Source organism: Oreochromis aureus, linkage group 3 (genome assembly GCF_013358895.1).
Source record: "Oreochromis aureus strain Israel breed Guangdong linkage group 3, ZZ_aureus, whole genome shotgun sequence".
NCBI lineage: Eukaryota > Metazoa > Chordata > Actinopteri > Cichliformes > Cichlidae > Oreochromis > Oreochromis aureus.
Window position 1 is genome coordinate 57557815 of NC_052944.1, and position 67748 is coordinate 57625562.

General features: G+C 40.9%; 2 protein-coding genes across 3 annotated transcripts; one reads left to right on the forward strand and one right to left on the reverse strand.

Moving 5' to 3' along the window:
* Positions 1–8722: 8722 nt before the first annotated feature.
* Positions 8723–12209, reverse strand: LOC120437842 (programmed cell death 1 ligand 1-like). The gene is made up of 3 exons (XM_039608394.1): positions 12113–12209; positions 9698–10057; positions 8723–9092 (listed from the first exon to the last, which is right to left on the reverse strand). The coding sequence occupies exons 1-3, from the start codon at positions 12174–12176 to the stop codon at positions 9019–9021; spliced, it is 498 nt and encodes a 165-aa protein (XP_039464328.1). The 5' UTR covers positions 12177–12209; the 3' UTR covers positions 8723–9018.
* Positions 12210–26664: 14455 nt separating this feature from the next.
* LOC116335922 (alpha-tectorin-like) lies at positions 26665–60694 on the forward strand. 2 transcript variants are annotated; one of them, XM_039605483.1, is made up of 20 exons: positions 26665–26756; positions 28631–28652; positions 28743–28818; positions 29423–29508; positions 29873–30046; positions 30238–30309; positions 30443–30566; positions 30704–30830; positions 33062–33311; positions 33533–33689; positions 33821–33908; positions 34020–34082; positions 39056–39255; positions 39387–39518; positions 39613–39800; positions 40524–40675; positions 40761–41006; positions 41089–41248; positions 41448–41534; positions 59378–60694. In XM_039605483.1, the coding sequence occupies exons 3-19, from the start codon at positions 28773–28775 to the stop codon at positions 41532–41534; spliced, it is 2352 nt and encodes a 783-aa protein (XP_039461417.1). In that variant the 5' UTR covers positions 26665–26756; positions 28631–28652; positions 28743–28772; the 3' UTR covers positions 59378–60694. The 2 variants fall into 2 exon arrangements, with proteins under 2 accessions (XP_039461417.1, XP_039461420.1); XM_039605486.1 differs by having other exon boundaries at positions 26666–26756; positions 28634–28652.
* The last annotated feature ends 7054 nt before the right edge of the window (positions 60695–67748 follow it).

The window sequence follows — 67748 nt, forward strand, 5'->3', positions numbered from 1 at the left end:
GACATGCTACTGTGACATCAACAGCCTTACAGCCTTACAGCTCCATACAGACCTCAGAAATGTGACAGATATGGCCAGGGGCTGTGCAGAGTTGGGACTGAAAATGCTCTGATTTTGAGAACTTCACTGGAAATCAAGTTAAGTGTTCACACAAATGTGGTTATTTCATAAGTTAGTCCAGGATTGACATGAAAGGGGTGGTGCTGGCAGCATGTGACCAATCACAGACATGGAAATGTCTCTAACCCTTAAACCTCTTCCAGGAATAATAACATAATATTCCAGAGAACTGATTGGTCAGTAGGCAGTGATTTCATCACAGCTTTTAATCTCTAATCTGTAATTTAGTACAAGATTACATCTTTGCCATAGTGCTTTAGCTCTTTTAAGTCATGAACCGCCTTTGGTACAACATCCCAGGTGATCAGTTTTGTATACTGTAGGTAACGTGGGGGAAAATCACAACAGACACAGAGTTTGTGTGTTAATAGTGAGGCTGTTAAACAAACAGAAATGGATTTAAGTTGTTGTTCGAACATCTTGCTGCTCCTGCACTCATCTGTCAAATCTGATTCTTCACACAGACATTTGACAAATCTAATCTCCAAACTAGAAGCTTACTGGAAATGTTTCCACGTTTATTTTTATAATGTAACGATGTAAAAGAATGAATATAGTTTTGTTGTTGTTAAATTCCTGTTAAACTTGGGATCGTAACCATGGGTTTGTTTTGAAACTTTTATTTTGAAAATCCACAGCGGAAGTCTGCTACTGGTAAACCGGTTTTCCCTAAGCTTATCCCGTTAGTAGCAAGGAAGCTTTTGCTGTGGTAAGTTCTTTCCCAGTCTGCCATGTCTGAACATGAGTTTAAAACATATTTGAAGATCCTCATTGAGGTTAACATGACAGTACATTAACAGCATGAACTGTCCATACAGTAGCATCTGAGTAGATTTTAGTTTTATGATCTTGTTTTCCAATTAATGGGTTGGACGTTGGGAAAGGTGGACACGTTGAGCTAGCGGCTAACAGCTAGAGGAGATTGTCGTGTCTAATATTTGAAACTTCTCTTGATAGTTTGGGCGGAATGCTGTTGCCTGAAACCCATGGTTATTCATATCCCATGTTATTGCAGGTATGTGTATTTTGAAACATGTATTTGATTGAGCGGCAGACTAACTCTGTTAAGAAACACTGCTTATTAAGTTTTGCCCAGTAGATGGCAGCATTGTTCCATTTAATATTGTACGTGAAAGGAAATTTTGGCTTTGGTCTGGAAGTTTATTTATTTTCACATGAATGTGCATTTAAGTGAATTAATTTCTCTTTTTTTACCAAAACCACAATGCAGTAATATTTTTATTTTATTTTCCGTAATAAGTTTTGTTGCCATTTTATTTTTCAATCAATATTTGGTTTTTATTTATTTTAAGAAAACTAAGAGTTCCACTATACGATCATCGAATTATCCTGTTAGTAGCAAGGAAGCTTTTGCTGTGTTTGGGCGGAATGCTGTTGCCTGAAACCCATGGTTATTCATATCCCATGTTATTGCAAAGAGGGGAATAAACCACGTCTGAGCTCTACCCATCTCGAGTCCAGAGAGTTTTACTCTTACAGCACTAGAGATAGAGACTGAGCGGAGTTACATAATCCAACACCAAGGTTTGAAACCTTCACCCTCAGAGAATAAAGACAAATAGAAATATGTCCTTTTTAAAAAAATATTCACACTAATGAATATCATAACTGAAATATAGTGCTACAGGTCCCCATGTGGAAATCAGCTTATTTATAATTATTTATCATTCTTAGTGTTATGTATTTATTAGTCTTCCTTTGTCTCTCAGAGCTCTGAATTGTGGATGTATCCACTGAGTGGTGCTGCTGTTTGGTCCAAAAGCTAAAATGAGAGTAGATAGTAGCGTGTGCAGCTTCTCTTACCTTCTGCAGGTCTGATGGAGGATGAGGAGGAAGGAGGAGGTAGCAGATGGGCAAATTCATCTGTTGGTGTCTCTGTGTGAGACAAACTGCTGCTCTCTCTGTCTCTCTCTCTTTATTTGCATCCTTCACACCCCAGAGGAGAGAAGAGGTGGAGGTGGAGTCCACAGTGGAGCTACCTGATGTGAAGTGCTGATTCAGCACTGTGTGGGTCAACACCACAGGGGAACAATGAACTGTGTGAAAAAAAACAATCAATAACAATGAAACATTTGAAATCACTGTTTCTAATTTAAAGCAGTGAAAAGGAAAAATTGAAAAGAGTTTAAAAAAAAAAACATGTTGATTTTAGAAAAAATACAGAGAAATACAGAACATGTGATTAGACAGACTACGACAGGCCTACTCTCATATTCTCAGATATTTCACAGGACTTCATAAACTCTGTCCTACGTCAACTTTCCAGATAAAAAACAAATATCTCTGCAGTATCAAGAAACAGCTGGGCTGTCCTTGGCCCTACAACCAAAACATCCAGGCAGAGTTCATTGTACTCACAAAGCCTACACGGAGACTAAAGTTTATTTAGGTCTTACCAGAGAAATGGGTTAACCCCCCCTCCAACAAAAACAGTGGATTATTATTCCAGTAATCCATTTGTTTGTAATAAATACAGTCTAAATGGAAAATGAATCTAAACTTTTACCTTGTGTTTGGAAAATATATGCAAGAAATCTCTTAAATCTATTCTGAAACAGAGTCACTTTAAATTCTACAATCATCAATACCTGAAGGTTTCTTCAGTATAACTATGGTAGAAAGAACCACAATGAAACATCACCATGAAATAAGTCAAAACCCATCAAACGCTGTTTCGATTGGAGTTTGTTCCCATAGCAAAAACACACATTGCATGTTAATGTTAGCATTAGAGGATAGTATTACGAGCAACTTTAGGAAATTCACAGACACAGAGTTTTTAGAAGGCAACATCGCATTCAGCGTATGTTGAATTGAATATGAATTTTCATTGTTTATTTAATTTGATAGAACAACAAGAATCCTGCATGACTTCAGAAATCACGTTTCCACTAAGTATTTACATTGTGATGCAAATGAAACAGACGTAGAAAAAAAATGGTTATCATTAACAGATGAAAGGCTTTAGTTATTAATGGTATTCAATATGAGCTATGTAGTTGGAAAATTGTAGGATTTTCATTTGTAACTTAGGTTTTAACCTTAGTTTTTACGTCACTCCACACTTTTTTGTTTTTGTTCTTTTTTCAGTCATTTTTGTTATCTTCATAAATGGTCTTCTTCTGTTTCTTCCTTCTTTGCCTTTTGCCTGTTCGTTGTCTGGATTACTGTATTCCTTATGCTACCAGCTTTTGTGTGTAACAGCTGCTAGCTTAAAGATAACTATTTTAATTTTTGGATTTTACTCTGCGGCCAAGCATCCTTGACTTGGATGGCTATTGCCATCACTTGAGCCCTTAAAATGTTAATCAGCTCTGAGACGCTTCTTTTAGAATAATCTGAACAGAGGAAAACTACAAGGATATTCATATTACAGATTTAAAAGGGAACTTTGGAGTAGAGTGTGTTTGAGAGTATCTCAGGGTCGTGTTCAGTAGTGAGTGGATCAAGAGACTAACCAATGCTTTGGTGTGGTGTCTGCAGTGATGCTGAACAGTTGGATCAGGAGGAAGGAGGAAAGCTTGAAAAGCTTTCTATAGTCAGTTTATCCATTATTTGAATATCATATGATGCATTTGAGTACACAGTGTATTTGCACATTATCATATTTGTGTTATGTGTGTGGTATCTTGTTACGTTGACACAAATGTTGTGTTGGAATCATTATACGTCACTATGGGGGTTTGTAAAGCAGCGAAAAGCCTTGCGTAAACATAAAGTTAGATAAGAAAAGGAATAACTAACATTTTCTAAAAAGCAGAAAAAGTAACTTGAGTTGGTGTATCTATGTCATAAACACATCTACATAGTTGTGCATATAGATATAATAACAAACAGCAGCACACGATCAGTGTAAACCCCATGTACCTTCATAATTATATTGAATACTGTACCTTAAGGACCTGACAATATTAAAGACAAAACCCCAACAATCAGATGAAGCCTCTATCAGCAAGCACTTGCAAAAGTGGTGTAAAAACACATAGTGAATGGAAAGGGCTGAGTGATGAAGAAATGCTCAGTGCATTATGGGAAGCCCCCAGCACCCTGGGACTAGTGCAGTGTAACTAAGGGAGGACTCAGGGTCACATGACCCAATCCTAACTACACGTTATCAAAAAGGAAAGTTTTAAGGTTAATCTTAAACAGTGGATGGCTGTCCCCCAAATCCAAACTGTCTCCCATTCTATTATTAATTATCCTAGGAACCCAATATCATAGCAAAGTGTATAATAGACATGTTTCAGTACTGCATGCAGAAATTTCAGTACCAGCAGGGGGAGATAATATATTTTTAGAAAAGAAGTTGCTAGTGAGCACTTAAGGGATGAAGTACATGCCAGGATAGCCAAATAATAGTGATTTACACTAGTTGATCTGAAAGGTAATAAATAAACCAAGTATTTTTTCAGGATGGAAGAAAACAGTCCTACATATTTGTTTAATATGTGCATTAAAGGACATATCTTGGTCAAAAATTATACCAAGGTTCCTCACAGTGTTACTGGAGGCCAAGGTAATGCAATCCAGATTGAAAATCTGATTACATACCATATTTCTAGGATTTTCGGGGCAATAATTTCAGTTTATCTGAAATTAGAAGCAGAAAATTAGAGGCCATCCAGGTCTTTATGTCTTTAGGACATTCCTGCAGCTTACTGAATGAGCGTGGTCACATGAAAGAGGTGGTGCTGGCAGCATTTGACCAAACACAGACATGGAAATGTTTACTGGCAGTGTCTTTGATACAAGAATTAAAAAATTGTCTGTGATTCAGTGCTCTTGCCCTAGTGACGTTGACTTTTTCTTCATTACTATATCAACAATATAGTCATGTTTTAGCAGTGACCTACAGAAAAATTTCCTGCTGTACAATACAATGCAGAAATACCCATTTTATTTCTCTTACATGCAGTGTTATCTAAATAAATTGAATTACACACAAAAAGGTTCTCTTTGTGAGGTTTTAATTTGCCATTGAAAAAAGGAGCAACCAACAGTACAGAGTATGGCAGCAGTTTGCATGGCATTTGACAAAGAAGGATAACAGGCATAGTTATCTTCTGCCAAGGTCACAGAATACAGTCAGAATGTTGCATTCAAAAGATAGGTTGTACAGTTGAGTATGTCTTGTATTGTAAGATTATATGAACACAGAACATTGTTATGGAGCCTAAAGCACTCACTTCTTTTAGCTGTCATCAGGTTGCTGGTTTGCATATCAGTAATATGAAAGCTGGCTCGTTTAATATTTTCTTTGTCTTGATGCATTTGCAATCATCCAGGTAGGGAAATCCCAAAAAGTTGATTCTGTTCATCTGGATGTAACATTTTAGGTGGCAGAGACGTTTTGTCACTCATCCAAGTGACATCTTCAGTCTCCAAGACATCTCCAAGACTGAGGATGTGTGCAGTGTTATAGCAATCTGAAATAAATTTACTCACAAACAGGTTCCCTTTGTGTTTCTCTCACTGAAAACACTACGTCGAGATGAAGAAAAGAAACTTTTTAAGACTTCCTTTGTTGTCAATCAAGGTGATGCTCTTTCTCTTATGCTGTTTACAATATGTTTAAACAATTTAGGTAATAAGTTGTATGACTCACTCCAGTGTTTTGTTGTATGCCAATGATATTTCCCTTACTATCCGAGTACAGGAGTTATGTGCAAAGCAAGGTGAGTTTGCTTTGGAAGCTGTTCTTGTTAAAGATCAGTTAACGTTAGCCATGAAAAATGATGTTATTACCTGAACAGCATTCTCTGTCTAAACAATTACAGGAAAGTTACTCAACAGTTTTCAGTAGCTGTTGAAAGATATATTTTTAAGTGAAAAGCCAGAATTCACCCTAAAACCATAATCAGAATACTTTATTGATCCCTAGGGGAAATTGTTTGAAGCCAATCAAAACAAAAGTCCCATTCAACGACTACCTGTGAAACCTCCCTGTGATAATCAAACTTTATAACACCTCTTTATCACATCTGTACCATTTTCACTTGTACTATTTTGTCTATACTGCACATATTATTGCTTTAAACTATGGGTTGTTTCATTATATTTAAATCTTTCATTTGTTGATGTATTTTTATAGAGAATTTTCCATTTTAATATATATTTTAAGTGAAATTCTATAGCAACATAGATTCCCTCTGGGAATTATAAAGTCCAATTATTACTTTAGTTGTGACACAAAGTCAAGGCTGACTTGAGACCTTTGAGTCACACTGTGAAACATGAAGACCCTTTCACAACGGACGCAGCATGCACTGTGCTCACCGCCAACTAAGAGCAAAGGATTCAAAATCTGTTGCTCTGGCTGCTGAGCTCTGCTTGTATGTCGTTTTTGGCAGCAGCTCTACGTGTGCTAGATTAGCCTGGTCCTTGTCGCTTCAATACATGTATCTTTCTGACTTTATATCCTCTACGAGAGTGTCATGGTCCAGGGTCTAGTGACTCCATGTTTATGTTTTGTGAATATTAATGTTTCTCAGTTTAGTTAGTTTCTGGCTATTTTTTGGATTTCTAGTGTTTCTGGGTTGATGTTCGTGTTGCTTCCTGTTTTACTTTGGAGAGTCTCGCGTCCCATGTTCAGTGTTCTGTTTTGCTTCTTCTTTGTCTCATTATGTCTAATTAGCTTCTGCTGTGTCTCCACCCTGTGTGCCATTTCCTCATTTCCCTCTTTGTGTTTTTATTGTGTGTTTTTGCCTTTGTCTGCACCTCACCCTCTGTGTCACCTCTGCTTGTCATCCTCAGTGTTTCTCCTGGGTATCACCCCGAGTTCATCATCCCCCTGCTTTTCTTCTGTGTTTCCTTGGTATTTCCATGTCTCAGGTTCCTCGTTCCTGGTTTTCAGGTTTTTTCATTGTTTTCTATGTTTCTCATGGGCTTTTGGTTAGCTTTTCCCAGTTTAGGCTTTTGTTAGGGTTTCCAGTTCATCTCTTCTTTCATTACTTTGTGTTTTGTACAGCCACCAAAACAAAGGACTAACTTTCAGTTTAAACCTCCATCTTGTCTGCACTGCTTGCAAACCTAGTCAGTGACTTTGTGTTGTGCTATGTTCAAATGTTTACTAAAAATATGTATCGCTCATTCATAACAAAGAAAGCTTTGTAGCTATCTTGAACTCGGACACACACAGAATGCTTTCCTTCATGGAAATTGAGAGCAGGCTTAAATCATCCTGCTACATCTGCAAGGAATCTTTTTCTTTCTGTTTCTGTTTGACCACAACTGCACTGCCTTAAAGAACAATCATTTTCATATGTTTTTATTATCTTGAAGGATACATCAAATACTTTATTAATATCCAACTCCTTACAAACCACATCCCAGTTCTGTTTGGATAATTCATTTTAAAAAGCATTCATGTTAAATCCTTGGTCATCTTTCTGCCATCACAGTCAAGAAAAACTCCCTAGAAATTCCTGTGATGCAGTAAGTGAGTGAGAGCATCAGAGAGAGAGAGAGAGGTGGGAAGTGCACATCTTCTACAGATGTGCTGAGGAAAGCGTCCTCACATCCTGCATCACTGTGCGGCACACACAAACACACACACAGACTCATATTTCTGAACACTGGACATTAAAAGTGCATCTTACTGTGTTGTACACACTACTCTAAATGCTGCTGCTACTTTACTTACAATCAATGAACTATAACTGTCTTTATAGCAGATAATATGTCTACATTGATCTCTCTCTGTATGCTAGTGCAACAGAGATACATTTAAAAACTCACCAGAAGAAGAAGCCTCTAAAATATTAAAAATCAATATTAACATCAGTCCCATTTTTCCAGACATCATGACACTTCCAAGAGATGCAACAGAGAAGACTTTCTGGGACACTTGCACTTTCACTTTAGTTTCCAGGCTATACGCACAGATTCTTGATCTGATGTCAGCCAATGACGGCACCCTGATTAAGCCTCGTGTTCACCTCCTATGGCACTTCGAGTCATTAAATTGTGGGGACGCCTCTGTTGCAGACAGGGAAATAGACAGTGGGAGACAGAGAGTCTGTAAGTAGGCATCCTTTATGGATACCATTGAAGGTACTCTAATGTAGCCCCTCCTATGTCCCTCTCAGGTTTCTCCCACACTCAGATCTTAGTTTGAAAGATCCACGTTCCAGCCTTGAAATAATCAGATTGCAGAATCATTCGGGGTAGTTAGGAAGGTTTTTATTTGGGGTAAATCACACAATCTTCTGTTGGGCTACAAAACTTTATGCTCATATAGCTGATACATTAAGATGCCATTTGAATATATGATTCAGATTGGCTGCAAATTCACTAAAATTATGTAAGTATATATGTATAAAGTACATATAATAATAGTAAACATACAATCATATTTATCTTCTATTTATTTCTATAAGCAGGCTGTACCACTACTATTTTTAACTTACAGATCGATTAAGTACATATGTCTGCAAACAGCATGAATATACCCAACAACACATTAGCATGTGTATGTAGTAGTTTTTAGAATTAGAGGAAAGTTTCTAAACAGGTTTTGAGAATAATGGTTTAGATGTTTTATTTTGAAAGCCAAAAGTCAGAAGATACATCGAAATAAAGCCAAAGAAAAGCACTGAACCCAACCTTATCCAGATGTCACATATATTTCTCTGCACAGTTGGGAGCAGAAATCCTTGAAACTTTGTTAACACCCTCAACAACATGTCTTTTCTATAGTTATTGAGGTTCACAGGGAACATTCACGATGTGCTTTGAATCTGGAAATTCTTCCGTCCTCAGATCAGTCATTCAGCTTGGTGACATGATCACACCAGCAGGACATTTACAGACGTGAAACATTTGAACTTGTAACTTACCACCAAGAGGATGTTTTCTATTTTTTAAATTTTTTTAAATTCAAACGTAGAACAGCAACAAGAATGCAAACACCGACAGACCAACTGTCCGTCCAGCAGTTCCTCCTGGCTGACCTGCAGGTGAGAAACAGGCATGTCAGCTGTCATGTAGGTGATGAGTGAAGAAAAGAACAAATTCATACAAAATCACCGCTTACTGACCAATCAGTAATTCCAAAAATTGCATCACCATTCCTGGAAGATCACCTGAACCTATGCAAGGAGAGCAGGAGGATCTAAAGGCATTACATTTCCCTTTTTATTACTTTATTCACAGCACGCAATGTTGCAGTAATTGTATCTTTCTATAAGCAATAATATATGATCCACAAACATTACATCTACATGTACTTGCTGATTTTATATCTGTTGTGTCTTGTAAATTTTTATGTAGACTAAGTTAAACAGCACCACGTCTGCAGCTCAGAGAATAAAAACTAAAACTATCAGGAGCAGGTTATGTTCTAAATTTTGGTTCAAAATCATCTGAAAGTGCCACATCTTCACTGACGTCTTTCATGTGAATAAGTGAGGAAACTCTGGGTTAACTTAACAGTATTAGGTTAAGTGAATCCAGACAATGGAGAGTCAACCCTGGGTGCCCGAACCTAGAAGAAACATCAGCAGCCAGGAAGCAGCTTCACCTCTGATCACACACCGACTCAATGCTACTCACTCACCTGGAGGATCAACAACACTCAGGTAGATGATGCTGATGGGGTCGGTCTTCAGATGAGCTCTCCTCTTGCGATTTGTTCCTGTCTTGATACGACACTCGTATGTTCCAGTGTCATTAATGTTCACATTGTTCAGAATCAAAGACACATTTCCATCCTTCATCTGTCTGTCCTGCAGATCCACCCGGCCCTTAAAAGATGGATGCTGATTGGCTGCATCAGTATGATCATCCAGGAACAAAAACACATACTGATCCTCCAGGTCAGCTCTGTTCCACTCTACAACTCCGATCACCTTGTTGTTTGGAGCTCGACATGGCAGAGTGACGTTCTGTCCGACAGTGGCTGTGAGGTTCACGTGGACTGAAGGAGATTTAAAACAACACTAAGCAATTCAATTCATTGATACCAAAGGAAACAGCATCAAGTGTTTCCTGAATCAAAAACTCAAAACGAGTCAGAAAGATACATGAAGGGAGAGACAAGTGTACGATTTGTTTTTAAAAAGTGAATGAGTTACAATGCTGCTTGATCACACATTCAAATATAGATCAGTTATGGGTTAATAAGCTCATCCAAACTTGTTTCCTTCTCCTATGAAACATCACAAAAATCCAACCTTTACTATTATTCAGTCATTTCAATGACAGTTGCAGTAAGTCCTCCCTAGCCTGTCTTCAAATGTGCCAGAACGCTGCAAAAGAGTCAACAGCAACAACTAGAGGGCTCGAACACATCGCTCTTATTGTAGCTTTCCTTTAATGACTTCCATTGAAATTCAGAGTTCACGTTAAATTTCTATTATTGACTTGTAGAGCTGAGCATTGCTTATATAGGAAGGCTGCTAAGACCTTATAACAGCAGTTATACTGCAAGTCTAGACTAACAGGTAACACCAGCCAGGGAGGGAGGGAGATCATGACAATGGACAGGAGACACAGACAATATATACACCACAGGGAATCAGGGCAGAGAGGAAACACCTGGGAAACACGGCTGGACATAATCTAACTGACGAGCCAGGGAAAGCAAAACTGAACAAGATGCACACAGGACAAGAGACTGTCAGAATAACACGGGAAACACGAGAAACTCACACTGAGACCCAGACTGAGTAAATACAGGGAACAGAGGGAGAAGACAGAGACAAGACTAGGAAGACAGAGAAACAAGGATGAGAGGGCACGGGACAGAGAGGGTGAGAGAAACCACACCGAGACACGATTGGGAAAACAGGCGAATAAACATGGAGAGACAGAGTTCACAGTGAGGCACAGAAAACTAACAAAGGAGATGCTGGAGAAGACACACAGAAACAAGACTAAGACAAACTGGACATGAAAGGAAACAACACTCAGTGAACTAAGAACAAGAGCAAACAAATTCAAAACATGGGGTCAAAACCCAGGACGATGGTATTACCATCGGCCAAGCTGAGAGCAAGTAATGTAGAGGATTTCAATATAGAGAACTGGTTTAATGACTTTCTGAATTTGTTATCAGTGGAACAGACTTCTGCAGTTCTATTAAAAACAAAGACACACAAAGACACTGAGACATAGAGAGAATGAGACCAGTTTCAAGTGGACATTTTTTACAGATCCTGTCCTGATGACAGAATCCCCAGTGGCAAAATCACAGAGCAGCATAGAAGCTGCTAGTTTCAGATTAAAAGCCACCGCAGTGGCTTAAACTTCTTTTCCAAAGTGCCATTGGTCATCATCTTCCCCACCAGCAGTGACATCTACATAAGCATTCAGCATAATGAGAAGTGTACACGCCCAGCAAACTTGCACAGGCTGCACTGCATAATGGATTGTTTCTGGGTGCTGTGAGACGCTTCAGCCCTACAGTACAAAACCTTCCTTCAAACTGGACATTACTGTATTGCAAACACTACCCTAAATGCTATTGCTATTTAAAATCAGTGAAATTTTCCACTTTTTAGATTAATTTTATTAGCTTATTTCTTTCATCTGCTAACTGTTTAATTTCACTGGTATTATTATCTTAATAGATATTATCTTATCTATTATCTTTCACTCTTTCATTATCTTTCCACCATCTAAATACAACCAGCACAGAGGGCTGTTTTTCTTCTCAACACATTTTACATGTGGAAATGACAATAAAGCATCTTTCATCTTTAGCCTGTGTGTTACAACCCGAAGAGGAATTTGCCACAGAAATAGCTGACACACTTAACTCACATCAATATTCTGATTCTTTTAAAAGGAAAAACAAACACAATTTACATTGGGTCTACCACAGCACTGACAGTAACACAGACTGCAGCTCGCCTCTGACTCAGTGAATCAGTCCTCCTGAGACACTGAGCTGGACACGCAGGTAAGAAAATGATGGGTGGAATATATGTGCCAAGTCAAATAGTAACAGAATGTAGATATAAACACTCACCAGATTGTGATACCTCTGCAATACTGTAAAATAATATGATTAGGGCTCCCACTGTTCCAGACATTTTTCCTTATCATCAGGGACACAAATGTCTCTTGGACACGTGGAAACTTTCACTTTCATTTTGATGATGCACAGAATTTAAATGAGTCCTTGAGAGTACTCTAATTTAGCCTCCTTTCTCTCTTCTGTGTCCACCTGCTGTGGCTTCTCAACTTTCACATAACAGTACAGCTCATGAATCACACACTGCTCTCCGCTGTATAAGCTGCCTCTATATGTTAAAAGCATCATTATCAGTATTGGAAATACTGGCCCCGTATTTACTTGGTGTCAAATCTATATCAGAATTTGAAGTATGGCACAGCACTAGTGTGTATCTCAGTGTGTAAATCTGGTTTTAATAGCTTATCAATGAAGTGTTTCAAAATGTAGTTTTAAAATTCAAATACATGCACATTTTTATTTTATTGTTTAATGGAAAGTTATGGCCACACATGCTATCATATCAAATTAATAAGACCCATCCAAACAAAGAACATGGAAACATATTTTTTAAGTGACTTTAAGTCTCTCTTAGCAGATGAATCTTATATTTACTGAGAGTCTATTCATTCAAGTAAGTAAAACCAGTTTTACAAATCAAGCATTTTTCTTTTAATTACATTTTTGGTATATATATATATATTTTTAATTTAAGCAATATATAGTGGACCTAAATCTGCACATTAATATTGTTTCATTTTCAAAGCTGTTTTTTCCTAGAATTCAACACAACTTCTAAACATTAATTTGATATTTTTGCCACCATCTAAATACAGTTTATATTTTGCAAATTACCAATTAATACATTAATTCAATGCAAGAAATCCAGATTTCTTTCTAACATGTGTCAGCATTAAGTCATTTTCACATGACAACATCAGATTAAACATGAAGTCAACTTTGTGAGTCGTCACTCAAAAGTTACAGAAAGAATGTTTTGGTCAGTTGATAGACTTTATGCTGAGAAATGTTTTGCACTCATATTAACTGTGAAAAGGAGCATTACATACAGTTTAGTTACAATTAAGAAAAGTTTAAAAATTCACAATAAGTATTGTTTATGCTGTATCAGTAATCAGGTAGGTGATGAGTAAAAAACAGTTTCTACAAAGTCTAATCAACAACATCTTTAGAAGCATGCTGTTGTCTTCTTCCTCACGCTAAATGCTACAAACATGGTTTTACATTTAAACATACTACAATAGTGTCTCCATGTGGTCACTTGCATAACTACAGTTCTGTAAAGCTCTCCTGCTTTACTTCTGCCTGCTCCCAATAGACACCAGTAATATGCCCATGCTGGGTGTGCTGTCATGCCTATGCATGGACAAAAACTGTCAAAAGGCCAAGAAAGTTCAGGTCTCCTGTTTTTTGTTTTTTCTGAGGAGTTATGTGCCTTTTAAATGCTCGAATGATTCATAGGTCAGTGCTTTAACAAACAACAAATGTTCCTCTGAAAATAGTCAGCTACAAAGAGTGAAAAAGTAGCCAATGCTCAAAGAAAACTTCTTTGGACATTGGTTAATAGACTTCCAGAAAGCCTGGAACAGATGCTGCCACAAATTGTCGACTGTCTGATTCTCTTGAGTACCACTTTAAAATGTCTTTAGCCTCTGCAGCTTGATGCTTGTCTGTCATTCAACACAAAAGCATAAAGAAATTCAGCACAGACTCACAGTTCAGCTGTCTCTTAAACTTCACCCAGAGCGGTCAGAGTGGTTCAGTCCCCTGCACCCTGAGTTTGGGGTTTGACAAGACAAATAGCAGCAACAACACCAAAGATAAAACAGTACAAAAACATTCCCTTTGTTGACCTCTCCAACCTCTCTGTGTTCTCCTGGACCTGCAGGTGTGAAACAGGTGTGAGGCAAACTGTCTCCAACAGCATGAGTAGAAAGTCCTAGTGGATGATGCAGGAGACTCCTGAGTAGTTTATACCACCAGCTTGGGACGCCCTAGGGCAATGAACCATCCCCACTCATATAAATATATATAAAATTGTTTGTTCTTGCTGTTGGGATCTTGAAGGAATTCACACACAGATCAAATTATAAAGAGGAGTCCTGTTTTTCTGGATATGATGTCACTTCCAGCAGAGGCAAAAACCCAATGACAGTGCAGTCAGAGTTATTTAGCTTCACTTCACTCTCCTAAGTCCAGTTTCAGTTTAACTTTAGCTCACGTTTCAGAATTACTTAAAAAAGAAAATAATACAAAAGATGTTGGTAAATATGAAACAAAAAGTGTAACTGACAGAACAAAAGTTTAATGAAGCTGTTAAATGATGTAATTTAATATTTGTGTTACAATGATATATCCAGAGGAGTGTGAACGTTAGATCAGAAGTACTAAGAAAAAAGTGATGGGTGAATGAGACAATTGTGCAAAGTACTTTAAGGACTGAGGTAAAGTAGTGCTGTATAAGAACCAGTCCATTTACCACTGAACATGCTTTAATGTGCATGAGCACTTTTAAGAAAAAAAGTGTTGCCTGGTAGCCACTACAGAGAAAAGCACACTGACCCTCTGACACATACAGAAAGAGGAAGTAGGACTATTTTAATTTCTGTCAAACTGCTGCTGATCTCATTTCAGCCAGCTGCAGGATGGAGGGAACATCTGTACAGATGCTGCTGGGTGAGTCTGACCTGCTGGATGTGTGTTGGTGTCTGAATTCTGAGAGATGAAAAAAAAAAAAGACACAAAAAAGTCTGTAAAAGTATATTTCTGTACAATAATGTAATTTAACCATAATAATTATTTATTTTGTAAGCACTTAAAAAAATCCACCCTCCAAAGTAGTTCACAAAAGCAGCAAGTCAAACTACTCTGTCTGCCACTTTGGAAATCTGAGAAATAAAAGGGTTGGAGGTTAGGGTTGACATTTAATCTATTGTAAAGTATTGATGTCCATTATGTAGTCATACATTGTAGTTAACATTACAGTAACAACTACACAGACAGACCTTTAAGAAAGAATTGTTTAATTATGTCTTGTAATGTTTAAAGAAGACACTGTAACACGTTTCTTGTTTAGAGAGAATTATAGATATGAGTCAGACCCTACTCACCACCTGCATCACCCTGGGATACATGCTGTGATAAAGCTTCAGTGAAAATAATTCTTCCACTATATAGAAACCCAAGATATCAAATATCTGCCGATGAATGTTCACTATTTCAATACAACAACCATTTGCACGCCATGTTTTTAACCACCAGGGGCCAAATGTAAAAACGATTTAAGGTCCTTTTTAAATCTTTATCTATGGCTGAGTGTGGTCTGCAAACAAAGACAGCACAAATTAGAAAACAGAAAAGTACTCCACAACCTTAATATGCCCTTGACTTTGGTACTTTGTATGTATCACCAGAGGGCATCAAAGCACCTTAGAAAGCATACGTTAAGTCAGGGATGCTGCTAGGACTTTGGCTAACATGTCACCCAGCTTGCAATAAAACTACTCACAGAGCATCTGGGACTCAGTAAGTCGACCTCGGAAATTTTGACTGACACAATGCCAACTGGATTGCAACAAACTGCAGACCTATTAATATCATTGAGAACACACGCTTTGCATAGCTTTGGTTCCTTGTTTCAAGGACTTGAAGTGACCCCAAGAGTGACAGAGAGAGAGAGTGGATAAATGTTTAAATTCATGTAAATTTACATTTACATGAATCTGATTAAAAATTGTAATTGTTTGACAGCACTAATGCAGTAAAAGGACTAGATGTTACAATCCCTGACAATCCATTGCGTTAAATTGAGAAAATCTCAGAGGATGGCTGTTATGAGGAAAAGCAGCCCAAAACTTTACCAGCGGCACGCATAGTTGTGTGCCTCAGCTTTTGGTCTTTTACCTAAGCCAATCTGCCATTTTTCGTCGATCATGGCTCAAGAGTTGGGAGTTCGCCTTGTAATTGGAAGGTTGCCAGTTTGAGCCCGGCTTAGTCAGTCTCGGTCGTTGTGTCCTTCAGTCCACGTGAACCTCACAGCTACCATCGGACAGAATGTTACTCTACCATGTCGAGCTCCCAGCACACAGCTGTAGGGCTGAAATAGAAGAACAATATGTGTTTTTTTACTTGGATGATCATCCTAGCTAAACAGCATCCATCTTTTGAGAACTGGGTGGATCTGCAGGATAGACAGATGAAGGAGGGAGACATGTCTTTGATTCTGAGCAATGTGACCATTAATGACACTGGAACATGTGTCGTGTCAACAGACCAACAAGCTGCAGGAGGAGAGCTCATCCGAAGACTCCCCCATCAGCATCATCTACCTGAGAGTTGATTCTCCAGGTGAGTGAGTAGAGTTGAGTGTGTGTGTAAGTAAGTAAGTAGAATTTTATTTATATAGCACATTTCTACATAAAAGATCACAAAGTGCTTTTGGTATAAAACAAAAACAGACAGAAGTTAACCTCCAAAAGTTGAATCTTTTCATCTGGACGTAGCGTTTTGTGGGAGAAACGTTTCGTCACTCATCCAAGTGACTTCTTCAGTCTCAGCTGACTGCAGGTTTCCCCAAACCTTATAAACAGTACATTTGCATAATGACTGAAACCAGCCCACTGAAGGAACAATGGGTTGTGAGGTCAGTTCCTTAATCATAATTATGCAAATTCCCATGACCATTGATCAACAACAGAAGAACAGCACATCAAGAAGGCCCTGAGTAAATGTGGTTATCCCAGCTGGACTTTTGTCAAAGCTGGGAAGGCACCTAAAGAAAGCTCCAGCCGATCCAGGAGAGAAGGACAACCGCTGCCCAAGTGAAAACCTGTAGTGATCCCATATGTGTCAGGAGTATCGGAACAGTTGAGACGCATTTTACTAAACACCGGGTCTCTGTGGCTTTTAAACCCCAAAACACGCTGCGCCAGAAACTGGTCCACCCCAAGGATCGGGTCCTCCAACACAAACAGAGTAACATAGTGTACGCTGTTAAGTGCCAGGAGGATTGCCAGGATTTATACATCGGGGAAACCAAACAACCTCTAGCGAAGCGGATGGAACAACACAGAAGAGCAACCTCATCAGGCCAGGACTCTGCAGTTTATTTACACCTACAGGCCAGTGGACACTCTTTCAATGATGAGGATGTACACATCCTGGACAGGGAGGAACGCTGGTTTGAGCGCTGGAGTCAAGGAGGCCATTTACGTGAAAAGGAAAGACCATCTCTGAATCGAGGAGGGGGCTAAGGGTACATCTGTCACCATCTTACAATGCTGTGATTGCAGCCATTCCCCAACTCTCTGTGAATGGTACTCATGGCCATTGATCAGTGTTCTTTGATCAGTGGGTTTTGGTCAGTGATTGTTGTTCAATGGTCATGGGAATTTGCATAATTATGATTAAGGAACTGACCTCACAGCCCATTGTTCCTTCAGTGGGCTGGTTTCAGGCATTATGCAAATGTACTGTTTATAAGGTTTGGGGAAACCTGCAGTCAGCTGAGACTGAAGAAGTCACTTGGATGAGTGACGAAACGTTTCTGCCACAAAACGCTACGTCCAGATGAACAGAATCAACTTTTGGAGATTTACTTTCCTGGATGATTGAGAATGCATCAAGACGAAGACAGAAGTTAACAATATGCAATTCTAAAAAGATGTGTTTTTAGTTGTTTTTTAAAAGTGACCACTGAGTCTGCAGATCTTAAGTTGTGAGGAAAAGAGTTCCACAGTGTGGCGGCAACAGTTGCAAAAGCTCTATCTCCCTTGGTTTTCAGCCTTGTATGCTGAAAAACAAGTAGGCCCTGATCACAAGACCTCGGGGACCTACTAGGGACAAAGAGCTGTAAAAGGTCAATGATGTGTGATCAGAGGTGAAGCTGCTTCCTGGTTGTTGATGTTTGTTTCTAAAGATGTTGTTGATGAGACTTTGTAGAAAGCAGCTGGTCTGAGTGATGTGATCAGAGTGCAGTAGATAATGTCTGACAGCAGTTTGAAGAGGAAATGGATTCTGTTCTGTTCTTCACTCATCACCTACCTGACAGCTGACCAGTGTTGGGCAAGTTACTTTGAAAAAGTAATTAATTATAGTTACTAGTTACTTCTTCAAAAAAGTAACTGAGTTAGTAACTGAGTTACAATATTCTAAAGGTAATTAATTACTTGAAAAGTATCTCCAAAAGTTGATTCTGTTCATCTGGACCTAGCGTTTTGTGGGAGAAACGTTTCGTCACTCATCCAAGTGAGGAAACGTTTCTCCCACAAAACGCTACGTCCAGATGAACAGAATCAACTTTTGGAGATTTACTTTCCTGGATGATTGAGAATGCATCAAGACGATACTTGAAAAGTAACTATTGCGTTACTTTAAAAAAACGTTTAACCCCCTGGGGTTCAGGGTATAATTGGCCATTTTTAACTACTTTTGATTTTACCTCCACACTTCACCTTTAAAAAATTTACTTTGCCTTGTTTGGTATCATCCTTTTCAGCACAACCTCACGTGTCTGAATTTACAGTCATGTTTTCATTTTGACATACTGTATTAACACAACTGATCTAAAATCAAACAAAAAACATAAAATCAGAGTAGAAAAAGTGATTTTTTTTTACTGTAACAACCACAAACATGTTTAATGAATCATATTTTATAACTTTAAATGCAAATATTAATTGTCAATTTTAAAATCCTATGCACAAGTTTTGCAAACAAAGTTATTTGCATCCATTTACCTTTTACCCTTTTTCTAAAATAACCATTTCAAACTATTTACAGAACAATCAGCTGTTCTTCAATAAGATGCCACACAAATTATTTGTGCCACTCCAAAAAAATACTTTCTGTCCACTATAAAGGAGAACATGACAGCCTGATACCTGCAGGTCTGACAGCAGCAGGTGTATCACTGCTGTTTCTACCTGGAGACAGCAGTCGCCTCATTGTTCTGACACACAACACAAAACTATCCACAACACTACACACTAACTACACAAGACAACACATTAACTACACACTCCAAACACGCTTAACGTCACAAATCTCAAAACTCGCTCTCTCTCTTTCTCTGTTCTCTCTCTCTCTCTCTCTCTCACCAAAAACAAAAAAAAAAAAAAAAAAAAAAAAAAAAAAAAAGGGTTTTTGCTCATAAGCAGAGAGTGGTTGCTAGCGCTAACATGGCGAAACTATTAAGGAAAAAACGCTGCGTATATATTGTTTATCATGACTCTGGTTTTATCAACACAATTGATAAACTGGTATATATCACCTTATTGCTTTGTCATCTTGAAGTGGTCATGTGATTGGCTTACCACGACTACTTTATTCTTCCTCAGTCAAACAGCAGCACTCATGTGATTGTTTTGTCCCCTGAGCTCCAGGTGTTGTGCTAGACAGTGATCGTGATGACCGTCCGCGGGAGCGCGCAGCTGCTTAAAGCTGTACCCACGCAGTCAGCTACTTCCGTGCAACTGAAACAAGATGCGGTAAGCTGAACACAACTTCAACCGTCTGTTTGTTGAAAAATAGTAACGGACCGCATTTTCTAGTTAGTAACTGTAACGCCGTTACTTGTAACGCCGTTATTCCCATCAATGCAGCTGACACCTCACACCGATTTCTCACCTGCAGGTCAGACAGGAGAAGGCAGAGAGGAATTATAATCTCCAACATCATAAATCACATTTCTTCAGTTTTGGCTTTTTTAGAACTCTCATCTCTGTTAACTATTAGCATACTATCGCTAACGCAGCTCAGGTCATTAATATTAGAGATATATCTGGGATTCTCTGACTTTCAGTTTAAATAATTACCTTATATGTGTAACCGAGGACAAGGTACGAGTAAACGGGGCAAAGAAATAAATTGATCATTTATTTATTACATTAATTAAACATACAAATTCCCCTTATTTCCAGACAGGACTTACAGCACATCCTGCTGCTATCCCAGCTGCACCTGAGACTTACCACACTAACTGTGCGAATAGAACTACACTTCAACCCGTCACACCCCACTCAGCGACACTGCAACCGTGACACGCACTGCAAACAATTCAGGTCTCAGCGCAGCTGGGAATCAGCGCTATGCATGGCCTGCAATCTAGGAGACAAAGGGAAGTGGCACAAACAATTTAACAAATAAAACAAAAAAGGGAGGTTAGTCCGCCCTTACACAACTCACTCTCACTCAATGACCGCCTTTACGGCTGGACGGACTAACCAAAAGAAAATTACAAATGAATCAAAAGAACGAAAAAAGGACAGCAGAGACAGCACAGAATATTGATCAGTTTCCCTGCGCGCAGCCGATCTAGGGCTTGATCAATTCTTCTGTTAAAATTGGTGGTCACACGACAGTATACCCACTCGCACCCGAGTGAATTAATTGCCTCTGGTTTCTTCCACAGAAGAGCGCTGACTTCACCCCACACACCCACTACCTTTTCACAGCTCTTTCAGCCAATCACCTGGCAGAGAGCAACAAACTGCCAGGTGACACTTGTTACATATGTTTGAATTTACTACCTGATTTCTTACTATTAACATCTGAAGGCATGGAGGGGGGAGGGGTGTGAAGGGGAGAGGTGGAGCGACATGTTCAGGGGACTGTGCCAGGTAAGACTTCCTGACACGGCTTACATCCATAAGTAACCACACCTTCCACATTTCAGAAGTTGCCAGAGCCTGGAGAGAGGTAAGAGTACCAGGAGCAGGAGAGGAGTACAGAGCTGGGACAAGGACCTGAAAGTTGCCCACACTGCATTAGGGAAAAAATTACAAACTGTAAATAAAACACGTCACACGGCTGAGCATCAGGATATTACTGCTACAGTTTTTTTTCTTATAACCTTCAAACTTGTTGACAATTTTGAAAATGTCTGTTAAAATAAATAGTTTAGGACAAATTTAAAATCTTGTCATTTGTATCTTTATGACTTAATGTTTCAGTATTTGTTACTGTTGTAGTAGCATTATGATGGGAATAATAGTTACTTAGAAAGGAACATTTACATTTTTTCATTCACTAATGCTGCTGGTTGCAAGTAGGTTGCAAGGACGCCTTTACCAACCAGCATCAGCTCAGTGAAACATTTGAAGTGGAATTTCATGCTCTGGTACATTTGACACATTTTTTTCATTTGTTCTGCTCTGACGTGACACGTCTTGAACATAAAAGTTTCCAATACAAACTAAAACATGGCACACTGAAGAAGAGGCATGTAGCTGAAAGTCTACAATGTCAAGAATCATAACAACATTTTTAACATCACTGCAGTTTCTGTTTGTAAGTTTACCATTATGTACAGTAATGTGCAAAAGTCTCGAGCCACCGTTCATTTCTTTACATGTTGCCCTGAGAATAGGAAATAGGTGCAGTGATTTATTGAAACATATATGGAAGTACAGTATATGGGGCAAAAACAGAGTTCATACACAGCCTGAACAGTGTTTCTGTAATTTCCTTTAGGTAACATCAGAAATATTTTCCTGTAGGAGATTTAGAGCTCTACTTCATTTTCATGCTGAAAAATCAAACAAACACTTTGGTGCATCAGAACCCGACAGCATTTTTCTGTATTTTGAACTTTATCAATTTTACCAGGATTCACAACAGCACTGGCTGAAATGTTGCCCCAAATCTTGACAGATCCAGATGGTCATAAACACTCACTGTAGTACTCGGTACATAATGATGACAAGTTAAACTGAAAATGTCAAATGTTTATTCATCACTCCAAGAAACTTATAATTAATGGTTATTTTTACCACTAAATGCTTCAGTAAGTTGCAGTATGCTTTATGATGGCAGTAACAGTGAAATTTGGACACAAATTTCAAGTTTTGATTCTAAAGCTGCTGGTTGTAAGTTTGTTGCAAAGACACCTTTACTGATCAGCATTCATTGTTATTGCTCATCAACTCATCACACAATTGATAACGAGGACGGAAATAAAACCATAAAGGCAAAAACTGCTTTGTTGCAGACTGTAAAAGATTTATATTTTGCTGTAAATAATTTGAAGATTTTACAGTCTTTCCTGTGATCATATAACTTGATTAATGAGTGAAATCTGGGTTTGTGCAGTGGGCACAGATTTATGATGGGGAGCTGTATGAGTTCTCTATGAGAGACACGTAGCACACACAGTCCTGGTAATCAGCACTGCACTCTATGAGCTGTCTGTAAGTCATCTTCAAGGCTACAGAAAGCTGCTGCTCAAGTATCGATGAGAACACACATTTGTAAACACATCGAAACTCTCAACGTGTGAGAACAGAATTTAAAGCATGTGCCATTGCTTGGCATGAAATCTGCACTGATCTGGCACAAAAAACTTTGTTTCGTTTAGAAGTCACGAAGAGTGTAAGACAAGATGATGTTGAGTCATTTGCACTGCACTTGTTAACAGAACAACAATACAAAGTACTTCAACCATCACATACTGTTCATATTTAAACCACTCACAGTATGAAAAAACTAAAAACAACAAACAGGAGCAGAAACTGAAACTGTGGATGCAGAGTCACTGACAGCTAAAAGAGCAAAAAACTAAAATTAAATAAAAACAAGAAGATAAAGAACAGCTATTAACAATCATGATACAGACAAACAGCAAGAATGTAAAGACAAATATAAATATCAGCATATATAGTAGCTCACCTGTGAGAACAGCTTTAGTTAGCAAAGATGCTAACGCTGTTAACATTAAAATTGATACAGTAATCCTCTGCTCTGGTCAAAGAATAGATGATGTGATTTAACAGCATGGTATTATAAAGTGTTGATGTGCATAAATTCATTGTTGAAAAGCTTCAAATAGCAGAGTTATGCAGCCTAATACCAGCCAGTCAGCATAAGGCCACTTTATTGTGAGAATTAGACCTGTTGAAGCTGCATATTGAAATCTTTTATCTTTGCTTGAGGCTATTTTAGTGTTGCTGGAGCAGGATTCAACAATATTGACAATGAGATTCTTTTAAAATGTTGAGAGCAGGAGGTTGGCCTGAGTTGTCAAGTGCAACACTGTTTTGTTTTGTTTTTGTCCCAACAGGAAACTGCTATTTATTATCAGCTCACTCAGTTGTGTCATTAATCAAGGACACATTTTAGTTCCTCTTTTAATTTTCTTTGTATATACTGTCTTTTATCCATCCATCCATTCACTTCCACTTATCCTTTTCAGGGTCGCTGGAGGTGGTGGAGCCTATCCCAGCTGTCATAGGGCGAGAGGCGGGGTACACCCTGGACAGCTTGATCTTTTGAAAATATTCACTGTCGCTATTACAATTACCAGTTTTTCCTTTTATTAGATTACGAATATTGTGAAGGGAAGGTTTAACAAACTGAAACCGACTGGAGAACTACAACAACTTGTACAGAGTTGCAGGACATGCAGTAATCCAGTAGATTTTAATTCTAATGCTGCTGGTTGCAAGTAGGTTGCAAAGATAGCTTCCAAACCAGCAAGTGGTTTTTCCTGCTTTGTTACAGTTGAGACCTTTTATTTGTTTTTAACCTGTTCTGGGAACCACTGAAGTGACAGGCCTTAAACATAAAGGTTTCTATTACTAGTAAAACAAACAAAACACTGAAGAAGAGGCACGTAGCTGAGTCAAGAATCATACCAACATTTTTAACATCACTGCAGTTTCTGTTTGTAAGGTTACCTTTATATACACTAATGTGCAAAAGTCTTGAGCCACACCTTATTTCTTTACATGTTGCTAGGAAACTAGGAAATATCTGCAGTGATTTATTTAAATGTGCAAACATATATGGAAATACAGTATACAGGGTAAAAACAGTTTGAACAAAGGGCTTGAAAGTGAAAATTTTGCATGATCACCTTTACGCTCCCATACAGCCTGAACTCTATTACCCAGGCTTTCTTGTACTTTCTTCTAGAATTTGTTCTCCTTCCTAAAAACAATAACAGGAAGGAAAAATAACAATAACAGGAAGAGCTCTTCATCATTATTATTATTATTATCATCATTATTATTATTATTATTTGTGGACTGTTTTGGGATGGTTTGTGTTTTGGGGTTTCAGGGTTGGTGCTCCCTCTGTTGGTCACTGGTGTCAGTGTTTCCCTGTCTCGTCAGGTTAATCAGGTCCAGCTGTGTCTCCTACCTGTGTGTGATTTCCCAGTGTCCCTCTGTGTATTTATAGTGTGTGTCTGCTTGTATTCGTTGTCGCGTCATCTGTGTTCATCCACTGTGTTTCTCCATTTTTTCTCTGCGTCCTCCCTTCATGTTCAGGTTTGCTGTACTATAGTTTAGTTTCTCCCAGTTTAGTTTATCATAAGTTCAGTTTTGCCTTCCCCTCTTTGTGTTCTGCATTCATAATAAACCCCCTACATTCGAGTCCTCCTTCCTACACATCACATGAGACACTTTTCTTTATTACCTGGTGTTCATATGTGTTGGATGTTTTTTCTTAACCATGAATTTTGAGATAAAACTAGCATTAAAAATCTTTTTTATAATATGAGGAAAGCGAAAGGGCATTTACACTGAGAAGAGCAGCGTCTGAACAAGCATGCTGTTTGTGCATACGGATTGACTCCAAACTGTTCAGAAATATTACATCTCTTTTAATAGTTATTCAACTCTATTCTAAGCACCAGCTGTCTGTTAGACTTTTCAGAGTTTACTAAAATAAAAATAAAAGCAGAGTAACATCTGATTTGTGCATGGTGGGGTTTTTTTTCCCATGTTGGTGTTTCGGTCATGTAATGTTTAACTGTCAAAGGCTTGTTAGAAACTAAGAAAACTAATACTGCTCATGAACAGAGATGGGCAGTAACGCGTTACAAGTAACTGACTGACCCTGTCCAACATGCTTGCACATATCTCATCAATCTTGCCCACTATATAGACTGTACCTCAGGAGGTTGTGCAGGTCCTTGACCTTGACCTTGGCCAAATTAATAATTTCATGTTGCTCACGTATGAATGTGTGTCAGTACCAGCATAGAAAGAAATGCTGGGAATGGGTGAATGTACAAGTTGTGTAAAGCGCTTTGAGTGCTCAGATACAGTAGAAAAGTGCTATATATGAACCAGTCCATTCACCATTATCCATATAAAAATCTATTTATCTGAGCAGGGATCCATGTTCATGCAGTTTTTCATATTTGCGATATTAAAGTGTGTGGGAAGCACCAAATAATTCTTTCTTTAATTCACAGGGCTGGAAATCCCTGTTTGTGCACCTTTGGATTTCTGATTTTATTTTTTATTTTTATTTTATTTTTATTGATTTTAGCTTTATCAGTAAGTCTGGCAGGAGCATTATAGAGAAGCAATAGTGCACTGAGGAAAGAAAGTTCTGGTTCTCGTTCTATTAAAGCCTCTTGCTGCAGGTCTCAGTGACTTTCTGCCTGGAACTAAGGAGGCACTTACACCTTTACCAACCTGCGTTCATCATCAGCTCAGAGAAAAGCACAGATTTTCTTGCTCTGTTACATTTGACACTTCTTTTTTCTGTATTATGAAAACAGCACGTTTCATAACTTTGACCCTTTGACAGCTTCACGAGTTCAGTAAAGCTCTTACATCTGACATACCTCAAACTGAAAAAGTGTCTTTATGTAATGAAACATGGCAGCTGAAGAAGACATATTATTTTTGTCATCTCAACAATATTTGTAATGTGACTCCAGCTTCTGTCAGTAATGTTGTGTTAATGTTGAAATGTGAGCCGTTTCTTTAAAGGGCCCATAGTCACAGCTGCCTCCACACCAACACACGTTCAACATGAGTGAAAGAGAAACTCTGACTCTGTCTATGTGAAAGGTTCATGGGTCAACATCACATTAACCATTATGGAGTCTCTGATATAAAACAATGATATGATCCAAATGGAGGATCATGTTTATTGTTATGGAGAAAACCATAGAGAGAGGCTCAAACTGTTTTTGTGTGACGTTAACTTCTGCTGTGAGTTTAATATTAAACATTCTTACTTTAATAACCAGTGAGATCTGAGTGAGATGTGTAGACAGACTCATAAAGGAGAGCTGTTCATGATGGACCACACGTAGCACATCGATTTCCAGGAACCAGCACTGCATCATGTGATTTAACCTTTAAGGCATCTTCAGGTTAAAGAATGCTGCTGCCCAGGTGCTGGTGAAGACAAATGTATGAATGCATCAAAGCTGACAAAGTGCCAGAGCAGAATTTTAAAAATGTGCATGTCTTTGCATTAAATGCATCACTGGGTGAGGCCAAATGTCCTTTTACATAACACCACATTCATGAAGAGTGTGACGCAAAATGTAGATTCAGTTGTATCACAGCTGTTAACAGGACAAAGAGCTTTAAGAAGACATGAACAGCATTATTGTTAAATGTCTTTAATCCTGCAGTGACAAACTTATTTCAGTGTTTCCTGTTGCTGTTGTCCTGTTTGTGTAAGAAGAGGCTGAATAAGCATCCATCAGTGGGAGGTTCCCATCAGGTGTCTCCACCGTGGACTCCACCTCCAACCCCGCTCTCGAGGATCCACATAAAGAGAGACAGACGGAGAGAGCAGCGTCCTCTTCACAGAGACACCAACAGAAGAATCACCAGAGAGCCTCCTGAGCAGCAGCCTTCATCCTCCTCATCCTCCATCAGAGCTGCAGGTAAGACGAGCTGCACACCTGGACTCTTGCTCTGCCTCTTGTAACACATCAGGACGGCTCAGTGGACACATGTCAGAGCTGAACAACACATCAGTGTTAGGACTGTTAACAGACTGCACAACAAACACATCACAGACAGATGAAGGTGTGAAAGATGACGTTTAGTGTTTGATCCAGATGTTAAAAGCTGAGCTGAGTGTTTTGGGGCTGGTGGTCATCATTCCTCCTGCTCTTACTGACATCAGGAGATCCTTTCCTGATGTGCTTGGAGCACAAAGCTCCACAGAGAATAGATTTGAATGTTTGTCTAATTTATCATTGTTGGAGACAAACTTCCTCAAACTGAACTAAAGTCAAACAGAAACATTTGATTTGGGCCTCCAACCTGTTACATGGATACGACAGTGCTGTTGGTCTGTTAGTGTTTCCTGTCAGGAACCTCGCTTACTTTCAGCTCCAGCTGAGCTCAACATCCTGGCTTTTTATGCACTCACACTTTTATTCACTTGTTTTATCTGATTTATTATTTATTGTTGATTTACTGACAGTTTTTATACAGTGTATATTTGTATAACTTCTGCAGCACTTTGGTCAACAGGCTGTTTTAAACGTGCTGCATAAATGGATGATCTGATATCGTCGTGTTGGTGTTGTTCCCAGATCAACATGAAAATGTTCCAGGTTCAACATTGCAAGTGACCAATCACATTGTTGTGACGTTATTGTTTTGCGCGCCAAGCCATTCGTGCATTTATGAAATTCCACTGTTGCAAGGACAATATCAATTCTGCTTACCGTTTATTAAAGGGTTAGGGTCAGGGTCCGTTGATCGGCGGACAGAGGCGGTTTCTCGCAGCTTAAGTACAGTTTTTGTTTTATGGTGGTTTTTGCCGAAGTCGCAAAAAACGCCTGATTGGTCACTTGCAATGTTGATCCTGGAACAACATTTAGTATGATGATCTGGGAACAACACCAACACGACGATATCAGATCGTGCCTGTATAAATAAACTTTGACTGACACATAAAGTAAAGCCAGTTTTGCATTGTTGGAATAATTTGGTGAATTTCCAACAAGCTGGTGACTCGCCCTCCTGCCCCTCCCTCACTTTTCTTCTTAATAAAGCTTCTTATGTCCATCGTTGATGAGCTTCAGCTGGTCAGCAAACACCAGTTTGTCAGACTTGGACCAATCAGCACTGTCAGCTTACAGGTGCTGTCGGAGGAACGCAGTGCTGTGATTGGTTTGTGATGATTGGGTAGTCTGGTCAGAGACGTGAGTGTGACTTGTGCTCAGATAAACTGTGACGCCTGAACTTTACTTTATAAACATTTATTTTTACTCTGGAGCCCCGAACGCCTCGGGCTGAAGACACGCCCACTTTTATTTAACCTTCAGAGCTAAAGAAAGCTGCTGCTCAGGTCCTGATGAGAGAAACCTGTGAACACGTCAAAGCTGACAAAGAGTCCGAACACAGTTTGATGAATGTGTGAGTGCGTCACATGAAGCTATGTCAACATTGCTCAGTGGACACAAAACACTCAGAGGGTTTTTGTGTTGTTACAGAATAAAGTGATTTTATTTTATTAATGTGTGATGTTATACAGAGCTGATTATGTATTATGCCATCTATAAGTTTGTCTTTGTGACATTGCTGTCACAGGATTTGTGTTTGTGTATAATTTGACACATTAAACACTTATATATAACTTATAAATAACTGACTGCAGGTTTGGGGAAACCTGCAGTCAGCTGAGACTGAAGAAGTCACTTGGATGAGTGACGAAACGTTTCTCCCACAAAACGCTACGTCCAGATGAACAGATTCAACTTTTGGAGACTTCAATAACTGATTTTTGTCTTCTTGTTTTCAGCAGAATCACAAACACAGCACAGGTTGGTTTTCCACAGAAACACAGCTCATGTTCATGTTTATGCTCGTTAAAGATACACGAACAAATACAAAATACACTAACTGTGTTTCAGGGATCTGTCAGCTGATTGGCTCTCTCCAACATGCTCCGCCCTCTGCTCTGCCTGAGTGCTCTCATTGCACTGACAGGTAAACACACACACCTGGCAGCCATTTTGAAAGATTCCCCATTATACTCGAGTACAAAAACATAAGAGGGACGATGAAGAAAGCTTTAAGCACAAATAATCTGACATCGTCAGCAAACTTTCATCTTTTTTTCCAATATTTTAAATTATTCTTTAACAATAAAGTAAAACAAAGAGGCAAATATACAATAACAATAATTCACAGAAAACAACAATCTGCTCCTCCATCTTCAACCCTCAACATCCTCCAATTAGAGAAAACACAAGTTCAGATTTACACAGAAATCAAGAACAAACCAGATGGATCACAAACAGCATCACTTGTGTTCATATTAGTCATGAAATCAATAAATACAGTTAAAGTTGAATAACTGATTATCTGCTTATCAAAATGACATTTATCAATAAGTGACATAAAGTCTCTGGTCTGTTATCTTTTTGTCCAAGAACATCTAACTGATGATGTCATAGTAAAGCTTTACACTGATTGGTTAACGCTGTTTAATCCATTCATGAAGTCAGTGTTTCAGCCTGCAGCTCTCCCTGTTTGTCCGACCAGCTAACAGACTGTAGCTCACAGCTCTCATGTGTCTCTGTGTCTTCAGGTGCTGAGTACATCACTGAGTCTTCAGTGTTGAACATCAGCTCATGTCCCATCACGTATTATGGACAGCAGTACGAGCAGCTCTATGTGAGTAGGATGAAGCCTGATGTTGTAGCAGATCTTTGTGTTTCCATCACTGTTGCTGTTTAGTCTCCACCTGTGGCAGAGATCATGTTTGCAGACTGAGTGAACATCAGCAGTTCATGAAGGTCACACACTCTCTGTTCCCGGGTTCAGGCCCTCAGAGGGCAGCTGGCTTTAAGCTCAGAGTCTCATTAATGTCCTCTGCAGTGATGCTGAGTATGTGAACATCAGCTGATGCAGCTTCCTGAAGCAGAGCGAGAGCTCTGACTGAAACCTGAGCAGCTCTGACACCAACAGTTCAGCTGCAAATGACTCAAAGCACAAAAGATGTTGATGTTTGACTCGTTGTGTCTCTGATTTTCCACAGGTGAACATAACATCTGGAAATCTTACCGTCTGTTTCAACGGCTTTTTCAGTCCTGAAACTGGAGGCGACTGTATTGTGGAGCGTTCAGTGGGCACAGAGAGTTTTTACTTTTGGACATATTCATATTATTATTATTATTATCATTATTGCTACTTCGAGATATATTTCAATAACGTGAGTGTTTTTCTGTATCACACAGTTAAATCTGACTGGTGTCACTTTTCACTGTTTTACCACAAATTAATTGTATAAACACTGCAAACCAACAATAAAATTTGAGGTTTCATCACATCAAACACTTTTGTAAAATCTTTTAGAGGAAACTTCCTGACAGTGTCTGAAACTTTTCTGTTTGCTCGTTACAGTTTTATTTGGTTCATTATATCAGTGGGACACAACCATATCTGTACTCGTACATTTACAACTCTGATCCAACGGTGAGTCTCTGAGTGTTTATAAACAACTTTACACGTCTGTTAATGTTTAAATACTACATTAAATACTTTCTAACACAAACATCATTGTCTCTGCGTCATGGTTGTAACATTGATTGTTTTTGTTTCTGTCCAGGTGTTTGAGTTTCAGGTCGCTGGAACCACAGTCGATACAGTGAATTTTACTTCACATCATTATTATTATTATGATTATTATTATTATTATTATTCATTCAACATCAGTGGATGCAGACACTCAGGTACGTGAAACTAAAGCTCCAAACTCGACATTGTGATTCTGTAAAATTGAACTATTTGAATGTTACGGTGATGTTTGTGCTCACAGTTGTTAAACGAGTCAGTGATCTGTGAGTGTTTGAATTCCTTCCATCCTCAGGTCAGATGTATCGACCTGGTACAGTGATCAATTCTCCAGAAACCTGCTTCAGTCTCACCTGTAATGAGACTGCAGCCCTCCACACCTCCAGCTGTGGACCGCAGGAGCGTTGTCAAGGCAACAACATGTAAATATGTCTTCTTTGTATTTTAAAAGAAAGCAGGAAGTGTTAGTATTACATCAGCAGTAATTGAACTCATTTCAAACAGCAGCTCTAATCAGAGCAAAGAGCTCAGTGAACAGTGAGTTTGATAAAATGCTCACACTTCACACACAGCTGCTGATTTACAGCTCGATTAATTGATGAATCAGGTTTCAATTAAACCCCTTCTGTTTGTCTGGCTGGCGTCTCCTGTAGCACTACCATCAGGTTTTTCTCTGAGATGTCTTGAACCTGAGAGCTCCCCTGGTGGCTGCAGCTCCCAACAGCAGCTCATTAGTGCACATATTAAACAAATATGTAAGACTGCTTTCTTCCATTTGCGTAATATCTCTAAAGTAAGAAATATCCTGTCTCAGAGTGACGCTGAAAAACTAGTTCATGCATTTATTACTTCCAGGCTGGACGACTGTAATTGATTATTATCAGGATGTCCTAAAACTCCCTGAAAAGCCTTCAGTTAAACCAAAATGCTGCAGCAAGAGTCCTGACAGGGACTAGAAAGAGAGAGCATATTTCTCCTATATTGGCAATATTGTAGACAACGTTAAACTGAATCATCATCTCGGCCTCCTCTGACAACCTGTTTGCTGCTACCTGCTTCTGAAGGCCAGTGAGGAGAGGGAGACTTGGGCAGTGCATTTATCACAGCATATAATGTGTTTTCTGGATACACTGGTGCTTTTTCTGTGTTTCAATTTGAAACGTATTAGCACCAGTCACAAATGCAGTCTTGTCGGTCATGGGCTTTGCACACTCACAACAGTAAAGGCAGTGCATCATGTTGTTAACTTTACTGTATCTTAGGCAGGGAAACTGGTCAAGCCACTCTCTTCCAAATGTATAAACGTCCCCCTTTTACGTTCAGTGGGCTCTGGCTCATGTGGCTCATTATCAGAGGTGTGAGCATCACAGCAGATGCCTTTGTGTCAAAGTAACTGAGGATAAAACACAGAAAAACATGAAGGAGATTTTCCTGGCCTGGATTTTTATAGCAGAGAACCTTAAAAATATTCTGCAGTAGATCAAAAACTGAAAAAAACATGACTCAACATATAAAATTACCTGATGCTGCTGAAGTGAATGTTGCAGAGGTTTTATTAAAAACACTGCTGAGCATTTTGCAATTTGTCATCGTTTTAAAACTTTCTTCGGTATTAAACAGCAGAAATAGGGCTTTCTTGTCAGAGGTCATTTTTGGGGAAAAAAAGCTGCTGTCAGCGCTTGTACACAACAGTGTAAAATAAGCAAATGAAGGGGAGAGAGACAGAGCTGTGCATGAAGTGTGATTTTATCATGGTGGAAGCTAAACAGCAAAGGTAATTAATGAGGATGTTATCAAACGGGAACAGCAGTTTGGATCTTCTTTTGCTGCTGGCTCAGTGAATTTTGGTTGGAGAGTAAAACAAACCTGCAGCTCAGAATCTGTGAGCTGTTTCAGCCCCGACAGCTTGTCCATGTTCGTGCTGTCGGGAGAGAAAGCCGACAGCTCACAGATTCTGATGTGTCAGGTCTCTTTGTTTACGTCTTTGTTTACCTGCTCTCATTTGCTGTTTTAGCTGTTTGGTGGTTGTTGAAATAGTTTTGTGAGTTTCTGGCAAAATACATTTATATTAAAAAATCGATTCAGGATTTAATAAATAAATATCACCTTATTCAAGCTGAAATCCATTTTAATTAGAAACTTATTGAAACCCAGCCCTACTACTCACCTCTGTCTATCTGCCTGCACTTTCAAACGTACACACACGTAGGGAGACAGAAATATCTGGAACACGGCCAATCAAAGAGGTCCCGCCCCTGACTATCTGTGATTGGTTTAAACCACAATATGGGCATAATTTGTGTCTGTAACTCTGAAAGTCTCTGTGAGGTCAACAACAGAGTCTTTTTCTGGGGGACAAAACAGTCGCACCGATGCGATTTTTTTTTGTTGCACCATTGAGAAGTTACATCGCATATGCGACCAAATTGGTCGCACTTTAGAGCCCTGCTTCAGTGACTAACAGGTTTCCTTCTGTTAACATAGCACATATCCTTCAAACTGTCGACAAAGTAGTTTCACAAAGGATGTGACATGATTGTTGGACTTTTCATTCTAAGGTCTAAGATCTTTATGTCTAAGTGACTGTTGTTGTGATTTAGGGCTATAAAAACAAAACATAACTGAATAATGTTGAAATTTCTGCCTTTATCAGCTGTGTGTTGGACACCATGTTGGCCTCCACCTGCACTGTGACCGGCCCCACTATCATCGACGTCAACGGCCAGATTAACTCCATCCAGGATCGGTGTGCGTACTCTCTGTTCTCGACTCCGTCACTCCCAGACTTCCAGGTTGTGGGGAATTTCAGGGACCGGCGTCGTAAAGATGTGAGCTTTTTGGACAGTGTGACGCTGCGTGTGGACGGGCATGACATTCACCTGGAACAAGGTGGGAGAGTTCAGGTAAGCGACCTACAGCCACAGTTCATGTGTCAGAGTGGAGTCTGATCCAAAGTCCTCCCTCATCCTCTGCTGTGTCTCCTCTCATCTTTCTTCTCAGGGCTGTTAGAAGCAGTTCTTTCAGAGCTGCTGAACTCAGTGGTTGTTGCTGTGAAATCAGCCTGTTTGTGTGTTTGACATGTTTCACTCAGTGTTTCCTCCACTTTGTCTCTGCTGTGATGCAGCTGGACGACTCCACGCTGACCCTCAGCAGCTCACCTCAGCTGGTTCACGGTGTGCAGCTCTCTAAGGACCAAACTGGAGTCACCGCCAAGCTGTCGCTCTCCAACCTCACCATCTCTGTCTTCTTTGACGGCGACACCGCACAGATCCACTTAGAAGGTACAGAAAATAAAAAGTTTAATAAATGTAATATAAACTCCAAACTGTGCTGTGTTATTTATTGAGCTGCTATGTCTGTCCATTTTGAATATTGATGCTGATCTGACTCATTCTGTCCTGATCCTGTGCAGGACCTGCTGGTTCATCTGTGGAGGGTCTGTGTGGAAACTCCAGCAGGTCTCTGAGTGACCTGAGACTCTCTGAGTACAGCTCCACCAGGTAAGACCTCATCACAAGCTCACAGTCCCTCTGACTGCTGCTGCTGCTGATGTTGCAATTATCCTGTGTTTGTATGAATGAGTCTGAAGGTTGTTGTTTGTTGCCCCCTAGCTGTGAGATGCAATACAGTGAGACTGCGGACGGCACGATCAACTGCACCAGTGTGACTGAACGGTGAGCAGACTGATCCACACAGCAGGAAACATCTTACTACTTTATTTCTAATTCACTTTAAAAGAACATAACAGCTGAACAAAGTCATGTATAAAACATAAGAGAACCAGAACAAAACATCAAATGAGCATTAAATTAAGATAAAATAAATGTTTATTAGTTCCACACATGGGAAATATTTTTGGTCACGGCAGAGAGTACAAGTTAAGAGCAGTAAAAATTAAGAAAAACACAATAGGATAAGATGAAACATAATTACATACTATAAAAAATAGAATAAAATTGTGATGGACCTAGTTAAAAAAAGCAGGAGTCAAATGAATTATTAGAAAGGTAGGATTTTCATTTATTTAACCCCCACAACTTTATTTACAAAAGTAATAAATGTTGAACTCAAAAAAGAAGCAAAACTGAACTCGGGCAGAGAACTGCAAACTTAACAAACCAAACAACTGCCCAAACAAACGTTACTGACCTAAAGAGGAAATGACACAGGTATACATATAAAAAATTGCCCACTCGCCCCTGTGGGCGGTCTATCCTTTAATCTCGGGTCCTCTACCAGAGGCCTGGGAGCTTGAGGGTCCTGCGCAGTATCTTAGCTGTTCCTAGGACTGCGCTCTTCTGGACAGAGATCTCCGATGTTGTTCCCGGGATCTCCTGGAGCCATTCGATTAGCTTGGGAGTCACTGCACCTAGTGCTCCGATTACCACGGGGACCACCGTCACCTTCACCCTCCACATCTTCTCGAGCTCTTCTCTGAGCCCTTGGTATTTCTCGAGCTTCTCGTGTTTCTTCTTCCTGATGTTGCTGTCATTCGGAACCGCTACATCGATCACTACGGCCGTCTTCTTCTGTTTGTCTACCACCACTATGTCCGGTTGGTTAGCCACCACCATTTTGTCCGTCTGCATCTGGAAGTCCCACAGGATCTTAGCTCGGTCATTCTCCACCACCCTTGGGGGCATCTCTCATTTTGACCTTGGGACTTCCAGGCCATATTCGGCACAGATGTTTCTGTACACTATGCCGGCCACTTGGTTATGGCGTTCCATGTATGTCTTGCCTGCTAGCATCTTGCACCCTGCTGTTATGTGCTGGATTGTCTCAGGGGCATCTTTACACAGCCTGCACCTGGGGTCTTGCCTCGTGTGATAGACCCCAGCCTCTATGGATCTTGTGCTCAGTGCTTGTTCCTGTGCTGCCATGATTAGTGCCTCTGTGCTGTCTTTCAGTCCAGCTTTCTGGATATCAGCCACCTCCGCTATCTGCCGGTGGTACATACTGTGCAGGGGCCTGTCCTTCCATGATGGTTCCTCGCCTTCCTCTTCTTTCTTGGGTTTCTGCTGCCTGAGGTATTCACTGAGCACGCTGTCAGTTGGGGCCATCTTCCTAATGTATTCGTGGATGTTCCTTGTCTCATCCTGGACTGTGGTGCTGACACTCACCAGTCCCCGGCCCCCTTCCTTCTGCTTAGCGTACAGCCTCAGGGTGCTGGTCTTGGGGTGAAACCCTCCATGCATGGTAAGGAGCTTTCTTGTCTTTATGTCAGTGGCTTCTATCTCCTCCTTTGGCCAGCCTATTATCCCAGCCAGGCACCTGATCACAGGCAGGGCGTAGGTGTTGATGGCCCGGATCTTGTTCTTACCGTTCAGCTGACTCCTCAGGACTTGCCTGACCCTCTGCAGGTATTTGGTGGTTGCAGCCTTTCTAGCGGCCTCTTCATGGTTCCCATTCGCCTGCGGGATCCCCAGGTACTTGTAACTGTCCTCTATATCTGCAGTGTTGCCTTCTGGTAGTTCAATCCCCTCAGTTCTGACTACCTTCCCTCTCTTTGTTACCATCCGACTACACTTCTCCAGCCCGAATGACATCCCGATGTCATTGCTGTATATCCTGGTGGTGTGGATCAGTGAATCGATGTCTCGTTCACTCTTGGCATACAACTTGATGTCATCCATGTACAGGAGGTGGCTGACAACCGCTCCATTCTGTAGTCGGTATCCGTAGCCAGTCTTGTTAATGATCTCACTGATGGGGTTCAGGCCTATGCAGAACAGCAGTGGGGACAGAGCATCTCCATGGTAGATCCCGCACTTGATGGTGACTTGTGCTATGGGCTTGAAGTTGGCCTCTAGTGTTATCCGCCACATCCCCATTGAGTTCCTGATGAAGGCTCTCAGGGTCATGTTGATCTTGTACAATTCTAGGCATTGTACTTAATGCCCCAGGTGTGGGGCATTAAGTCATAGGCCTTCTTGTAATCAATCCAGGCAGTGCACAAGTTGCTCAGTCTGGTCTTGCAGTCTCGGCTAACTGCTCGGTCTACCAGTAGCTGGTGTTTTGCGCCTCTAGTGTTCTTGCCCATACTTTTCTGTGCCCCGCTCATATATTGACCCATTTGCCTGTTCATCTTAGCATGATGCCTTATGCCTTATGCTTATGATGCCTTATGATGCCTGACCAGAGCTTCCATGTGGTGCTGAGGCAGGTTATTGGTCGGTAGTTGGAGGGGACCTGTCCCTTCTGTGGGTCCTTGAGGAGCAGGACTGTCCGGCCTTTGGTTTGCCATTCCAGGTGTCTCTCGTCAACTAGCAGCTGAAGCCACTGAATTTAAAAATCATGACCTCTGTCTTTCTTCTTTTTTCATTAAAATTACGAAGGTTGAGTGCCATCCACCATCTTTCTGTATTATACTTAAATTATTTGTGTTGGGTCTGCACCTCGCAGGCCCTGCTGGTTCAAAGACTTATCACACGCTAACAAAGCAAGACAAACAGCTTAACCGGTTTTTACTTGCTAGTAAGTGGAGTCTGGTTGGATCCTCAGAGCAGCACTTCTGCCCTCGACCTCAGACGACTCTGAAAGAACCAGCCTCCACTGCAGCCTTTTATTCTGTCACACACAGTTTCACAAACAGCCTTTGTAAAACCTCCCTGTGGTGTGTCATAAAATGTCATTAAACTAAGGCACTGAGCATGTGTGTGTATGCATGTCCGAGCGTGTGTGTGTGACTTCCTGATCACAAAGGATCATCTCCCCTCACCCTGTATATGGCTTAACCCAGGGGTGTCCAAACTTTTTTCACTGAGGGCCACATACATACATAAAAATATAGGAGGGGCTGGGCCACTTACTAGAAATTAGGTATATAACCTTAACTGTAGTGTATTAAAGTTAGAAAAATCATTTAAAAGTGGTCAAATGTGTTATATTGTTGAATATAACTAAAGACAAAACTGCCTTCATCACAGCTTTCCCTAAATGGATCTTTATTGATTTATTCAGAAAAAGCTTTGGTAGCTCATTCTCAGAACAGCAGCCTCAGATTTCTTCTTGGACAGAAGATTTACAGCACAGAGAAAAAACAATAAAGGGGAAAATAGGACGGGTACATTTCAAGCTTGTTATTTAAGTTATTAGACTTAGCAACACACCTATTAACGTTCGTTTGAAACAGTTATCAACATTAACACACTGAACTGGACTTAATAACATGAGTTCATATAATTTTAGTAAATTATTCTGAGGTATCAGCTGCGCTGGGTATGTAAATCGGGCCATCCAGCCGCGGTGCTGATCGTACGCCACTCGTGCCAAAAATCCGGACAAATGTCACTTGATCAAGGAGCAGATCTGCATCAGATGAGATCAGCTGACTTTGCGTGTGCGTGCGCTGTGCACAGCGGTGTGTACTCTGTGTGTTAGCAACAAAAACGCATAAGAAAGTGGTGCGCAAAAGCAGGGTAGTGACAGAATTGATGCGCATTATTGATATTTGAAGCATGTGTACCTGCACATTAACACACGGGTACTGTGAATATATTTTTTACTCACCTAAAGTGCTCGTGCTCTCGTCCACTCCCCGCAAAAAAAATTAGCAGCTGTGCGGTGTCTGTGGCATCGGTGCTCTCATCGCATGCGATGGAGTAAAAGCACAAGCTTTATCAGACAGTTGCAGTTTAATGTTGGCTGACGACTCTTCTACTTCTGGACATGCTGACGTTGTTGAAGTCCTGCACTTTTCCCGGGCACATTATGTCGGTGACTTTAACGAGGTCGTGTTTGATGAGGTCTCCATCTGAAAAAGGCTTGCCATGTCTTGCAATGAGTTGGGCGACCTCATAGCTGCTATTGGAGCCTTTTCCTGGGCAATTTGAGCAAGAAAGAAATACTGTTGCTGACCCCGCAGGAGAGCTACCCTTTGCTTTAATTTCTGCTCTCGCTCAGCACCAGTGTAGGATGCATAGGCCTGATGTTTGGTTTCATAATGACGTCGTACATTATACTCTTTCATAACTGCCACAGTTTCAGTGCAGATCAAACAGACACACTTCCCCTTGAATTCTTTGAAGAAATATTTACTCTCCCACCGTGTCTGAAATTTTCTGCACTCACGTTCTACCTTTCGCTTCTTTGGTTCTGCCATGTTTAGTAACTTGGGGGTAAATTTCTTCTGTGATTGTCCTTTTTGGTGGAGCAACTGCCTTGATCAACAGTAGCTCCCCCTGGTGTTAAAACTAAGTAGTGCAATACACTCAAGCAAAAGTTGAAGTGCGGGCCATTTTCTATTCTATTTATAAAATTACTTGAGGGCCAATTAAAAATGGACCCTCGGGCTGGACTTTGGACACCCCTGGCTTAACCCCTCTAATGGTACACAAGCACAGGTGAGGTCATAAATGGCAAGAAGTAAACATCCTCCCTAAATAAGGACAGAGAATAGGATGTCTGCAGTTAAACACTATAACCAATTTCCTCCCCCACCCCGATGTAGGCCGGGAGAAGGATGGAAACAGAATAATGTCTTTGATCATACAGTTTGAACCAAGGCTTACAAATTTAAGTACAACAATGACAACTATTATCAAAATTAACCAAACAATGTGACTTCAGCACAGATGGAAGATAAAATCACAGATGATTATTTTATTCTCATTAATGTTTTTTTTTTTTTTAATCTGTGGTACAGCTGTAATCCCCTGAAGGAGGCGCCCTTCTCCTCCTGTAACACTGACATTGATCCAGAGCCCTACATAACCGCCTGCACCAACACTTTGTGTAAATATCCTGCAGTGGACGGACTCAACTGTCAGTTCCTGAAGGCCTACGCCAGAGCCTGCAGTCTACACAACCACACTCTGGATGGCTGGACATCAAAGACCGGCTGCTGTAAGACCTTAATAAGACCTTAATAAGACCTTAATAAGACAGTAATAAGCTCTCCTTTGTTAAAGACCTGAACTGTGGATTTTTAGAGCTCACATGTTATCAGGATAATACATCAGTGTGTTCCTCTGTAGCCTCTGAGGCCTTCTGTCAGGACTGGACCTGCAGCGATCACGAGTTCTGTGGTGAGAAGACGGTCGGTGGTGACACTCGCTGCTTCTGTCGGGCCATTTTTGCCTCCAAGTACCAAGAAAACAACTCTTTGGGTACGACAGCTGTGACGTCATCATGACAACAGGGCTGAATAATGGAGGAAAACTTCTAACTGTGATTTTTTTTGACTGATATTGTGACGTTCAGGTGATCCAACAGTCTGCAAGCAGAACTCTGCTTCAGTCACTCTGGTCGGTTGTCTCCTGGAGGACAAAGGCATCAACTACTCTGTCTTACACCTCAAGGACCCGACCTGCAGGGGTCAGGTGGACGAGCTCAGCCACATGGTGACCTTCAGCTTCAACAGCAGCAACAGCTGTGGGACGGTGGTCACAGTGGGTTTCATCTCCTCCTCTTTACCTTCTACAAGCAGCCAAACATCTTCCAGCATCTGCTGAGCTTCTCCTGCTCTGCTCCAGTTTGGTATCTTTCTGTGGGATCAGCTTCACCTCTGACCTCTGTGGCTTCTCATCATGTTGATGATCTGTGAAGTTTATACACAGAAACATCCAAGTAGGAGTTTGATTCAGTACAAGGAGAAACTCTCTAATGTTTGTGCTGTGTTAAAATAATGTAACCTTATTCGATGTGCTCGACTCGTCTGCGTGACACGAGCTTTCAAAGGCAGAGACAGAAAGGAGACTAAAGCTGCTGTTGTTGCTTTTAAGAACAAAATGAATGAGTTTGATGTTTTTCACGTGTTTAATCAGCAGATTGTTTGTGATGACTCTGTGATTATAATCACTGATAAGATGTCATAAACTTCGGACTGAAAATTAAAGGACACTTTCTTAACTTAACTTTATATTTCTAAGTTAGAGGTCCATCATCTTCAAAGTGCAGTCAAAGTGCTGATGTTCTTAGATTAAAATCATTGTAAAGAGACTGAAAATAAAGTTAACGTGGCTGCATGTGTCTGTGCAAATAAAGCAAACAGAGCATGATTTACATTCACTTTTTCTAATTGAATAAAATTGGATCAGTGCACTTTGAGATTGATGAAGTGAAATGTCAGATGTTAAAAGTCAGTAGCAACATCTGATTGTGTGACTCTGCAGACCAACAACAGCCAAGTGATCTACAAAAACACCATCATGACCCAGAACAGCTCCTCTGACATCATCACTCGTCACGACCAAATCTACATCGACTTCTCCTGCGTCCAAACTCAGCCAGACATCAAGACTGCCACCTTCAGGATCAGACACAGGTGTGTGGTTGAATTACTTTAAGATGTGAAGCTTCTCACAAGGTTTGTGAGTCAGAGAAAGCTGAAGTGCATTTCTGTTCTGCAGCTCTGTGATCCATCACATCACATCTGGAGTTTGGGATTACACTCTGATTATGAAGGCTTTCACTGACGCCGGCCGCACACAAGCTGTGGAGTCCAACACTGAAGTTCAGCTGGACCAGAAGATCTGGGTGGAGCTGAAGACTGATGGGCTGGATGGAAACATGGTTGTCATGGTGACCGACTCCTGCTGGGCCACTGACCAGCCATCACCCGACAGCACTCCGAGATACGACCTGATCATAAACGGGTGAGACAGACTCAGAGAGTCATGTGGTTTTGATCTCTCTCATGGACTCCTGAACAAAGTGTGTTTTCCTGTCTGTGAGCAGCTGTGCCAACCCTGCTGACCAGACTGTGCAGGTGGTGGGAAACGGACTGGGAACCTCCAACTACTTCTCCTTCAACATGTTCGAGTTCACCGGGGGCTCTGGTGACGTCTACCTGCACTGCAAACTCCACGTGTGCCCCAAACAGAACAACTGTGTCCCGGTACAGCTTTGTTACCAAACACATCACACACACAGTCAAATGTATCTCTCTTCTGTTACGATCATTAAACAGATTATTTTCACTGATTCTTGTTTCTATTCTGACACAAAAGCTCAAATGTTCTCAGTAGATTCAGTCCTGAATAAAAGGATCAGTGTTGATCTTCTAAAGTCTGGACTTTGTCTCTCTTTGTCTTTAGACTTGTCCTGGAGCTGCTCACAGACGCAGATATGCCAGGTCCAAATATGAAGGTGAAGCCTTCATCAGCATGGCCTGGACTCATTAGGTAAGACACAGTCTGCTGTTTTAGTAGTTCTGAGCAGTGTTTGTAGACAACGTGCTGATTGTTAGTGCTGTAGCAAATATGTTTCCCATAGGAAAATGTTTTATTTAATTCAACTGAAAGATATTTACTAAGTTCCTCACCAATGAGTTTGTGTTACCAACTGTCCTCATGCGATAAACTAAATGAACTGCTTTGTGAGTGAAAACTCTTGGTGTGTCGTCTGCAGCCTGACAAGGTCTGTAATGTTTTCAACAAGTATGTTGGTGACACTGAGTTAAACCACAAATTAAGACCCTGGAGATTAGTTGCAGCTTCGTTAATTGTCTTCATGAACATGTGGTGAAAACTGAAATGACAGATAATAAACTCAACAGTTAGAAGCATGTTTGCATCAATAAAGTGCATAACGCTCACTAAAACATTGACATCAGCAAACTATACATCAGTATCTGTGTAAACTATCGTATAAAGAAACTTCCAGCCTGAATAATTCAGAGTAGATGGTGTTATGGAAATGTTAACAATAACCTGCAACACACCCAGTGAGCTTGATTTGAAGTGGGTTTAATAAACACATTGCAATGTGGAGAGAGCATCCCAGTGAAACACCAGGACCATCTCTGAATTGTGGCCACTGCCCTTACATCTCATATACGGAGACACAGACAAAGAAGATTCCTCAAACTCTTACATGTTGGCCCCTCTCACGGGGGGGGGGCTATACCTCCTCCCACGCAGAGAGAATTATGACCTTGTTTTCTGCTTAGCCTTCACCTAAGGATTTACATCCCTGATAAGCAGAAGGAGCCTCACTATCTGTTTAACGTCTCCCATCACATTGGCCTCACTGTGTTAACTTTCCACATGCATGTAAAGTAGTGGCAGGAGTGCTCTTACTATAGTAAAGTGAGAAAGTAATATTACTATAACTAATGTGATATGATTAAATATGTGATTAATACATGAGAAAGGAAATCTGCCACCACGATGGCATCTGATTACATTTCTGTACTGCTTTTTGCATGTGGAGCTAGTTTTCCAGCAAAAACCGATCTGTGGACTTTCAGAAGTACTTGACCCGAACCGGAAGTGCACCACCAGCCATCTTAGCCATCTTTTCCTTTAAAAAAACGTATATAAAGCATGAATTATACATTTTAAAATGTATTCATTTTTTAATGACAAATATTTTTAGAATTATTTATTTTAAACGTATTAACTTATTTATTCAGAAAAATGCTTTAGGGCAACATACTCCATGCCTGGCCTCAGGAGGCCACTATGTTAAACAAACATTATGCAATCAGTCCTTTGGCATGAGGAGGATAAATTATGTAACCAGTCTCATAAATGTCTTTACACACCCTTGATCGCATGTCTTTACCTCAATCTTCCTTACTCAATTGTCATTGCTTGGGAATTTGGCAGTGACCCTGGCCATGGGCCAGCTGTTTCGTGCAACCTGCTTGTCCATGAGCAGAACCAGGTCACCAACTTGGAGGTTTCTGCGTGACCCAGTCCATTTCTGCCTTTGCTGCAATGTGGGTAGATACTCTCACCTCCAGCGTGGATAGGGGATAGGACGAAAGGTTTCTCTGTATCAGTGGACACTTGGACGAGCGACCATGCATTTATTATTGCTGTAACTTCAGCCATGAGTGTGCATAACACGTCGTGAGTCAGTTGTACCTTATTTTGTAGTAGCATGGAGTCTAGTATTCTGCGAGCGACCTCAATCATGCGCTCCCAAGAGCCTCCCATGTGCGATGCATGTGGCGGATTAAACTCCCAACTGCAGCCTTGGATGGTTAGGTACTGTTGCAGTGATTTATCCATTCCAAGTTATTTGAAGTGCCAATAAAATTGGTGCCATGGTCAGATAGCAGCTGTTTGGTGGGGCCTCTTAAAGCGAAGAACCAGCGGAGGGCGTTTAAGGAACTGGACGTGTCCAGAGAATCTATTACCTCAATATGCACAGCTCTCGAACTCATGGAGGTGTACATGATGGCCCACCGCTTACTTTCACCTACTCCGCCCCTGGTACACCTGGTTGTTATGGTCCACGGTCCAAAGACATCAAGGCCTACGTAAGTGAAAAGAGGACAAGTTTTTAGGCATTCAGGTGGTAGATTTGCCATGAGTTGTTGTTCTTGTTTTCCACACAGGTTGCGACAGGTTAAACATGTGTGGATTGCTGAACTAACTAGTATTTTGGCGCCTAAAAGCCACAGTCCAGCAGCTCTGATTGCTCCTTCTGTCAGATGACTACCTTGGTGCCTTGTTAGCTTGTGGTAATGGCGAATGAGCAACACTCTCAATTTGTGCGTGTTTGAGTCGGCCTTCTACAAAAATTAGACTGTCCTGTAACATTAGGCTGAGCTTCTTGAGGGGGCTCTGTTTTGAGATTGGATTGCCAGCATCTGGGCAGAAAGTTCCTTCTCAAAGTATGCCTTTTGTGTCTCTTTGAAGATGACAGGTTTTCTCCTCTGGAGTGTGAGGCAGATGACATTTGTGCTAGCCTTTGCATTTTTTGTTTGGATTAGTCCCATTGACGGACTTTGCCATGTGGATAAGATTTGCTATGGTTCTGACTAAGGACTTAAAGGTGCAAAAGTGCTCAAAATGCTTACAGATGAGTATTTGGAGGTTAGTGACATAAGTTTTTGCTTGTGGTCTAATTTCTGAGTCCTTATCTGGTTCAATCAGGTCAAACATTCCACTCACTTGTGTTGTGTCTGTGGCAGGATGGTGGATGAAGGATGGTCCGGTGAACCAGGTGGACTTTTTTAGTTGGAATGCTGACAATGACCTAGACGCATGGTCTGCTGGATTTTTCTCTGTGTGCACATAATGCCACTATTCTGGCTTGATGACTGGCGAATGCACTGTACACTGTTGTGAACATACGCGTAAAACCTTTTTGGATCGTTACAGATGTAGCCAAGCACTCCTTACTGTCTGTATAGAAGTGCACTGCATCAAAGTTTAAGTCCAACTCATTTTGAATGAGGTCGGCTATTTCTGCTGACAAGATGGCTGCACATAGTTCAAGCCTTGGTATTGTAGGTTCTGAAAGGGGGGCTAGTTTTGCTTTGCCCATTACGAAGCCTACCTCGACGTTCCCATCTGTTTGAATTGCCTTTAAGAAGGCTATGGCTCCTATGGCCTTAGTAGAGGCCATAGGAGCCATAGGAGAGATGGTCATGCTGAGGAGAAACCTCAGCATGACCATTGCAGAGAATCTTTTTGTCAAAGAATTGTTTCAGCAGGCAAAGAAAGACACAACTCAAACATGTATATACATGGGTGATCTCAGTGGAGACTCACACTGAGATATCAGTTCCCTCTGTATTTATACACTGCTCCTTCCTAAAATATGTCAGGTCGGTGCCCCTTGTGTGTAAAACAACTCCTTACAAGGTGATAAGCATGAAACATATGTTCAAACTGTTAAAAATAGGAACTGGTCAAGCTTATCTCAGCAAACTCAGCAAGGGTGGAGGCACCTGTGGTATTCTCTCATGCAAGCTTTGTCATGAAACACAGTAAAATAGGAGATTTAAATGAAGCTAAACAACTAGGGGTTTTTTAACTACAATAAAGCAGAATACATATAAAAATCCTTTAACATTTTTCCATAAAGGCCACATAATGCTGCTGCATTTCAGGTTTCCTATTTAGCGTCCGATTTGAGGATGAGTAGCTTGTGGCTACCTGTTGTCTGTTTTTTGGTAATTGTTGGTGGGGTTCCTTAAACGGAAGTGGGGCAACCCAACTGTTGTCCACATCTCTGTACATAGTTTAGAAAGTGTCCTGTATTGAGTGAGCTGGTTTATTGTTGTCATCTGTCTGGTTAAAAACTGTTTGACCCAGAGTTTGTTCGGGCACTTTACTATTTGTGTGTGGCACTTCTTTGAGTTGTAGAAGGCTGCTGCATGGTTGGAAAACTGAAGGGTGGCCATTTTCCAGAACAACTGTCTTCAGGGTGCTGACTGTAGGTCTATAAACATTACCCAGACAGACCTTCCCAACTACAACCCACCCTAGGTCTAGGCGCTGGGCGAAGGGGGCATTATGGGGGCCACTAATTCTCTGCCTGACCTTGTGTGCCTGTAAAACATCTGCCATGTAAAACACATCCCTAGTAGCAGGAGTATTTCAGCTTTAGGGTCTAGTTCTGGGATGTACTTTGCTATGGTTTGGAGGTGCGGCTGGTGTAGCACTGTGCTGGGATTTGGGATTTCACTCCTATTGTTAGGAATGTCCTGACACTCTATGAGCAAAGGTAGAGGGATAACTACTGACCTATGCAGTGACTCGATATGGAAGCCTTCAGCTGTTTTATCCCATGTTTCTACAACACCAGAGCATGTCCTAAGATTGCAGGAGAAAGGTTCACTTTTAAAGTCAAAAAGTTTGAAGAACTCAGGCTTGGCTAAAGAACAATTGCTCTGATCGTCTAGTATTACATATGCCTTAACAGCACTGTCCTTGTAACCTTTAGGGTACACCAATACAAGACATGGAACATGAACGTCCCCACTGACCTGGACTGCACACCTCTGTGCAGCATGTTGTGACATCAACTGTGTCATAACCAATTTTCCCTATAATGTTTCATGTGTCTGAGTGAACAGACAAACTCCGTGAGCGATCCCTTGGACCACTGTGAGCAACAGCAGACGTGTGCACTGTGGTCACGCCAGCATCAAATCCATCCAAGTTACATGGTTTATTAAAATAATCAAATTACAGCATTTACATTTATGTTAGACTACTTTTAATTAACTGCTTTAGCCCACTTACATTGAAAATTAAAATACATCTTGTTCATGACCTGTGTAGTATGTTAACACTATTGGAAGTAAAAAATAACTTGAACTCCAATTTTGAAAACACAGTTGTTTTGTTTTTTAATAAATCTCTGACTTGTATTATAAGTCTGCGGTCTGGGAGAGAGTCCTGTAACTCTCTGTCTGCAAAATACAGTATATAATGACCAATGTTGGGCAACTAATTATATAGTTGCGTCTTCAAAAAAGTTACTGAGTTATGCAAACAACAAAGTTTTTTGCAGCTGTTTACCTAAAAATACAGTCATTTTTTAAAACAAACATTTCAAAAATATTTACAGAACAATCAGCTGTTCTGCATCAAATTTGATGCCACACGAATTATTTTTGCCACTCCAAAAAATAATTTCTGTCCACTATGAGACAAAGTAAAACAACAGCCTGATACCTGCAGGCCTGACAACAGGAGATGTATCACTCCTGTAACACCTGTAACACTCACCTCATTGTTCTCACACAGAACAAAACTACTGACTACACTACACACTAACCACACAAGATCTGGGCTAAACAACTAAATGCCATGTTGCCATATCATTTTTTGATTGGTCGATATGGTACATTTTTTGACCAATAGGAAAGGGTGGGGGTTTTTTGATTTTGTTTTTGCTCACAGGCGGAGAGTACTTTCTAGCGTTTTCCTTTTAAAATGCTGTTTTTACCATTTCTTCCCGCAATAAATATAAACAACGATAGTATTCAGAAAGAAAACCAAACATTGCAGATATTTTTATCCTAACACAATGTCATTAACGTGGCTTCACTCCACATCAGTCACGCCGCTTTGCTAGCTAAAACACCGGTGTCGGCACATAAGGACGCTGTCATAGCCTGTCAACAACGTTGATTAGCTGCAAATATATGAATGTGAATCACATCATTGGCTAATGGGCTAATGGGATAAGGTGGCTGATAGGTTTGTAGCTTGAACCTATTCGCTGGAACGTTGAAGGCAATGTAATCACACAGCAAGCAAGACACGAGTAGGCAACATTCTTTATGTTTCACGTGCACGGGAGAGAACTGGACAGGCGCCGTTCCTTCGCTTGACCCCAGTTGCTCTCAGCCAGGTTCCCCATAGCACTCCTTTTATTGTGGTTACTTGAATATGCATAGGGTCATTAACATATAGCGGCTTACATAGGTACACATGTGAACAAGGAATACCCTGCCTGTGGTTTTGTAAGTGCGTGTGTGTGTGTGTGTGTGTGTGTGTGTGTGTGTGTGTGTGTGTGTGTGTGTGTGTGAGCTGCTGACCAAAAGGGTCATAAAGCAGGAACAACATCCTAGGTCATAAAGAGGGTAACCTCCCCACACCCAATCTATGGTTCACCCTAGATAACACAGTGAAGCCATACAAAGGGCAGGAAGTTTTACCACATCAAAAGAAGCAGATCTTCCAGATAGGATGTATCTGCAATAAAACACTATAGCCCCTCACCCAGAACCTCGAGAATCTGAGGCGGGGAGAACAAAAGAATTCCTTTCAACACACAGTTAAAGTACAAATGGTAAGAATAAAAATGACAAACATTTAACAATTCACTCTAACATTTCCCTCCTGTTTTGTGATTTTTATGCTCCAAATTATTCCTATGTAGTATATTCTCAGCCATGCACCTCTTGCTTAACATTTCACCGCAGGCGTCATTCATACACAGGCTTCTGTCATGTCATTCATTCCAGTCATTTCATATTGTTGTAAAAGTACATAATTAACAAATGTATCAGAAATCATTTTAGTTAACAGTGATCTTATACATGGTAAAATGCATCCTATACATAAGCAAACAAATGAATTGTTACTTTAATAGTTAAAATAAGAAAGCAACACTTCAAAAACACTCCAGTTTGGTGGTGCTCCTCCGCAGACATGTAAATAGCATGTCTCGCTGTAGAGTGGTTTAAGCTCTATAGGGCGTCATAATTGTCTCTTCCAGATGTTCCCATCACTGTCCATAGGACCAGAGTCCAAATGTAGGTAGAATAGACATTCAAACATACCAGGTGGTTTTATTGCTTGTCAACATGGGTCTCATCTTCAAAGCTGCAGACCTCGTCAACACTCTAGTTTTATGGCCTCTCTGCCAACCCCCATCACCTCACTTCAGGCCTCCGTCCTGTGGGGGATATTTATGACTCCTCCATTGTCCATCCTCTGCAGGAAAACCCTCTGTGGAAAGGGTGCTGGATCCAGTTATCTTACTGCTGCTATGATCCCAGCAGTCTTCAGTGTGCCATCGTGTGCATAGTACAGTGACACAGCATTAGATGATGTTCATAGGAAACTGCTGTCATCACCACCATAGCTTCTGGTTCCTGTGCTTTTCACAGAATCATGATGCCATCCTTGAACTCCCCCTGCGCTGTCGGTGGAGCTTGGCACGCTCCCCTCATCCTTCAGGTGCCCGTCTGTTGTCCACAATCTCCTCTGTTGGCCTCTGGAAAGCCCCCTTGGCACAGCTCTCATTCCAACGCAGCTTCGTGGTCCTTGCTGTGGCTCCGAAATCTGATCTCATGATGGGCCCCAAACAGCTCGATCTTTGACCTCAACCACTGCCTGGACTGCCAGCTATGCCTGGGATGGTTCTTGTTTCTCACTGGGCCTCAGAAGATTTCTCAGGAGATTCCTTTCAGCAATACTTTAACTGCTGCATCTGTATTTCCTTGCTAGGAGGAAAAACTCCTAAAGCATGTCAATCATCATCAAACCACATTCTTTAGTTCAGTGAGCTTCATTTATGGACCATCAAAGCCTCATCTGAACATGGATGCACCACTTTGCATAGGTTTAATACCCGTAAATGAACTGTTAATCACACAAATCACTGCAACAATCTTAAAAAACATAGTTTAGAAAACATAGAAAAGATAATTTCATGTAATTCTGGACCCCTCCTCTTGACGCATGGATACTCCCACGAGTCAACTCATCAAAACCAGATTCCTGTCTAAAAGAAAAAGGTCAGCTAGATCATGTCCCAGGCAACATCAGGGCATCTCCTCCGGAGTAGCTCCATAACCCTGCAATAAAAGATGTTAGTGTGTTTCGCACAGTAAGTGTGCTCAACATCTGGCTCCGCCTGGAGCCATCTTACACACCATCATGGCCTGGAAAACAAGATCTGGAAGTGAAATCAAACTCCACACTTATAAATAATTGTATCATTAGAGTAATAAAGCATCAACAGGACAAGTATCATGTGCAGGTTTTCTCAAATCAGTAAACTACAATTATTGGCATAATTTGCCTCAGACATGGATCATCCCATGTACTCAGTTAACATTAATGTAATCGGTGACTTCCCTTAAGCAAAGTCACTCCATGTATCTAACACTAGGAGCTCAGTAGTGGCCAGCTAATGAGCCCCATATTAAACTATTCCATAAACACTGCATCTCTTATTTGCTTTCTCATGTTACTTGTCCGTCTCTGCTGAATCCTCTACATGCACTCTTAGAAAAACAAACATTAGCAACACACATGGACAATCCTGGTGATCAGGCACAAGTTGACAGGTTCCAGAGGTGCTACAAAAAGACCATAAAGTTAGCCATCCATAGCCGTGGAAAGAAGCGACACTAGTTTCAACACCGGGAATGTCTCACATGTTATTCACATTGTCAAAGTAACCTTCACATTTCCCCAACAACACAGTGTAACAGCATCACCAACTCATAACCTGTAAACACAATTTTCTTCACACATGAACCCAGAAATCCTGTAGTAAAAAACATCAACCAGCTATCCTGGTATAAATCACATGATCAACTCACATGAAGAACTGTAATGCTGTAGAAAAGTTAGCGCTGCGCAGGTGTATACACACTTTCTCACAGTTACCTCTGTGAGCAACACAAGGCAGTGAATAACACCCCTGGTAGATGCACAGACACAGAAAGTGGCATTTAAAAGGTTAAATCGGTATGGCCAAAGCTCACGCAACCTCGAATGTTGCTGTCATCTTTCTGCTCCTCTAAAAAGAAACACACATAGATTCATCTGCACCTTTGTCAGGTGGGGGTTAACTTCGCACAGTGATGTCAGTCAGTCTGTCAGCTTCTGTCCGCTTTTACCAGTCAGTTAATTTTATTTTCTCTCACTCATTCATTCATGCATTCATTCATTCTTTCTTTGCTGACAGTGGAAATTATTGTCGCATTTTCATTTCCACTTCTCAGCAAAATGACGTCATTTCAAAAAGAAAAGAAGAACTTTATATTGGATTATCTCGCTTAATCCTTTTTTGGGTAGGGACCTATTTTCTAATTGTCCCATATAAGTGGCTTTCCCCAGAGCCCATTGTAATCTTTTGGAGAAGCTCACTTGCAACAATTTTCTCGACGATGTGTCGTATAGCGCTTCCGTTCTAATCGTGCAGATCTGCTCAAACAGAGATCATCAAACAAAACTTTCAGTGCCCTATGAAAGTATCAAAATAAAAAGGCCTCATTAAGTCATGACACATGCTCCTCATCTCAGGAGGGTAAATCATACCATTAGCATGGTTTATCATACCATCATACTAATTGGCAGGCTCAACTTCACAACAAAAGAAAAATCATCAGCTAGATTAATTCAAAACCAACCATCAGCCGCACAACACACAACTTAATCCTCATGTCTCATTAGCTATGAATTTAATCCCCAGGACTGTGCTTTTCACTCATTTAGGCCACAGATCCATCTTATTCATCTTTTCTCTTTCCCTGTCATCATAAAACATGTGACATGTTGCCATGCATTTCACAAAAGAAGTTTGTTCTCATGTATTCAGAGTTGTGTATCTGGGTGCAGGATTCACTCGCACATCACAACAGGAAACTCAGTGTTTTAGAGTCTCCATTCCAACACATCCCATTCACTCGTGCTAGAATTCAGTCACCTTTCATTAATCTAAGAACCATCAACTAATTTGCATATCAGCTATTAACCCACTAAGCTGACAGGACAACAGAAATGCATGTTCAAAATATTATCACAAAAATAGAATTTTCCCTCATACAGTAAATTACTTGTGCTGCATCAGTCAGGCAGAAAGCATCTCCCAATTTACTATATTAACAACTAAATTTATTGTCTGATCACTGGTTGTTCAAACTAGAATCTTGTCTTTTCCCACAAAAATTAAACTGTTGTCCTGCAACATAGTTAGTTAACTGTCAGCATTGGATAAATTCAGCATTTGATAACAAGTGTCTGTTAAATTGACACTATTTTAGCACTGATGAGAGATAACAAGCTGATTTTCATTGCATGTATGTTTGTGTTATTAGGCAGGTTTAATCGATGTCTCTGGAGCTGCATCTCCAGCAGGGCATGTTCTTAAAGCTGCCTTTCCTACACACTTCTCTGCTATTAATTGATCATTTTGTAACTAATGTGCTATGAGTCCACTGGTCTTTGCATCACTTCTCATCACACTAAGTGACTTGGATAAGATGATAAACAGACTCACATGCTTAAGATGTTGTCTAATCTTCATGAACTCTCTTTTGTTTGTGTTAGTAGGGTTAATGCATGTTCTGCTTGTGTGTGTGATTTTGTATATGTTTCTTTTTGCAGTGTTTCAGATTCCTTCACAATTTTCCACTTAAGCAGTCAGTTTTCTTTTCCCCAGGTTTGCTAACCCAAATTTTGATTTCCCGCATTAAACACCAGCATTCCTCTGTGTTCTCACCTACTGCTCCCACTCTGTTGTTCTCTCCCACTTCAGCAGTCCAATAGCCGGCAGTTCTTCTTCAGCTTTGTCCTGTGTTCCACTGTCTCTTCTTGCCATCTTGCTCCGAAAGTGGCAAATGTCAAACTCCAACAGTCTCCTCAGTTCTCCTCAAACATCCTTTTCACATGCACAGTGAATTTTGCAGCTTGTTGGAAACACAGTGTCATTCATCCAATCAGTCAGGATGATGGGTTTGCTTTTCTTCTCCGATGCTGTTTGTTCACACTGCTGCTGCTTGCTGGGACTCTCTGCCCAGCACTTTGCTGCAGTCTCTTTATCTGCCATGTTATTGCTCTTTGGAACTGCATTCCTTGTCTTCAGGGAGGAGTGAGAGCTCACTTGTGAGGATGAGGGACACATGGTGCTGTAAATAAGTTAGCCAGAAATTTGGCCTGAACGTTCCCAATGATGTTAAACTATAACTTTCTTCCGACCGCTGCATGTGGAAAATCGATCTGCTTTTCATCTGAAAGTGACAAACTAAGACATTTTCATTATTATCATCTCTGCTTAAACAACACACACCTCTCTCTCTCTGTCTTTCGAACTCTTCTTTCTTAAAAGCAGAAAATAAGATTGTAGTTGTTCTTGGCTGATAAACACAAAACCTTTTTCCTATGATTTTTCATCTACAATGTAGATTTTGTCTCTTTTTTACTCTTCCTTTCTTTACACTAGCTGGTGACCTGCAGAATCACCGCTCTCACAATTTGTGACAATTACATTTACACAGCGCACACACTGTGACATCAGGCACATTCACACTCACTCTTTTGATCTGCGTAAATAAATCATATGGCCAATGAACAACTGGTTAAATTAATGGTCTGGAGCACAGGCTGTTGTTGATCAGGGCAATCTAAAGAATCATCTAAACATTTTATGTCAGCAAGGGGTGGGGGAAAGCCATTCACAAGAGCATATCTTAACTGCTGCTGATGTGGGCTGGCCTTCTCCACACGCTCTTCAAGGCTGCTGTTTTCCTGAAAACTTCTAACATTTGAATCTCTTCCATTTGTAAACCTGCGATTAACCGCAGGGCTCAGGTCTGCGTGAAACCCGCGCAACCGTGCTCGCGTGAACCCGCGCAGCTAAGGAGCCGTCACTCTTTTTTTTTTCAATAAAAAACTGTGCGCTCCCAGGAGTGAAGTCCAGCATAAACATCTGTCACGCTCGGAAGCACTCTTGGTTGCTTAGGAACCCATGATAACAACAACAACCGTGTCACAGACCACGCCTGCTCCGCAGCATTCACACTAACACACACAAACACAACAACAACAAAAAATATCCTCGCACACAAACAACAAAAATCAGGCCTATTTTCTCAACGCACTCTCACACAGTGGCTGCGCGCTTTGCCGCACTCAGTGGCAAAGACTTACATAACAGTGATCACGCGCTTTAACGCACACAGTGATGAAGACTTTCAACACAGTCTCACATAGTGAATGCGTGCTTCGCCGCACACAGTGGCAAAGACTTTCAACGCAACCTCACACAGAGGATGCGTGCTTTGCCGCACACAGTGGCAAAGACTTTCAACGCAACCGCACACAGTGGATGCGTGCTTTGCCGCACACAGTGGCAAAGACTTTCAACAACAACAAATAGGCCTATTGTCCAGCACAGTCTGGACTCCGCGGAACTTCTCAACGCCCCACTGAGCGGCGGAGAATGTATTACAGGACCCCACAAAGCGGTCCGTATTTCGCCCCACTAAGACGGCGAACCAAAAAAGTTCGAACTGCGCAACTCTGCGACTTAATGCTTCTGTACAACAACTTCACTGAGCGGTTTTGTACATCGCCCCACTAAGACGGCGAATTTTAGCCCCACTAAGCGGCCACGGACAACGCCCCACTGAGCGGCGAAGACGTACAGTTATAGAGGTGTACTCCAAACTTACTCGGTGTTGCTTAGCGTGTAATATCAGCCTCGAATCCCGCCGATCGTCATTCATCGAGGAGGAAAGACAGAGAGCTAATCCACAGGAACTTCCTGGCTGACGTCGGTCTTTCAGCGTGTCTCCTCTCCCCTCGGTGAATGTCGACTCCAGGGTTCCGGCTCGAAGGACCAATTAATGATAGGTTTGTAGCTTGAACCTATTCGCTGGAACGTTGAAGGCAATGTAATCACACAGCAAGCAAGACACGAGTAGGCAACATTCTTTATGTTTCACGTGCACGGGAGAGAACTGGACAGGCGCCGTTCCTTCGCTTGACCCCAGTTGCTCTCAGCCAGGTTCCCCATAGCACTCCTTTTATTGTGGTTACTTGAATATGCATAGGGTCATTAACATATAGCGGCTTACATAGGTACACATGTGAACAAGGAATACCCTGCCTGTGGTTTTGTAAGTGCGTGTGTGTGTGTGTGTGTGTGTGTGTGTGTGTGTGTGTGTGAGCTGCTGACCAAAAGGGTCATAAAGCAGGAACAACATCCTAGGTCATAAAGAGGTAACCTCCCACACCCAATCTATGGTTCACCCTAGATAACACAGTGAAGCCATACAAAGGGCAGGAAGTTTTACCACATCAAAAGAAGCAGATCTTCCAGATAGGATGTATCTGCAATAAAACACTATAGCCCCTCACCCAGAACCTCGAGAATCTGAGGCGGGGAGAACAAAAGAATTCCTTTCAACACACAGTTAAAGTACAAATGGTAAGAATAAAAATGACAAACATTTAACAATTCACTCTAACAGTGGCATTGTTCTAATCATATACAGGAGCAGCCAGTCACTTACTGAATAACACTGCAAAACAGAATTGTTAACGTATTTACTTTAATTTCAATTTAGGTTCGTTTTTTTTTTTTTTTTTTTTTTGTGCAATACAGATTATTTGTGCACAGAGACCGTGCCAGCAGTGTGTAATTGCGCACACACACAGCTTAGAGGGAACATTGGTCATGACTGCCATTCTCTTGTGCTGGAGATGGAGCCTTGTTGGTCTGTGGTTAATAGGTTCAGACTGGTCAAATGTAGATTTGGTTAAATATGTAAACAGCACAATATATATATTACTTTTCCTATATGTTAGTTAAGATAAGTACTTGGAATGTTAAAGGGTCCAACAATGTGGTGAAAAAAAAAGTCCATTCTAAATTCTCTGAAGAAAGATTTGATTCACATTGCTTTTTTGCAAGAAACCCATCTGACAGATGATGAACACAGAAAATACTGTAGAGAATGGGTTGGTCAAATTTTTTTCTCATCCTACTCCACAAATAAAAGGGGGGTTATTACTCTTATACACAAAAATCTTCCCTTCAATGTTACAGCCACTCACAAGGACAATGAAGGAAGATATATATTGGTTAAAGGGATGGGGAAACTGTTCTCCTAGGTAATATATATGCGCCAAATGCACAGGATGACGAGTTTTACACGGTATTATTTAGTCAATTAGTGGACATGGACTGTGCTAATATAATATTAGCGGGTGACTTTAACTGTGTTTTATACCCCAAAATGGATAAACTTCCCCCACAATCTACTTTGACAAAAAATTCCAAAGCCCTTTGGCAAATTATGAATGAGCTTGACCTTATAGATGTCTGGCGACACTATAATCCACTATCTAAGGAGTACACTTTCCACTCTAACCCTCACTTGTCAGCATCTCGTATAGATTATATTTTTATGTCCAAGTGTATCAGTCATTTAGTTCAGCAGGTAAATATTGGTCATATAGGTCTCTCTGACCACGCTCCTGTGGTCCTAACCATTCAACCCATGAGACATATTGAGCGCTCCATGTCTTGGAAGATGAGTACACTGTCTCTTTTGGATGAGAAATTTATACATTTCATAACAGAGCAAACAACATTATTTTTAGAAATAAATGATAAAGAGGAGACAGACCCGAGAACTTTATGGGATAGCTATAAGGCTTACATGAGAGGGATGATTATTTCATACACAAGTCATAAAAAAAAACAACGATTAACAAGGCAGTTAGAGATCGAGAATAATATAAAAAAGCTGGAGAAACAATATTATGTAACAAAATCAGCTGAAACATTAAGTGAGCTTAATATTGCCAGGACATCTTTGCGTAATTTGATCATGCGAAAGGCTGAAAGAGATGTCCTTCTTGCCAGACGACGGCTTTTTGAATCAGCTAATAAGCCTAACCGCTTTTTGGCTCGTCTTGCAAGGAATACTCCATCAAGTTCTTTTATCACAGCTATTGTGGATGTGAATGGTGAAAGGCAAGTAGGAAACCGTCAGATTAATGAGTGCTTTAGAGAATTCTATACAAACTTATATCAGTCTGAGATGGACATAACAAGGCTTAACTCAGGCTTTTTCCTAAACGACTTAGCATTCCCTCAGCTTTCTGAAGATCAGGTTAGCCTGCTGGAGTCACCCATAACATTGATGGAGGTGGATAAAGCTATATCTGGACTCCAGTCAGGGAAATGTCCTGGGGCAGATGGCTTCCCAGTAGAATTTTTTAAGGTAATGAAAGTGAAGTTAAATAGTTTATTATTAAGGGTTTTTAATAACGCATTTGAAGAATCAAAACTCCCAGAATCTATGTACTGGGCTAATATAACATTGATAGCTAAAAAAGGTAAAAATACGGAGTCATGCTCATCTTACAGGCCTATTAGCCTTCTTGGTGTTGATAATAAGATACTTTCAAAGATACTGGCTCTTAGGCTAGAAAAAGTAATGTGCTCTATTGTGCATGCTGACCAGACAGGCTATATTAAGGGGAGGAATTCTTATAATAATACTCGACGCCTATTTAATATTATTCATTTTTTAAATTTTCATCAGATCCCTGGGGTTGTTGTTTCTATGGATGCCGAAAAGGCATTTGATAGAATTGAATGGGAATATATGTTTGAAATAATGAGAAGATTTGGGTTTGGGAAAAACTTTCTGGGGTGGATCAAAATTATATACAAATCACCAATAGCATCTGTGTTAACTAACGGCTTGTTATCCTCCCCAATTACATTGAGTAGAGGTACAGCATAAGGTAGCCCATTGTCACCACTATTATTTGCTTTGGCCATTGAGCCTTTGGCCATGGCCATTAGACAAAATCCAAGTGTTCCTGGAGTTAAAATTGGGGATAGACAACATAACATTCTGCTCTATGCAGACGATATTCTTCTGACACTGACTGACCCTGCTAATTCTCTACCTGTTCTTACTAGGTGTATCAAGGACTTTGGTCTTATATCTGGATACAAAGTAAATTTTGATAAATCTGTTATAATAACTCTGTGTAGTGGAGGGGACATTGAACCTTTATATGTTAAACCTTTTCATTGGGCACCATCAGGTTTTGTATATTTGGGAGTTAAAGTTACACCAAATGTTGGTCACTTATATAGAGAAAATATTAATGGAATGGTTCAAGATCTTCGAGAGATGCTGACAAGATGGAGGGCACTTCTGATATCATTTTTGGGAAGAATAAATCTCATTAAGATGGTAATCCTACCGAAAATATTATATCCCACAGGCATGTTGTTTGCAATTTTGAAATCAGAAGATATTAAAGCAATTAATAAGGCTATGGTGGATTTCATTTGGGCAGGAAGAAAACCCAAAATTAAATTGGAGACACTACAGTTACCGAAAGATCTGGGCGGGTGGGGAGTGCCAAACATAGAAAATTATGTTCTCTCAATACAAGCGAGGATTCTTTCTTCCTGGATACATGAACATTCTGATCTGCCATGGCTAAATATTGAGGAAGTATTATGTAAACCATCCTCACCTGTTAACTTTCTAGGGAAACATCTAAATGACTTACCTCACGTAATAAAGCAAAACCCACTGATATATAATGCTATGTGGACGTGGGGAAAACTGAGAAAACCTTTTAACAGTAGTCTTCCGTTTAATATTTTGTCAACGTTTATAAATAATCCAGACCTTCTGCCACAAAACATAGGGTCGAGCTTTGTGGGATGGCATAAAGTAGGTGTAAAGAGGTTTTATGACCTCTTTAAATATGGTGAGTTTAAATCATTTGAATCCTTGAAGTCCCAGTATTCTATGTCAAAAACTGAGTTTTATAAGTATTTGCAATTGAGAAATTATGTGTTAAAAAAGGCTAAATCATTACAAATCTCAACAGCCTCTTTTCGGTTGGAGAAATTCTTTCTGGATAATAAGGAGCATAAACATTTTGTATCAAAGCTTTATTCAGAGATCTATGCCCTAATTGTGGATAAATTGGCATGGTTGAGAAAATCTTGGGGGACGCTGCTTAAATGTGAAATAGATATACAGGCATGGGACAAAATCCTGCTCCTTCCATCTAAAATCTCTGTTTGTAACCAATTTAAAGAACTGCAGTACAAAATTTTGCACAATGTATATATTTCTCCGTATATTTATAGTAAGTATAATACGGGAACATCTCCAAATTGTCTCAAGTGTAAGGTCAGAGTGGGCACTAGATTCCATTGCTTGTGGGAATGTGCTAGTATTCAATCATTTTGGAAAGAGGTCTGCGCCAATATTAGTACAGCCATTGGTCATCAGGTGACAGAAAACCCATTAATGTGTATATTGGGATATATTCCCGTCTCACTGGTACAACATGAGCATGTAATTCAGTCACTGTTAATGTTGGCCAGGAAAAGCATTATGTTGAGATGGGTGGGGACTGAGCCTCCCTGCATTTCTCTATGGAAGTCGCTCATCATTGATGTTATGACTCTGATCAGGTTGGGACATTATATTGATGGGAGCTCTCGAATTTTTGTGGACAAATGGAAGAAACCACTGGAAGCACTGGGAGTAACCTGTAAACTGGATCCTAATGGACAACAATTATGGACATAATGTTGTAATACTCTAGTGCTGTGCAGTGTTATTATTTTGGATGTGAACCAGTCTTGTATTTGTTGGGGAAAAAAGTTAAATAAAAGTTTTAAAAAAAAGAAAAAAGAACACTTTACTGAAGATTTGCATTCCTTCGCAAGATGAGTGTCTGAAGAACAGCATCTGAAGCATATTCATTTCTCTTTCAGGAAGGCCTTCCTTTCATCAAGTGATTTCTTCCTAAGCATGAATTACACATTTTAACAACATGTATTTATTTTTTTATGACAAACATTCTTAGGATTATTTATTTTAAACGTATGAACTTATTAATTCAGAAAAATGCTTTAGGACAATACAAGGCCCATCTCAGCTCTGATGATGAGCAGATTAGAGGAAGAAGTGACAGATTGGACTGAGAGTTGTTCAGCAGTCACAGTGGGGTCTGGTTTATCTTCTCAGGTGGTTTCCATGGTGACTCGGACTGACTTACCAGTTACTGACCTCCACGATGATCCTTGACTTCTGATTGGTCCTAAGCCAGATTTTGGATGTTGGAAAGACTGAGCTGAGTTCAACTGCAAACTCCCACAGCTGGAATAAGCAGATGGTTTTTTTAGAGCAGGACCAAACTGTCGTCTCTGACACATGATAAAGTTCAGATAATGTTTTGGTTTTTTTTCAGTTTCATTAGTAACTTGGTGAAAGGGAAGAGTGTGAGCTACATGTGATTTCCAGCCTAACCATATAAATAAATCTGGCGTAAATCTACACTCCTGAAACTTATCAGAATCAGATCTCACTAACACTGTCAGATATTTTACTTGAGTTGAGGATACCGACATATTTATTTCTTGGCTATATTCATAGAAAGAAATATATGAACACACGTCCAACGCTTCCATGAACAGTGAGGCCTTAACCAAAGCTGTATTTTTCTGTCTAAGGTTGTTGTAATTTAAAATGATTTAGGTACAAAGTGATGAAACTTTCCAGTGAATCAAGTAAAAAATGGTTTATTCTGTGAACATGAAGTGATTTAGAAGTAAATATGAAAATCATCTCTTTAAGAAGGTGGTAATCAGGGTAACATATTTAAAGGAAATCATCTGGTTTCTTACTATTAGTTTTGTAGCTGAATGTTGTAAAGGTGAAGGTGTGTGGATTTCTTTTTTACCTGTTACCAGACCATTACAATCATGTGAGGTATGCAAGCAGAGTCTCTTTAACTCAGATTGTCTTATAAAACAAGCTGGATGCAGCTCAAAGTGGACACAGCTGCTGAACTGTTATTAACGAAAGAACCAAGAGAGGACCACAGCTGAGTTATCAAAGTTATAATTTGGTCTCTTTAAGGCAGGTGAAACAAACCAGTGCTGGAGTCCATGTGACAGAAGACTGACCAGCTGTAATCAAAGCTGCAGTCAGCTGGTCTGTGGTCGTATCTTTAAACAACTGTGTGACAGTAAAACAAAACAGCTGGTTTATGTGTTTCCCATTTGAGCTGCTGATTGGCACTTAAAGTTGCAGGACAGCATCACCTTTACTGTGATCCTTTGGTGCTCTGATAAACTCAGGAATGATCCATCCTTCCTCTTAGAAAACACACAGCACAAAGTGATGATTTCATGGTGACTTTTTCCTTTCTGTGTTGTTTTTGGAGGCAGCAGTGTTGATAACAGCTCCTTGAAACTGAGACTCGATGCTCTGCTCTGTCGCCTCCACTCTTTACTGTTTGTTCCAAAAGACCAAAAAAATAAATAAAGGACATGTGTAACAAAATAATCAGAGTTTTTTTCTCTTCTTTGTCACTTCCACTCAGAAACTGTTTGTTGCCATCAGCTGTTTCCAGGTCAAAATTCTCTTTCAGTTCTAAGAGTATAAGATCAAAAAACACATTTCTTTCATGTCAGTCCGTCCTTGATGCATATATGTGTCGTACTGTTTCACAATGTGTGGCCTATGGACCTCCACAAATGCGTTGTTTGATTTGGTCCATCATCAAACTTTGTCTCGAGGTTCAGCTGTTTAGGAAGATGAGATCAGGAAGTGTGACAATAATGGATTGGATTTATATAGCACTTTTCAAGGCACCCAAAGCACTTTACAATGCCACTATTCATTCACTCTCGCATTCACACACTGGTGGAGGCAGCTACGGTTGTAGCCACAGCTGCCCTGGGGCAGACTGACAGAAGCGAGGCTGCCATATCGCACCATCGGCCCCTCTTTTTAACCAAACTTTTTAACCAATTAATTGTAACATTCTGTTTTTATGACACACTGACACACTGCCGTGGTGTGCTGCTCTTTCTTCATTTTGGGTCTCCTGAGTGAAGGAATAGACACAGTGCTGTTTTTACTCAAACCTTTGACTGCTTAGTAAATTTAAGAAAATGTACTTTGAGTTCTCAAAGTGTCTTTAATCATTAAAAAACGAGCCTGATAAAATTGCAGCCAGTACAGGGAAAAATTAATCACTTGCGAGAGAAAATGGGCTGAGATTAAAAGTTAAGAATGATTTGACATTATTAAATATGACCTGGGTTACACCATGTCTTAAGTTTTGTGAGGTGCTTTTGTGATACTTAATGGATCAGATAAAATTTTTTATTTCTCTCCAATATCCGATCCAGTAATTCAGGTCAGTGTCAGACAGATACCGATACGTAATATCGGATTGGTCCACCCCTACTTTTGGTTGTTTGTTTGTTTGTTTTGCCTCTGTATTGGTATCAAAGACCAGCTAAGGAAGTAATTTCATCAAATTATTTTCAGTAAAGTGTTTAAAAAAATAACAAAAGGGTATAAATGTGTCTTTGCTTGTCATTGTTCTTTGTCTTTTTCTTTGTCTTGGTTTTGTTTAAAGGGTGCACAACGTCTGGTAAAACTTAAAGTGAAGAAGAGATGAGATCAGGTCTATTCAACAGAGTGCAACACTGTGTGTGCAAAAGAGTGAATTATGTGGTGTATTTGCATTGTACAGTAGATGTTAATGGAGCCGGTCAGTGTAGTTAGGCTGACGGCAGCTAGAGGGCGAGACTGGTGTGTTTTGAATAGAATGTTATGTTATGTGGGGAGCAGAGCAAGAATGGATAAATAAAGTGTGTTTATGAATCGTACAGTGGACACGCATATAATTGAATAACACGACATGGTGTCAGAAGTCCTGTACTGATCCATATAACCTCGACTGAACGACCCTGTGAATATGGCGCATGAGACTGCACAGAGAGCACCGGTGAGGCCGAGCGCGACATTCAGCATCCAGCCCCCGGAGTCCTTCGATTTTTCAAAACCGCAGGAGTGGTCCAAATGGATACGGAGGTTCAAGAGATTCCGTCTCGCCAGTAATTTGAACGTCAGTTCGGAGGAGAACCAAGTCAACACGTTGATTTACTGCATGGGAGACGGGGCGGACGATGTGCTTCGCGGTCTGAGTTTAACAGCTGAGCAAAGGACAACATATGAGGGGGTACGTGATGGTTTCCAGGCTTTTTTCATTGTGAAGAAAAATGTGATCTATGAGCGCGCCAAATTCAATATGCGCCGACAGGGAGAAAATGAGACAGGGGATGCTTTTGTGACAGCACTGTATGCGCTAGCAGAACATTGCAACAATGGAGTGCTACATGATGAGCTGATACGTGAGAGGCTCATTGTCGGTCTCACGGACAAACGGCTGTCAGAACGCATGCAGCTTGACCCAGATTTGACTTTGCAGAGGGCTATCAACATGGCGAGGCAAAGTGAAGAGGTAAAGTGACAACAATCCTCCTTACAAGGTGACACTAGAGCTGAGGCTAGCGATGCTAAGTCCGTAGATAGAGTGCACAAAATCAATCGTAAGCCTGTTAGAACCAAACCTCTCCAGACTGATAGTCGTCAAGCTAAAACACGTGGATTCCGAGAAGACGGCAAAAAAGGGCCAACCTGTCAGAAATGTGGTGGCGCTCCATCCCATTCAAAGCAGGATTGTCCAGCGAATGAAGTGAAATGCCATCCATGTGGAAAAAAAGGATATTACAGGCGCGTATGCAGGGCACCCAAAACCGTGCATGAGGTTGAAGAGGATGAACATGGTTTGTTCCTAGGCAGTGTTAAGTGTGAGGGTGAGCCGTGGACTGTCGACTTAAGCATAAACAACAAAAACGTGTCATTTAAAATTGATACGGGTGCCGATGTGACAGTCCTACCCCTTAAGGTGTTTAAGGAGCTCTACAGACACAACCACCCCACCAGTCTCCACAAACCAACCAAGGCTCTGCTGGGTCCCGGGAGGAGTCGTTTGGATGTCGTTGGTGTCAGTGAGCTTGCACTGAGGAAGGGAGACAAAGAAATACTAGAGGATGTCTTTGTCATCAGACACCTGCACACTGCTTTGCTGGGGAGACCTGCCATTAGCAAGCTGGAGCTTGTGGCCCGTCTGGAGAGCATAACTATAGAGACACTTAAAAAGTGCTACCCAAAGCTATGCAGTGGTCTCGGTGAACTACGTCAGCCGTACGACATTAAACTGAAACCTGGAGCTCAACCTTTTTCCTTGAAGACGCCACGGAGAATCCTGTTACCTCTGATGGACAAAGTTAAGCAGGAGCTGGCCCATATGGAAGAACTAGGGGTGATCAGCAGGATTGAGGAGCCAACCGATTTGTGCTCAGGCATGGTGGTGGTACCGAAGAAGACAGAAGATGTACGCATATGTGTCGACCTTACACACCTCAATGAGTCTGTGTGCCGAGAGAAGTACATACTGCCATAATACACCACTTTCATCACACCGTTTGGGCGTTATTACTTCAAGAGACTGCCCTTTGGGATTGCTTCAGCACTGGAGCATTTCCAGAACAGGATGGTCACAGAGGTCACAGATGGTATGGAAGGGGTGGTTTGCCACATCGATGACGTGCTGGTCTGGGGCAGAACGCAGGAGGAGCATGACTTTCGCCTACACGCTGTGCTGGGCAGGATCCAAAAAGCTGGCATCACCCTAAACATTGACAAGTGCGACATCGCGAAACAGCGGGTGATGTTTTTAGGGCATGTTCTTTCAGCCAACGGTATCAGCCCTGACCCGAGCAAGACCCAGGCTGTGAGGGAAATGAAGGAGCCACAAAGTGTGAGTGAGTTAAAGAGCTTTCTGGGAATGGTTAACCAGCTTGGGAAGTTTATCCCACAGCTCGCAGAGAGAGACAAACCTCTAAGAGACTTACTGTCTAAGAAAAACTGCTGGAGATGGGACATTGACCAGGCTAGAGCATTTCAGGACCTGAAAGATGTGCTCACATCACCACCAGTGTTGGCCATGTATGACCCAAGCCGTGACTGCAAGGTGTCAGCAGACGCATCATCATATGGCTTAGGGGTGTGTTGCTTCAAAGATGGGACGAGGAGTGGAGACCTGTTGCCTATGCGTCATGCTCCCTCACTGCAACAGAACAGAGATACGCTCAGGTTGAAAAGGAGGCTTTAGGTCTGACCTGGGCTTGTGAGCGGTTTCGCAACTTTCTTATTGGCAAACACTTTCAAATGGAGACAGACCATAAGCCGCTGCTGAGTCTGCTGGGGGCACAAACTCTGGATGTGCTCCCTCCCAGAATTCAATGCTTTAGGATGCGCCTCATGCGATATTCCTACTCGATTTTGCATGTACCAGGCAAGCACCTGTGGACAGCTGACACGCTCTCACGATCTCCAGTGAAAGCAAAAGAAACACTTCAAGACAAGGATTTGTTGGAGAGCACAAATATTTACGTGGACATGTTAATGGACAATCTGCCAGCTAGCAACAATTTCTTGGAGCAGCTGAGGGAAGAGCTGAAGAGTGACAGCGTATGTGCTCGTGTGATGCAGCTGTGTGAGGAAGGATGGCCCACACATTTCAACAGCGAACCAGCACTAAGACTGTACTGGGCAGAACGGGCATTCCTCACTGTACATGACGGTCTGCTAATCAAAGGGGATAGGTTGGTTATACCTGCAACTATGAGAAATGATGTGCTCACCAGGCTACACGAAGGTCACCAGGGAGTGGTTAAGTGCAGAGAGCGGGCACGACAGTCGGTTTGGTGGCCAGGGCTAAGCCAGCAGATAAATGAGCTTGTCCTTAACTGTCAGACATGTTGCCAAGGGAGGGAAAACCGCATAGAACCGCTGATGCCATCACAGTATCCAGGGCGCCCGTGGCAAAAGCTAGGAGCTGATCTGTTCATGCTAAAGGGGAAAACCTACCTTTTTGTTGTGGATTATGCCTCAAGATTTGTTGAGATTGCCCCTCTCACACCTTCAAAGTCAGAGGATGCGATCCATCATCTCAAAGGGATTTTTGCACGTCACGGGATCCCCGAGCAGCTGGTAACAGATAATGGGCCACAGTTTTCAGGGGCAGCTTTTGAGACATTTGCAAAAGTGTATGGCTTCCGTCACATCACAAGCAGCCCGAAATATGCCCAAAGCAATGGCGAAGCTGAACGAGCAGTTAAGACTGTCAAGAATCTATTGCAGAAAGCTGCTGATCCACACTTGGCTCTGCTCGCTTACAGAGCCACCCCACTGCAGAATGGATATAGTCCAGCCCAACTCTTGATGGGGAGACGGCTTTGCACCACAGTGCCAATACTGCCATCTCTGCTTGACCCCGCACTTCCTGATAGTGTGGTTGTCACCAGGAGGGAAAAGGAGAGGAGGACTAAAGAGGCACAGTCATATAACCTTCGTCATCGCGCACGCAGCCTCGACAGGCTCACTCCAGGCCAAGAAGTGTGGATAACAGACCAGAGGGCCAGCGGAGCCGTTATTGGCAGCCACTCCACACCACGTTCATATCTCGTGGTGGGACCTCATGGGACAATTAGGCGGAATCGGCGGCACCTTGTTCCCATGAAATGCTCTCCAGACCAAACTGAGAGCAATAATGGGAAGCCAGAATCTGCAGAAGCCGGGGAGCAGTGCTCCACAGACATGCCAGAGACAGTTTCTCCAGAGCTTCCATCTACACCCAGAACCAGATCTGGAAGAGTGGTTGTGAGACCAACCAGATTGGACTTGTGATGGATCAGAGGGAAAGGACAGTTTTACACAAGAATGCCCCTCTTTCGTAGTATTCTTCGCACAGTAAGGGGAAAAGTCTAAAAGCTAAAAGGGTGTCATTTTCAAATATGCATGTTCAGAAGTTGGGAAATACAGGGGGTGTGATGAGTTAGCATGTAAGAATTTGTGTTACTTAACGGGTTAATTAGAGTTAAGATTTTCGTTATATAGTATTCCTTACAGGTAAGCGCAGGACCAGACCTTCCAGCCAAAGAGGCAGAATAACCCTCTAAGGTCTGGTGAGTCAATGGTAGTCTACCCATTGATTCTAGAAAGGGGAGATGTGGTGTAATTGCATTGTACAGTATATGTTAATGCGGCCGGTCAGTGTAGTTAGGCTGACGGCAGCTAGAGGGCGAGACCCGTGTGTTTTGAATAGAATGCAGTGTAGTGGAATCTGAAAACAGCAGAAGAAAGAGAACTACCTGCTGAAAACACTGTGTAGAATCTGAACTCTTTGCTGAAAACTGTTGTATTTGAAAGGGTACACTAAGCAGTATCAATAAAGCAGAGTAGATGCAAACAGGGAAGATGTGCAGCAAATGTCACATTTAGGATTCAAACCTACACTACTAGATCTCACAGCAGTTGCTCTTCCCATTGAGCCAAACCAGCTCTAATCTGAAAGAAAGATATAATGAGAGAAAAAATGTTCACTGTGCAGAAGAAGCTAAATGGTGCTGAAAAGAAGTGAAAATGCTGAAGGTTCAGCAAAAAAAAAGATAAGGAACCTGAAAATTGTGATGAAAAGAGGTGAAAAAGCTGAAAATTGTGCTGAAAAGAGCAGAAGAGGCTGAAAATTGTTCTAAAAAGAGGTGAAAAAGCTGAATATTGTACTGAAAACAGGTGAATCAGCAGAATTTCTCCTGAAAAGAGGTAAAGAAGCTGAAGTTTGTGCTGAAAACAGCTGAAGAAGCTGGAATTTGTGCTGAAAAGCAGTGAAAAACTGAAAATTTTGCTAAAAAGAGGTGAAAAAGCTGAAATTGGCGTGGAAAAGAGTTTAACACAATGGGCAGCACATTGAACACATTTTATAAGTGGTCAGAAACTTGTAAATAACTCATGAAAGAATAAAGTTACGTTAAAAGCAACCACACCATTGTTTTTCTTGTGACATTACCAATAAGTTTGACGTGTCACATGGCCCTCTTCCTATTGAAAAAACAAAAGTTGTATCCAAGATGGCCGACTTCTAAATGGCCACCATGGTCACCAACCATCTTGAGGAGTTTGCCCCCTCACATATACTAATGTGCCACAAACAGGACTTTAATATCACCAACCATTCCCATGTTATTACGGTGTATCCATATAAATCGCCAACCCTGTACATATATATACAGGGAGTGCAGAATTATTAGGCAAATGAGTATTTTGTCCACATCATCCTCTTCATGCATGTTGTCTTACTCCAAGCTGTATAGGCTCGAAAGCCTACTACCAATTAAGCATATTAGGTGATGTGCATCTCTGTAATGAGAAGGGGTGTGGTCTAATGACATCAACACCCTATATCAGGTGTGCATAATTATTAGGCAACTTCCTTTCCTTTGGCAAAATGGGTCAAAAGAAGGACTTGACAGGCTCAGAAAAGTCAAAAATAGTGAGATATCTTGCAGAGGATGCAGCAGTCTTAAAATTGCAAAGCTTCTGAGCGTGATCATCGAACAATCAAGCGTTTTCATTCAAAATAGTCAACAGGGTCGCAAGAAGCGTGTGGAAAAACCAAGGCGCAAAATAACTG

Bases quoted from the DNA above. Each gene is read 5' to 3' on its own strand.
- LOC120437842 (XM_039608394.1), bottom strand. From the start codon at position 12,176: ATGTCTGGAACAGTGGGAGCCCTAATCATATTATTTTACAGTATTGCA. The intron at 10,058-12,112 runs GTGAGTGTTTAT...AATCTCCTTCAG, and splicing joins TGCAGAGGTATCACAATCTG to TCCACGTGAACCTCACAGCC. The intron at 9,093-9,697 runs GTGAGTGAGTAG...TCTCACCTGCAG, and splicing joins GAGTGTTGTTGATCCTCCAG to GTCAGCCAGGAGGAACTGCT.
- LOC116335922 (XM_039605483.1), top strand. From the start codon at position 28,773: ATGCTCCGCCCTCTGCTCTGCCTGAGTGCTCTCATTGCACTGACAG. The intron at 28,819-29,422 runs GTAAACACACAC...CTGTGTCTTCAG, and splicing joins TGCTCTCATTGCACTGACAG to GTGCTGAGTACATCACTGAG. The intron at 41,249-41,447 runs GTACAGCTTTGT...CTTTGTCTTTAG, and splicing joins AACAGAACAACTGTGTCCCG to ACTTGTCCTGGAGCTGCTCA.